We start from the raw sequence: 72,089 nt of genomic DNA, 5'->3' as shown, positions 1-72,089 counted from the left end.
TAACTTTTCTTATACACTGTTGAACAATATAACTGCTAATTCTTGCTTGTTTCGTGTGATGAAAGAGAGAGAAAGAGAGAGAGAGAGAGAGAAAAAAAAAAAATTACACAGGAGTTAATATACCCAAGTTACCCATGCATTTTCTCAGGTGCCCCTCCGTTTTCTGTGGTGGCACTCTCCTGACCTGCATCACTACATTGCGCCCGTGACCTACCCCACGATCGGTATTGGCTCTCTCTCTCTCTCCCTGTCTCTCCCTTTCTCTCTCTCCTTTAAGCTGAGCCTCTTCGCTGTTTCTTTTTCATTCATATTCTCTCTCTCTCTCTCTCTCTCTCTCTCTCTCTCTCTCTCTCTCTCTCTCAACAGAGCTTCCTCTCATTTCACTGCTTGCCCACCCACTTTCTTCGTTCTTTTGTCATTGACATAATTGTATTCTGTCCGTGTATATATATATATATATATATATATATATATATATATATATATATATATATATATATATATATATATATATATAGTATAAGTTACGTTATCGCATGGTAAACTGTTATATTGAGTAATTTTGATAATCTTGAATGTGGGATGGAAAGCCCGTTACTTCAGTGTTGGAACGCAAGATGGAATTCAGGGTAAGTCAAGGCTGCTCCTGTGGGTTTTTACCAATCGTGAGTGATGGTGGCTTATTTAGTTTTTTAGCATGGCGTGTTGGCCCCCACCGGAGTTAAGCCTACGTTGGTGTATTGTACGATATAAAGTGAAAACCATTCGTGTGTACAGAAACACCGGTATATTCCCAGTGTCTGACGAATACTTAGCGGAAAAACTAAACCATCTGAAACACACACTGTACCCTATTTGAATGAGATGCATGGGGCGGGTAGAGTGTGTTCGATTCGCGACTGCTGATTGCCGCCGACGATGTAAATCTACAGCTCTTATTTTAACACATATTTGTATTTTTTAACTTCTTGCAATATCAGCAACCAATTTACATACAGAATTATTTCGGAAGCTATAGAGGTCAAAATTAGCTTTAAAATTTACTGTTATCAAAGAAAATTAAAGTTAATTATAAAGTTTTATAAAACGATACGTGACGTTTGAAGTAAATTATCCACCCACGGTGTACACCCACGTCCGCTTGAATCAAACACATCCTACTTACCCCATACATCTCAGGTGCATAGGTCAAGCAAATAGGCTATAGTAGTGTTTTTCATTGTGTTTCGCCAGTTGTAAATTTTCCTCAGACGGAACTGTTTTTTTTTTTTTTTTTTTTTTTTTTTTTTTTTTTTTTTTTTTTTTTTTTTGAACGGTAAGGGTAGTATAGAAAACGGTGAGCCGATGGTGCACTAGTTAGCACGCTCAACCCGCAACTGGAAGAACTGGTGTTTGATTCTCGCACCGGTCAGACAAGTGGGCTCAGTTTGTGTCCCCCATGTCCTTGTTCCCCCAGAAGGATACGTAGGGACCTGGACGTAAACTGAATGGTTCGAGTCGCTTTTTTTCACACATTTTGACGATCCTTCTTACTTTTTCTTCCCGACTCTTTGGTTTGCTATATGTGCCAAATTATGATGTTACGCTGCCTGAAATATAGTTGGTTTAATTATTCATCATTGTTGTTAATCGTGAACTTTTATTTTAGTGATAAGTGCTGGCTCGTGTGGGCAAACTGATTAACTGCAGTCTCTCTCTCTCTCTCTCTCTCCGGTCTTCGTCCTTTGGTTTTTCCACAACAGTTTTCCATGATTCAGCCTGTTCCCCCTCCCCTTCCTCCCCCCTTCCTCTCCCTTCACTTCCTTCCCCTCCCTTCCCCATCTCCCATCTCTTCCCTTCATTTCCTTGACTGACTTCTCTCCCCTCCCATTCCCCTCACCTGATTCCCTTCGCTTCCCCATACTTTCCATCTCCCCCCCCCTCTCTCTCTTTCTCTCTCTCTCTCTCTCTGTCACTCATTATTATTCACAGTTTTTTTTTATAAGAGTCAGTGCATATATTTTTAAGCATACGGAAGTGTATATATGTATTTGGAGTATCTGTCTATCTGTCAGCGAATTTTATGTCCATCCATTTGTCTGTTAGAGAGAGAGAGAGAGAGAGAGAGAGAGAGGTAAAAGGGATTAAGGAGGAAGGGAATGGAAGGAGGAAAAAAGAAAAAGAAAAAGAGAGAAAGAGATGCAAGATAGCAGGCTAGGAGAGAAATAGTAGGGGAGGGAAACCGAATAAGGAAGATGGGAAATAGGGAAGTGGAAATACAAATGACCTCAAATGAAAGCACCCACCAGGATATCTAGCTATTTATTGGTCGTTTTAAGTCAGGTTGCTCAATTGGTAGAGAGGTGGCCTGCTGTTCTAATGGACCCAGGTTCAAATCCCCGCTGGAGCAGGGTACAGTTTAAGGATTTGAATTTCATTAAATCAGGCTTTACTGATCTACCAGAAGACCCGCCGACATGTCGTAAAAATACCCCCGCTAATACCAATACACCAGTCCTGTATGAGACAGCCCTAGCATGTATTCAATATGGACGGTGGGTGTTAACGCCGAAGTGGTGACATGTAGAGGTGTATGGTATGTTGGAGGACTGCTGGGCCATGATAGCAGGCTGTAAAGCCTATGCCCAGAGTCGGACACATTAAAAAAAAAAAAAAAAAAAAAGGTTTTCTGTTGTTGTTACCTCCCCGCCAAGAAAGCAGATGGTTATATACTCGCCCCGGTCCGTCTGTCTGTGTGTCTTTGTGTCTGTGTACAAATTATCTCCAAAAAATGTTATAGGATTTCAGTTAACGTCGGTGGATAGATAGGCAGTGGGTCTAGGAAGGGCTGATTAGATTTTGAGGTGACCCCGGATCTAGATGGAAGAATAAATAATAAACTTTATGAGTGACGGGGGAGGTATGCGATCTCTGAGATTCAGTAACAGGACAGACCAACACCTTAGAATTAATTGATTGACAGAAATGGTAAAAGTATTCATATGGTAGGGAAGAGGAATTACAGCCGTACGTTATTAATTTTATTGGCGTTGGCAGAGGTATGCGCTCTGTAAATGCATCTCGTTTATTCTTGCTACCGTCGGACAGTTTCATTCAGTTCAGGGAGACATCTTTTAGTTAATGAAGGCTATATCTAACCCCACCCGTTTGAGGCTGTAGCTCTGTTACCTTAGCTTGGCCCGGATATTGGTCCTTTCGCATCATGTTTCACGCAGTTCAGTGGAGGTGTAGGAGGACTACTGGGCCTTGGGATAGGCTACTGCCCCCGAGATATAGGTCCTGAAGCCTTTGCCCAGAGTCGGACACATAAAAAAAAAAAAAAAAAAATGTTTCACGCAGTTCAGTAGCAGAAAGAAAATGCTCCGGCTTTGCATCCTTTCCTTAGCAAACTTTTCGTGACAAACATCATAATTATTAGTGTTAATTAATTGCTACTAGTTGGCACGGAAAATGGACAGATACAGTATTAGGCCAAGCTAGAGAGGGGAAAAAAAAAAAAAAGGTAAATGAGATAATAAAGCAAGCAGTCTCCCCCTCACCCCGCCCCTCCCACATCCTCCAGTCCCTCCAGCCCAAGCCGACAGGAAGAAGTGAGAAGAATGACCCTGCAGTTTAGGAAGAAAGAAAGAAGGAAAAAGTCATGTAAAATTCACAGGACAGAGTAAATGGTTAATATATTCAACACTGTGTCGCCATGTCAGGAAGAGTAACATCAGTTTTTAGCCTTTGACTCCGGGGACGTATATTCTTTTTAGTCATGCTGTTCCCAGACGATTTTACTCAGCTTGGGGTAGACCTCTGATAGCGAAGGGGTTAATGAAGGCTTTATCAAATTTCTCTAGTTGAAATCTTTAAGGAGCTGTATAAAATCGTCTGAAGGTAGCTACGGTTGGGGAAAAAAAAAATACATGAACATAGTGAAGGGCTTAACCAGTACACTCCTATGGGTTACGTACGTTCATGTTACACTTACTGCCTCCAGACGATTTTATTCAGCTTTAGGGGAGACTCTGGTGGGGTGAGATACAGCCTTCAAGAACCCCTTCGCGACGAGAGACCTTTCCTTCTTAAACCCTGTGGAATTAACAAGAATAAACTGAAAATAGAAAATCAGTGTTTGAATAGGGATAATATTAGGGGGGTATTGGTGTTGTGCAGTCGTTGTCTTAGGCTTACTGATGCTGGTTGGGAAACAAGCCTTAGTCACTCCGAGGATGTATTTGGTGTTCTGTCCTTGCTACCATCAGTCGGTGTTTTATGAGAGAGGTGTATTATTGCAGGGGGTTCATTAAATCTGTAAATTATCCCACCAGATCATCCGGTGGTAGTTTGATTGGAATTATAAGTACATCATCGTACTCAAGAGTTTTTACATATATGCGGGTGAAAGAATGTCACTTTCAGATTACCTTTTTTTTTTTTTTTTCAGACAATTTCATTCAGTTTTGGAGAAAAATCTTGGACTGGAGGAGATAGAGACAGCCTTCAATAACCTCTACACAATTGAACCACTTTAGTAAGCTGATAAAATGTCTAGTATATTTATTTTCTTTTTCTTTTATTTGGCCTGGTGAAATTTTGCAGTCCCACAACATAACATTAAGTCGTTGTTACCTGAAATTCGATTATCATTAGTTGTGGAGCAGGAATGAGTCTCCTTGGTTACTAGTCAGATCAGCCCTCCAGTCTGATTATAGCTGAGCATTAGTTGAGCTGAAAGGGAATGTCGTGCACATAACTGGAGGGGAAATTCAACGGATCCGTCATGCGCGATTTCAAGACCTTTCCCCCCCTCTCTCTCTCTCTCTCTCTCTCTCTCTCTCAAACACACACACACACACACACACACACACAGATTGCTCCGTTTCCCCTTTTATAAAATTCCGTCATACAATGGTGCAAGATCGGATAATGGTGATATATATATGTTCCTGCTTTTATGATTCTCTCTCCCTCTTATTATATCCTGCCCGCCACCCCCACCCCCCCAGAAATGATGCAAGGTTCGATAATGGTGATAATGGTGATAGATTTTTTTTCCAAGTTTTTCATTTTCTTTCTCTTTTTTCCTACTTTTTCATTTTTCGTTTTTCCTAGTTTTTTCCATTTTCTTTCCGTTATTTCCTAGTTTTTCATTTTCTTTCTTTTTTCTAATTTTTTCAGTTTCTTTCTCCTTTTTCTTAGTTTTTCATTTTCTTTCTCCCTTTTTTCAGTTTTTCATTTTCTTTCTCCCTTTTTTTCTTTTTCGTTTTCTTTCTCCGTTTTTCCAGTTTTTCCATTTTCTTTTCGTTTTTCCCTAGTTATTTTCTCCTTTTTTCCTGTTTTCATATTTTTTGTTTCCCTGGTTTTTCATTTTTTCTTCAATTTTCTTATTTTTATTTTTTTCTCACTGGTTTTTCTTTCTCCGTTTTCCCTAGTTATTCATTTTTCCTCCGTTTTTTCCCTGTTTTTCATTTTCTCCGTTTTGTTCATTTTCCGTTTTTTCCTATTTTTTCCATTTTCTTTCCTTCTTTTCCAAGGTTTTAATTTTCATTCCGTTCTTTCCTATATTTCATTTTTTTTTTCTTTTTTTTCATTTTCTTTCCTTTTTTCATATTAATTTTCTTTCCCAGTTTTTTCCTATTTTTTCATTTTCTTTTCATTTTTTCCTATTTTCTCATTTTTCGTTTCTTTTCATTTTCTTTCCCCGGTACTGGATTTTTTGTTTCTCACCCTCTCCCTGTAAAACAATAGCAAGTTTGATAAAGGTGATGATATTGATCGATTTTGTTGAGCTGTTTTTTTTTGTTTATTTTCCTGTTACTGGATTTTGCTCACCACCACCGAGAAATCCCAGGGTCCAGAGATTTTTTTTCCTATAATCTCGAGATGCGGAAAAAAGAAAAAAAAGACGTAAGGATGATGGTTATAATGACGAGGTAAAATCATCCGCCTTCAAGGTCGGTACGTGGGATTGGGGTCTGTTTAGAATCAAATCCCTTTTAGTGATGTTGATGCTGATGGAAATATTGATGATTTTGATGATAATTAAGATGTCGATAATGTTGATAATGATGATGATGATAGTATTGATGATGATGATGAAGATAATATTGATGATGCTGGTGACGATAATAATGATGGTGGTGGTGGTTGTGCTATTGCTTAGGGGGGCATAAAATATCACCTCTGTGTGACCTTCCCATGGTGCTGAAGATGGGTGCCGGGGGTCAGGGTCAGGTCACAGTGGAGGAGTATCACCCTCTGTCTGACCCCCACCTCCTGCTTCTTCTTCCCTGCTCCCCCTCTTCCCTCTCACCCCCTGTTAATGTTTCTGCTATCCCCTATTCTTCTTTCCCTGCTGACTTCCCTTCCTACCCCTCTTCCCCTTCCACTCCTTTCCTTCTGTTTCTCATCTTCTGTCCTCTACCCTCCCTTTTGACTTCCTCCTCCCCTCGTCTTCCTCTCTTCCCCATCCGTTTTGTCGCCTCACTCTACCCTCTCCCCTTCCCTCGATTCCTCTCTATCCCCCTCTCTATTGCTCGCCATCCTTCCTAATATGACTTTCAGCCCTTTCATTCTGACCTCCCTCCCCTTCCCTCTTCCCTCTGATTTCATGTACCACCCTTTCTGCCTACTCATCCCACCTATCTAGCCTATAAGTTGACTGTTCTATTAGTTCAGCTCCTTCCCCCTTCTCCTGTCGTCTGGTCCTGTTACTTCTCTTCTCGCCTTCCCCCCCTCCCTCTCGTCTGGTCTCTCCCGCAGCCTCATCTTTTTTTTTTTTTTTTTTTTTTATTTTTCCCCTGACTCTTGGCACCCCCGCGCCCTCTGTCTACCCTACCCCATTCTGTAACCCTTTGTTGAGACGGAGCAAACCGGTACACCCCACCAACTTTTACATTAAACTTTTCACGGTCTGAGGTACAGTTAAGAACTTTGTAAAGGCTGACGCGGGACGATCAAATTCAACTGAGGGACACCTGTTCTGGGGAAGGACTTTCCTGTTTTTGATGTGATTAAGGGAGCACACCTCTAATTATGTGTTTTCCAGTTTCAGGTCTTTGATTAATTAGGTGTATTGCTGTGACTTATTGCCTAATATAAGCTCCGTCAAAAGGGAAACAATAAGGAAAGTAAAAAGACAGTAAAACAGTTTGTTACGTGAGAGGTAAAAAATACTTCTTCGAACTCAGATTAATTTTGTTTTGTGACTGCTAATGTTTACAGTTTGGGTGGCAGGTGTCAAGTGTGGATGCTGCATTTGTTAACTTTGTGCCACACCATCCCTGACCACCCCCTTTAGTTCGACCCACCTTCTGCACTTTTATGACCCCCTCCTGACCTTGGGAACTCTTTCATCTCCTCTTCCCAGCCCCCTACCTCAGCACCAGTCAGTGTTACACAGTGTTAAGCTGAGGTTAACACTGTGTACCCTACTTTCATCTTTCCATTGTTTCCTTGCCCTGCCCTGCCCATCCCTGCTATGCCTTGTCGTGCCCTGCTTTGCCATGCCTCCTGCCTTACACTAGCCTACATTACCTTGCTATTTCCTCCCCCTTGCACTGTTCTACCTTACTTCACTCTTCTCTCTCCTGTCATTTCCTGCCAATCCCAGTCTTGTCCAACTCAGCCACGCCTCGCCCTGTTTTACCCAACCCTACCCTACTAGACCCTTCCTTACCTTACCTTACCTAATCGTTCCCTACCCCACCACACCATACCCTACCGCACACTGTCTTGCTCAGCTTTGCCCATACCTGGTAAACCATATACCCTGTTAAGTACTTTCTTGGTTTACCCTGTTTCATCATGGTGTGTTGTAGTGTGTCCTTGTGTGTTGTAGTGTGTCCTTGTGTGTTGTAGTGTGTCCTGGTGTGTTCTAGTGTGTCCTGGTGTATTGTTGTGTGTCCTGGTGTGTTAGTAGTGTGTCCTGGTGTGTCTTGGTGTGCCCTTACAGTGACCTCTACCTTGTCTGCTCATCATAGGCCACGTCATCTCTGTTTTGTCTCCCTCTCTACTCTTGTTTCTTCTCTCTTCCCCTCCCCTCCCCTCCCCTCCCCTCCGCTAGCCTCAACACTTCTCTCCCCTCATATCCCCTTCCCTAACTTCCCCTCTCTTCACATCTCCCCTTCCATTTCCCTCTTCCCAACTCACCTCATCCACTTTTCTCTTCCCTCCTGTCTTTCGCCACCATTTCCCTCCCTCCCTTCTTCATTTTTCCCCACTACCTTTTCCTCCCCTCCCCTCTTCAGTCCTTCTTCCTCTTCTTCCCTCCCCTCCCTCCTCTCTTTATCATTTTTCCCACTACCTTCCCCTCTCCTTTCCTGTCCTGTCCTGTCCTGTCCTGTCCTGTCCTGTCCTCGCCTCTCCCCTCCCTCCACTCTTCATCATTTTTCCTACTACCTTCCACTCTCTTCTCCTCTCCTCTTCAGTCCTCATTCCTCTTCTTTCCTCCCCCTCCTCCCATCCCTCCCCACTCCTCTCTCCCCAACCCCTCCCCTCTCGTCTCTCTTCTTTCCTTTCCTTGCCCTTCTCTCCTCTCCTCTCCTCTCCTCTCCTCTCCTCTCCTCCCCTCCCACTCCCTTTCTCTCTTTGTATTCTTTCCTCCTTTCCCTTCTCTTCCAATCCTTTCCCCCCCCCTCTCTCTCTCTCTCTCTCTCATCGCAGCATCTTTCACATCCCTACTTTTTTCTCCTCGTCTCTGTCTCCCTCTTTTTCCCTTTTATTTTTCCTTGTCTCATTTCCTTTTTCCCCTTCCTACCTCTCCCTTCGCATTGCCCTCCCGTTCTTTCCTCTCTCTCCTCCTCTCCCATCCCTCTCCTCCCGCCCCCCATTCTCACCCCCTCTTACCCCTTACCCCCCTCTCTCATTCCTCCTCTTCCCTCCCTCTTCCCCCCCCTCCCTCCGCTGCCTTTACTGTACTGCCTCTTCCCATTCCCATCTTCTCCATAGTTTACGTTTTAATTAGACACCCAGGATATTTCATGGTAAAGATATATACATTCTAAAGGAGGCTTCGAGCCACATTTGCTTATATTTGTGTGGAGTTCTCGTCCTATAACCATCTGTTTGGAGGTTTACACGCAGAAGTGAATAATTAAGTAACCTGACATTTTTATCTGAGTTACCGGTCAGTTATCATTTTCTTTGTGTGATTTCGATTTAGAGGTAAAAAAATATAGCCACAGTAGGTACAAGAACATATTGCCATCGTAGCAAATGCACAGTTGCAGCCAGTAGCTATTGTGTGCCGTCCCGAAACCCAGACAAAACCTTGTCAGAACTAATCAGAGAGTTGGAGTTATGTTACAAGGGTTCCTTTGTATCAGAATGTGCTGAATACCTTACGCATCTGCTCATACTGTAATCCATTTACAAAAAGTGGTGGACCAGTTGCACAAGCGTTGACATTACGACCAAATTTCGTTTAGTAGACACATTTTTTTTTTTCCGTTTTTATTGCGTATCTACACATGTTCATGCATATCTATTCCAATCACACACTGATAGAAGTCCATCATAAACCTTGCTTAACTCGAGGGACCCGGGAAATTTTTGCGGTAAAGAATTCATCATTGTGTTAGTTCACTTGTAGGACTGAATATTTGGTGAGATGAAGGCTGTGTAATCAGTGTTTATATTCTGTGCCTTTTGTTACATCTGAGCGTATTTTCAGTCTTTCTCATTAACCATTACTATTGCCAGCTGAGCCCCCTCCCCTCCTCTCTCTCTCTCTCTCTCTCTCTCTCTCTCTCTCTCTCATTGATGATGTTGCTGTTGTTCAGTTTCAAGGTTCCTTAAGTGGCATTTCTGAATCTCTCTCTCTCTCTCTCTCTCTCTCTCTCTCTCTCTCTCTCCCCCTCACTTTTCACTTTTCCTCCTCCCCATCCTTTCCCCCCCCCCTCCTTCTCCCCATTGTCCTCTCTCCAGCTCTCCATTCCTTTCTACTTCTACCATCCTCCTTCCCTCACTTTCTCTCCCTTCCCCCTACTTATCCTTCTCCCCTTTCCCTTCTTTTCTCCTTCCTTCTTTCCCCTCTTCTTGTCCCTTACCTTATATTACCCCCTTTCCCACTTCCCTCTCCCCATCTCTATCCCAGTCATTCTTCCCCTCTCATCCTCCCTCTACCCTCCCTATCCCCTCCCTCTCCCCATCCCTTTCCCCTCACCCCATCCTTTTCCCCATCCTGGTTTTCTGTCCTTAATTTTATCTGATAGAGTAATTTTCTTAGTAATAACCTTCCCAGTATCAAACAGCCACGAAAGGACCAGCAGATCTGTTGCTGTTTACTTTCCTTTGTACTTTCCATTTCTCTGTCTCCATCATTCTCCCCCTCTCCTCCGTATCCCCTTCCTCTTCCCTCTCCTCTCCCCTTCCCCTCACCCAGTACCCCTAGCCAGCACTCAGCATCTCCTCAGCAATCAGTCCAGCTCTCAGCAGCATCCAGTGTAGCCCTGTCTCTATCCACTCTGTCCACACCACCTATCATACCTACCTTACCCATCGTTAAGTACCTCACCTATCCCCATTGTACCGTACCTTTCCATCTCTCCAGTCCCTCGTACTGTACCTATCCACTTAACCTATCCATCGTACCTTGCTTCGTACCGTACCCCTTCGCTTTACCTATCCACTCAGTTCATCCACTCTGGCTTCTTATTCCAACCTATCATCCCTGTACACTTAACCCGTCCACACTACCTATCAACCTTACTGTATCCACCTCACCTGTCCATCGTACTGTACCTATCCACCTAGTCACTTATATAGTACCTAGCCTAGCCACTCTACGGTACGTATTTACTCATCCTAACCACCTAATCTATCCACTGAGGTTAGTTTATTCCCTTGGTCAATCTAGTCCCATCTGCTGTACTAAAATTCCGTCTATTTATTTCTATCCAGGTCTATCTGAGATTTTATCCATTTTTCTATCCTGGTTATGTATTAGTCATTTTCTGTTCATTGTTTTTTAATTTTATCCTTTACCACCGTCATCCACAGTAATCATTTTCCATCCATCCATCCATTCATTCATTCATTCGTTCATCCATCAGTCCATTCATCCATCCATCCATTCATTCATTCATCCATCCATCCATCCATCCATCCATCCATCCATCCATCCACCCATCTGTTCATCCATCCATCCAGCCATCTATCCATCCATCCATCCATCCATCCTGATTTCTTCAGAGTCATCTTAGCCATCCATTCAGCTATTCAGATCCCAAATCAATCCGTTTTTAAGAAGTGGTGCACATTAAATATTCTATGTGCCTTTTTGTCTTGTGTACGTTGCTGTGTAGACATAAACTCTTGAGGTATTGAATCTAAGACCTTCCCCTATACAGGTAAGGGAGTCTTGTGTGTGTGTGTGTGTGTGTGTGTGTGTCCCAGAATGACGCTGGCCATGAAGTTAACCCCTTTAACCCGAGGATGTCATTTCATTTTTGCTACTTTGAGACGATGTTAGCTAAGGAGAGGTAGTTCAAAAGGAAGAGATCAGTAATAGCTTTAATTTTCCCCTTCACTACAACAGGCGTCCACTAAGCTGAATAGAGCCATCTGGAGGCAGCTAGAGTAAAAAAAAATAATAATAATAATAAAGCCATCAGACTGAAGGGATTAATTCAGTAGTTTCATGTCTTGAGTAGTTTCATGTCTTGTTTCTTCTGTGCCTCCCTGACCAAATGCGATAGCCTCCGTTGCCCTCATCTAGCCAACTGCCTTTTATATATATATATATATATATATATATATATATATATATATATATATATATAGAAGTAAAGTGGATTGCCGCTGGAATGAGCATGTTTGTTATATGATAGTAACAAATCGGGCAGTCAAAATGAAGAATGTGATACTCATAAGTGAACACTCAAAAACTATTAGGGTAGTTCGTGTGCAGGGTAAGGTTCATAATACATTTTTGCCACCAGTCGGGATATCAGTGCTGGAGCCACAGTTACGGCGGTCATCTTGAACGTGAAGGCTTTTTCTTGCGTGCTTGATTTAGTGTTCAGCATCTTATAAAACAAAAGCACCCGGATAGACAGTCTGCAGGTAACACAGTAGCAACGAGTTCTCATCTCCTTTTAGATATTCTTTGAATGTGTCCTTATTAATGAATCATTTTTAAATTCCAGTAATTATCATGCATTCCGTCCAGATGTGCTCTTTCAAAAAAAATTCTCAAAAATTTTAGAAAATTATTAGGAAATATTGTCGCTCCAGTCCTTGTAATTAAACTATGACCCCCATAGAACTACACTGTGGCCTCCAGGTTGGGCACCACTGGCTAATGGGTCCATAGAAAGCGGTAATAGCGAATACTTAAGCCCTAATGAAACAGTCCTGTCAGCATAGAAGCCTCCATAGCACGTCTTTAACTATGTATTTTATACTCGGATTGAAAACACTAATATTCTCTTTTGATTCTCTTCTGTGCTACTTAAATTCTCTCTCTCTCTCTCTCTCTCTCTCTCTCTCTCTCTCTCTCTCTCAGTATTTTTTTATCGACATGTTTGCAAGAAACTATAAAGTCTTGGCTTCCTTTGACTCACTCTCAGATGAATAAAATCGTCAGGGGTTAGCATGAAAAGATACACTGGCGTTGTGTCGACGTGGGGAGGTAAATGGTAGTAGTGGTACTGACAGCAAACCTCCCATGACCCGCTCTTAACAAAATCGTCTGGCGTTGGCTGGAATACAAGACTAGAATTGTTACGACATAAAAGAGAATATTTCATTCGGACCGAGATTAAACAACAACAAAAACAACAGAAACAACAACAGCAACAATAACATCAGTAACATCAACAACAATAACAACAGCAACAGTAACATCAATAACATCAACATCAATAACAACAGCAGGAACAAGGGATTAATCAAGAATATTAAATCCCATGAGCCACAGAGCATCGTCCTTAAATCCTGCTTTCTCCAGACGATTTTGTTCAGCTTAACGACACAGAAGCAGGAGGAGTCAGTCTTGAATAATCCCATCGTGAATAAAGTGCTGTCCTTCAATCCACCTTATTTATTATTTACTTATTTACTTATTTAGGAAAGATCTTAGGTAACGAGCAGACTAAGGAAGACCATAAATCTACTCCTTCATGTTCAGACACGTAAACCGACTGAAATTTTTTGAAAGTAGCAAAAATAGGTTGAAAATACGTCATCGGACTGAAAGGGTTAATCTTCATAAAATCTCCCGGCTGCAGGAAAAGGTGCAATAAACAGGATAAACCGCCAAGGAAGTGATGTTACGAAGGTATCTTAGTCAGTGTGAATGCGGCAGTAAGAACGAAGGTCACCTGGACTGATGCGCCGTGTACACTAGGTTGCGAGGGTGAAAGGGGTAAGTACGTGTGTGTTTGTGTGTGTGTGTGTTTGTGTGTGTATTTCGAGGTCAGAGTGTGATGTGGCTCATAATTGTACTGGTATATTAATTTCCTGGCATTCAAGACAGTTTTTCATGTGATCAGAGTCCGCATGTAAACGAGGTTATAAATTTTTACGTGGGTCGTAAAATGCCAGGTATATGAAAGTAGTTGCATGGTTAATTTTTTTATTATTATTTTGTACCAATTTTTAATGATAATTTTAGATGTCACGATAATGTTGTGTGTGTGTGTGTGTATATATATATATATATATATATATATATATATATATATATATATATATATATATATATATATATATATATATATATATATATAATTTGATGACTTGGATATTTTTGTTGCTCATGTAGCTTTGTTTGCATAATGACCACGTGGTGTTGTTTACATACTCACCACGTGGCCTTGTGTATATAATGACCACGTGACTTTGTATACATGATGAGTAAGTGACATTATACGGGTACGTGGCTTTGTGATTTATTTACACGTTGTGTAGAAGTAGATAAGGCACTGAGTGATTATGATGTGATAGTATAGTGGGTTTATATAATAATAATATGATTTTTCTTTCTCATATCCAGGGTGGTGATGGTCGGGTGGGCGGCGCGGTGGGAGGGCGGGGCGGCCACCCGGTGTCGCCCCGCCCCTCTCCCCGGCCCCGCCCCCGGCCCCGCCCCCGCCGGAGCCTCGTGCGGTGAGTTGGGGCGCGGCGGTGGTGTGGCGGGGGAACAACAGTCCTCGCTGGGGGGCGCACCCACGCACCCGCACCCGCCCCAGCCCTCTGCCGCCGCCAACGGAACCTCGCAGGCGGGCGGCCGCGGCACTGCCACCAACGGCGACTTGGGCCGCAGCAGGGCCAACGGCGTGGGCGTCAAGATGGTGGGTGGGGTTGAGGAGGTGGTGACGGAGGAGGAGGGGGGCGGGGACGGGGGCGGGGACAGCGGGGGTGAGAGTGAGGGGGAGGGTGATGGAAGTGAAGCGGTGTGTGGGCTGGGGCGGCGTGCGTCACCGGCGTGGGCACAGCGTCTAGCCACCAAGCAGGTGTTCCTGGGTGTGTTCTGTGTCACCACGGTGCTGCAGGGCATGTTCTACACCTACTACGTGTCCGTCCTCACCACCGTGGAGCGACTCTTCCAGCTGCAGTCCAAAACCACGGGCATCATCATGTCTGCCACTGAGATGGGCCAGATCGGCGGTGCCCTTCTGCTGGCCTACTACGGCGGCCAGGGTCACCGGCCTAAGTGGATCGGCTGGGGTATGGTGCTGTTCGCTGCATGCGCCTTCCTATGCTCCCTCCCACATTTCCTATACGGCGGCGCCCTCCTGCGTCAGCACCTACACACAACGCCCTCTGAAGACTCCCCCCTCACCCAGGCCAACCTCTGCCGACCCCCCGTGTCTCCTGGCAGTCCCCTAAACACTACCATAATCCCCCTTCCAAACACCACCGTCTCTTACCACTCCTCCCCGACGCTTCACGCCAACTTGTCCATGATGGAGGGCGGCGACGGTGGGTGTGAGACCCCTGAGGGCGAGACGCGAGTAGTACTGGCCATCTTCTTCCTGTCCCTGCTAGGGGTGGGCATAGGGCAGACGGCGGCCTACAACCTAGGCATCCCTTATATTGACGATAATATTGCCAACAGGGAAACGCCGATTTATTTTGGTAAGTGCACCCTTCTTGTACTTCCTCGTCTCCGTCTTATTATTCTTATTCTTCGTCATCATTATCATCATCATCATCATCTTTCTTCTTTTTCTTGTTCTTCTTCATCGTATTATTATTATTAGTAGTAGTAGTAGTTGTAGTAATAATAATAATAATAATAATAGCAGTTGTAGTAGTAGCAGTAATAATAATAGTAGGTGTAGTAGTAGTAGTACTCATGTATATTTTGGTTAACTCTCTCTCTCTCTCTCTCTCAAACGATTTAGTTAAGAGAACACAGCAGGAAAAACAACTTCACCAAGAGCACTCCCTTTAAGTTTATTCTTACCACGCCCAGACGATTTTATTCAGCTTAGGAGAGGGTCAGTATGCTTTAAAGGCTAGATAAAGCTTTCACCAACTTCCTTACGAATACAGATCCTCAGCTGAATAAAATCGTCTTAAGGAGGCAAGAGTAAAGGAGAATAAGGCGTCCTCGTCCTGAATGGATTGAGAGATGTCTTTATGTCCATGGCCCTGACTTAACCCCTTCAACCCAAAGACGTGCGTGTATGTGTGTGTGTGTGTGTGTGTGTGTGTGCGTGTGTGCTTGTGCATGTGTGTGTGTGGGTGTGGGGGTGGGGGTGTGTTTTCGACGATGATTTTTGAAGCATTTGGCGATGATGGAATTTATTGGGCCTTGCTGTATGGCTGCTAACCGCATTCTGTGATATGGGATGCAGGCCGTAATAACCACAGGCGTACTGGAAAGGATCTTCAAATATTAGAGGTTTGCACTCCACTCTGCGATTTTTTTTTTTTAACACGATTAACAGAGGAAGGAAAAACAAATTAAATAAAAAAGAATAATCCATACACCAGAGCACTTGCCCTCTCCGCTTAGAAAATTCTCCAAAGCGAAGATAGATAGATTGATAGATGGATAAATAAATAAAATCTGAAAAGAGCACGATTATGAACTAAAAATGCATCATCAGAATTAAGAGGATAAAAATATAGTAGTGTATACCCAATGACGTCAGATGTTTACAGTATGCTCAGCTGTAGAGACGATCACAGGTAAACTTAACCATTTCACCGCGATGACGCCATTTTTACTTTTATGCTCGCCACCTCCAGACGATTTTATTCAGCTAAAAGCATGAAGTAAAGGGTTTAATTCAGCTAGCACCACCTTATTGAGACCACAGCTAACACCTCCTTATTTAGACCGCAGCTAACACCTTATTTAGACCACAGTTAACACCTCCTTATTGAGACCACAGCTAACACCTTATTTAGACCGCAGCTAACACCTTATTTAGACCACAGTTAACACCTCCTTATTGAGACCACACCTAACACCTCCTTATTTAGACCGCAGCTAACACCTTCTTATTTAGACCACAGCTAACACCTCCTTATTTAGACCACAGCTTACACCTCCTTATGTAGACGCAGCTAACACCTCCTTATGTAGACGCAGCTAACACCTCCTTATTGAGACCACACCTAACACCTCCTTATTTAGACCGCAGCTAACACCTTCTTATTTAGACCACAGCTAACACCTTATTTAGACCACAGCTAACACCTCCTTATTGAGACCACAGCTAACACCTCCTTATTGAGACCACAGCTAACACCTGATTGAGATCACAGCTAACACCTTATTTAGACCACAGCTAACACCTCCTTATTGAGACCACAGCTAACACCGTATTTAGACCACAGCTAACACCTCCTTCGTTTCGACAACCCTTTCGATAGCAGAATAAAATCGTTTGGAAGTGTCAAGAGTAAAATACCACACACGCTCTCAGGCTGAAGGGGTTAATAGGCAGGAAAGGTAATAAGAGGCCATGATCACTCACTTCTAGGTGTAAGGGTCCTAGGCTAGGCTACCGTACACACACACACACACACACACACACACACACACACACACACACACACACACTCACAGGGTATAGTTGGGTGGAATCACTTTAGAGCAGGAAGTGGCGAATGTCGAAAGAATCCACCAATTATAGAAAAAAAAGCCGGCAAAATTTTGGTTTGAAGACGGGGCAGCAGTTTTATCTCACTGTCATCGTCATCGTCATCATCATCATCATCATCATCATCATCATCATCATCATCATCATCTCTGCATGTGAGAAGAGTCCAGGTCGGGCCGAAACAGCTGTATCCTCACGCAAAACAGTATCATTTTATGCGTATGTCATTCTTCCGCTTTTAATTATCCCATTCACTACTATGACGTATTTAGCCAGCTTAGGAAGACTCTCGCACAGTCTGTATCCAACCCATCCAGTTCGAAAACTCACTCCTAAATACTGTATAAGGAAATTGGAGATAACAAGAAGAGGGATCTTTGTATGCGACATTTGTTAGGAGTGTAATGTTGTATGGTAGTGAGGCCTGGGCAGTAAAGGAAGAGGATATTCGTAGGCTCAAACGTACAAAAACGACAGTGATTATATTGATGTGTAGTGCGACTTAGAGACCCTATACAGTAGAAAGAGCGTCCATGAATGCGAGGCCTGGGGGTGGGGGGTAGGTTTACGATTGAAGAGTTGAGACGATGGACGGGACTTGAATGTGTTGGTGATGTGATGAGGAGGGGTAGGTCGAGATAGTCTGGGCGTGCTAAGAGGATGGAGGATGACAGTTGGCTGCGGAAGGTGCAAAATGTGAACGTCGGGGATAAGGTTGCGAGAGGCAGACCAAAAATGACGTTGGACGAGGTCATAGAGTGTGACCTCAAGGATAAGGGACTGAATAGCGAGACTGCCAGAGATCGAGCGGTGTCAGGAGCCGTCATTAGGTAACCATGGCCGACGCATTCAAGCATGTTGGAGGCTTTATAAACGATACGATATGACGATACGATCCTCAGGCCAAAGGGGCTAACGTTGGTCGCCTGTTGTTTTCGTCGAACGCAGGTTGTCTACAGTGTTTACATAATGATCACGATGCTTATTAATTGTTTACAGAAGAATCATAATAATTAATTGGACTACATCTGTTTACTGGTGAACACGTGGTTTTGTTTACCTGAGTCACGTGGTTAAAATGACACGTGGTTTTATTTACGTGAGAGCCACATGGTACATTGGACATGTGGCATTGCTTACCAGAGTGTCACATTGTAGAATGAGCACGTGGCTTTGTTTACCTGGGAATCACGTGGTAGGAACGCGGCTTTGTTTACCTGAGAGCCACGTGATCGAATAGTTGTTTGTGTGACCACGTGGAAAGCACCTGGGACCTGGGACCTTACCTCCGCAACCCACACGGCCTTGTCCACACACCTGCCTTGGAGAGAGAGAGAGAGAGAGAGAGAGAGAGAGAGAGAGAGAGAGAGGGAGAGAGAGAGAATTCTGTAAATCGCAACTGAACACACACACACACACACACACACACACACACACACACACACACACACACACACACACACACACACACACACACACACACACACATCGTACATCCAGCGACCTTGATGTCTTTGGTATTGAGGTGTGTGTGTGTGTGTGTGTGTGTGTGTGTGTGTGTGTGTGTGTGTGTGTGTGTGTGTGTCCTTGTGCCACACCTGCCTAACACACACACACACACACACACACACACACACACACACACACACACACACACACACACACACACATTCATACATACGTACACACACCTCAGTACCAAAGATATCCATATCAGATTTAGACACATACTTATACGTACATACATATAACATGTTTTGCGCACACACACACACACACACACACACACACACACACACACACACACACACACACACACACACACACACACACACACACACACACACACACACACACACACACACACACACACACACACACACACACACACACTCTCTCTCTCTCTCTCTCTCTCTCTCTCTCTCTCTCACAGCCCCCATCTCTTAAACCCTATAATATAAACCTCTCTCACTTACAGCCTGTATGACCTCACACCCTTTTATTCCTCCCTCAAGCTCCCTTTCCAACCCCACTGTCTTCATAAAACCCCCTAACAATCCCTCTTCAAATCCTTTACATCCGCTAAAATCTCACAACCTTTCACCCTCCCTCAGCTCCTCTCCCCCATTCTAAACCTCATATCTCCCTCTCTTAAATTCACAGCCCCACCTTCTTCCTCCTCAACCCCTCTCACATTTCACCCTTCCACCCATCTCAGTTGCCCCACATAACCCCAGCAAACCTCTTACAACCTTTTGAAACCCCTCCACAACCCTTCTAACCTCCTGCCTCTCTATATAAACCTCTCTAACCCCCATCTCTCTCTTCCCATCAGCTGTGACGAGTGGGGTTCGCATCCTGGGTCCAACTCTTGGGTTTGTGTTGGGCTTCTTTTGCACCCGCCTCTATGTGGACCCTCTACAGCACCCTGGCATTGACCCCACTGACCCCAGATGGATAGGTGCCTGGTGGTTAGGTGAGTCTCTTGTGTGGGTGTGGAGGGGGGTGGTCTGAAGGGCTTAGGTGAGTATGGGGATAAGTGACTCTGGGGAGAGGTTTCTTGTGAGTTTTTTATTGTAGGGGGTTTGTGAGGGTCAGGTAAGTTTATAGGGTTTAGACTAATCTGAGGGTTACCAGTAGCTGATTCTGGGGGAGGTTTGGAGGAGCTGGAGGTCTTTTTGGAGAGGTTAGGTGAATATGGGAGTTAAATGTCCGTGAGGCAGGTTTCTTGGGAGTTAGGCCAGTTTATGGAGTTTAGGTGAGTCTGAGGTCAAGCATTTCCTCATGACTAGCATCATACTCTATGTTAATCTCTTATTACAGTGCAGAACTGAAGATGATGAGATGGCAGTTTTACATCTAGTTAAAGTGAATAGTGTATAGTTGATTTTATTTAGGTTAGATTAAATTGATTTGGTTTGGTTCAAATGAAAGGTCCCTAATTAGGTTTTCCTTTTTTCTTTTTTCAATAACTTGTTTTACCATTCATTTTCACAGCAGATAGACCGATTCACCATGTCCTTCACCCAGGAACTCCTTATTAATCACTACTCCTGAGCAGCCCCCATATCCATGGGGTGTCAGAGGGCAGTGGCAGAATGTTTAATTTCTGGCAGAAAAGATCAATACTGAATGAGTCCCATCATCAACCATTGGAAACAGATAAAAAATTCCATACAAAGCGGAAAGTAGAAAAAATATTTAAATTGCTTAACAGGTCATTGTTAACAGGAATTCATTTGTGTTTCATAACTGCTGCACACTTTTTCAGGGCCAGATTAAGTTAGTTTGGTGTTGGGTCAAGGAGATTAGAAATCAGTATTTACATTTTATAAAGTCTGGATCCATGTACAGTTTACTAGGTTAGGTTAATTGAAACTTAGGTAAAGTCAGGAACAGATTTGTTACTAAATAAAGTCACTTATTAAAAATGCAATTAGCTGTTAATTTAATCTTCATTACAGTAAGTGAAATCTAAGATTTCCAGTAGACAGGGTAAAGGTAGTTTGAATAGAGTAATGTGAAGTATGTGGGCAACCTGGGTTAGTTTAGTACATTTGGTCTTTTTTTTTTTTAATTTTCTATCTTGATTATCTTATTGTATACATATTGTACCAGGATGACATTTAGCAGTGTCATTGAAATATCATAGTGCATCCATAGCACTATTGAAAAGATTAGGAGAAATACACTGAGGTGGTTTGGACATGTGGAGAGGATGGAGAATGAAAGACTGACTAAGAGGGTGTATGTAGGTGAGGTGGAGGGAGGGAGAGGGAGGGGTAGACCAAGGATGAGGTGGAGGGATGGAGTTGAGAGGTATATGAGGGAGGGGGGGGTGAGCTGGGGGGAGGGGAGTCAAATGGTGGGTGACAGAGTGACTTGGAGGCGTTTTGTCTGCGGCCACCCTTTGCGGGATTAGGGCGTCGGGCTATAGATAGATAGATACATAGCAACACAAAGTTCAGTTAAGGTACTGTAGTCAGTAGCTGCTCATAAGAATGGTACAATAATTCTGTAGGTGCTGGTGCTGCAACACCTTTTCACTCATTCCTCCATTGACATTGACAGGACTGGTGGTGGTGGCAGTAGCACTGTTCCTAACCAGTTTGGCCATGTTTGCCTTCCCGCGCCGCCTGCCTCATGCCCCACGCCCATCCCGCCAAGCACCACATCGACCCGCCCCGCCTCGCAGCCTCTCGGGTGGGTATCCTGCTGCTGTGCACGGCCTCCAGTAGTCCATTTTTCAAATCTGACAAAGATCCTCAAACCCTTTCATCTCGGTTGATGGAGAGTTGTCAGCTTGGACAGTAATTTGTTCTTGTAACCAAGGAGACTCATTCATTCCTAATAATCATAGCTCATCAAATTTCATGCAACCTTGACTTCATAGTGTATTCAAGTTGTGAGAGTGGCCTACACAGACCATATTCCAACAACCGTAACTAAGAAGCAAAGAGTGGTCCTCCTGTCATATAAAAACTAACTGACTGTAGTAACCAAGAAGAGTCACTCCTTCGTCATAACTAAAGGTTGTTGAATATTCGGCACTCACAATTTAATTTGTGAAGTATGACGAGTTTCACAATAAATTTCAGATAATTAAGAACAATTTTTGCCAGAAAAATGGTGGACATGAGAAGATTCTGCTCTCTCCTTTACTTCTGCCTTCTTAAGTAAACATTAGTCCTGACAGGAAGTTAACTGGTTATAAGTTGTTTTGTGCATGAGTGTCCAGAAAAGTCTAGTATTGTTACCTAGATTGTTTTTAATATAGCAGTAAGTTATATTAATGATGCATTTGCTGTTTACCCCATTCAATCTGGGCAAGTGTCATATGAGTCTATTTAGCTTGAGTAAGTTGTCTCTGGGTGTTCAAGGTTAGAGCACTCTCATTGCCCATACCACCCAAGCATATTTATGTATTTATTCATTCATCCGTCCATCCATCATCCAATTCTTTGTTGCCCCATGAGGAGCAGAGGAGCACGGGGTTAGGCAAGTTGGTCCTGACATTTAAGATGAGAGTGACCAGCCTCACTCATCCCCAAGTGGCATTATGTGAGCAATAAACCCCAACCATCCCTTGGATATAAACCTGCACAGGCTCAATCCGATTGGAGCACCTTAATTACCCACTGGTGCCATAATTTGGTTATATGGTTACCACCCAGCATAGTAAATGGTTTCCTGGTGTACAGGAAACCATTTGGCTCGTCACTCAGTGTAGAGTCACCCATAGGCAGAAGGAAGGGGAAAGAATGAGAGAAAGAAAGACAGAAGAGGGAATGTAAAGTCACCTGTAGGCAAAAGGAAGTGGAAAGAATGAAGGAAAGAATGACAGAAGAATAAGGAAGGACGAGAGGAAAGGACAGACACCCAAAACAGCACTATATCGAGTGAGTGGATGGTGAGCACCCCCATCTACCACCAGTATATTTATTTATTTATTTTTCTCATTAGAGCCAGGCGATTTATTGAGCCTGAGAAGTTCCTAGGCAGTTGGAAGTATAACGTATAATATTATCATTCAGGATGTCATTAGTTTAGCAATAAATGATTTTACTGAAGTTTACTAATAGTGAACAGGTATTTCATAAAGATAATATGTTGTATTACATGACAAATCTTGTATGGTATATAAAGTACAAGTGCTTTATTCTTAAACTCCTTAATCTGATGCTGTGCAGTACGGTATATTCTCTTGTTTATTCTTGGTATCTCCAGAGAAGCCATTTTTAGTGGTGTGGTTGAAACAGTCTTTGTTAAACTGTTCACAACCTGATCTCTCACCCTAAGATGAATAAAATCATTTCAAAGTAGCAAGAATAAGATAAAAAATATGTCACTGATTTGAAGATGTTAAGGGTAATGACATGCACAAAGGAAACAGATTACTATTCTAAGAAATGGGAAGTATTTTTAACTCATTCACCAATTTTTTTTTTATCATGATTTATACATGTACAGTACTCTTTATGTCTCGTTTCAGTAACCCTCTCTATTCTGTAGTTTATACATGTACAAAAAAGTGTCATTAAATTATGCTGTCTTTAGAATGGTTTATCCATCAGTCAGTTCTTTATTTCCTCTTCAAGAGCATAGGGGGTTTTGGACTAGGGTACTCAGTCCAGTTACCTGAACTGAAAGTTACCAGTAATTTTTCCCATCTGGTTGGAGCACCTTTACTTGCTAGACCACCATATGTCCATTGGTTGGTTATATCATGGTTACTGACCCTTTGAAGTAAGTTATCTTGATACAGGAAGCCATTTGGTGTGTCGCTCAGTGTAAAGTCATGTATAGATTAAAAAAAAAAAAGTTCTTGTCTACACATCATCATCAGTAGCAGCAGCAGCAGCAGCAGCAGTATCAGTAGTAGCAGCAGCAGCAGCAGCAGCAGTATCAGTAGTAGCAGCAGCAGCAGCAGCAACGGCAGCAGCAGCAGCAGCAGCGGCAGCGGCAGCAGCAGCGCTTCCCAGAAAGATTAGTGTGGTGTGCTGTCTCAGCATTCATGAAACTTTGGTGATGAGAGAATCAACCATGTTCTCTGTTACAACAGTCTTGACCTTTTCACCTCCAGATTTCGTACGAGCAGTATGGCGTCTGGTCCAGAATCGCATCCTGCTGCTGCGCACGGCCTCCAGTGTCCTGCACATCCTTCCAATTGCTGGACTTTACACCTTCTTGCCAAAGTACCTAGAGAGTCAGTTCCGCCTACCAGTTCACAGTGCTGCCCTCGTGTCTGGTTAGTGATTCTCTCATGTCTGGTTAGTATTGCCTTTGTATCTAGTTGGGGATACTTTCTAATTTACTGGTAATATTATCTCTTTAAATATTAGAAGCCTTTTATTAAACTAAATAAAATCATCTAGAGGTGGCCTGAAATTTTTCTTGGGTACATGGATCTAATGTGGTGCATGGAGGAGTACTGTGCAAGGTACAAGGTATGAATGATATTCATAGATATGCATATTAGTGAAGGAGCATATTAGAGAAAAATGTTATACAATGGTGCCCCTAGTACTGTACTGTATTATGTTATTTAGTTGTACAACTTTGGGTAGCACAGTAAGTATGGTGCCAGCAAATGGCAAGCCTCACATGAGCCAGGGAGTTGCCAGGGATATCTGGATTATTCATTTAGTTGTGGGTTTTGAAGTTATCATACCCATAGGCTAGTATGGGACTCATTCTTTCTGATGAGTTTCTAAGTAAAATAAAGTATTTTTTTCCAGACCCTTGCATAAGCATCAGTGGATTTTCGTTTTAGTTGGTGTTTTTCTGATGTTGTTGTACCCACAGGTTAGGACTCCTTCTCTCGTGAGTTTATAGGTAAATTAAAATTATTTTTGCTGGTCACTTGTGTAGTAGTAGTTGTTCCCTAGGCAGTCTGGCCGAACAGTCCCGGGTCACTTGTGTTTTGAAGTTAGCCCAAGTTTTGGTACCAGACAGCCCGACTGTTCTCGTTTTGTAGCTGCTGCAATATTGACAGTTAACCACATCTTTAGTTTATCAGTGACTGCAGCATATTAGCTACTGTACCATTTGTTTATTGAAGTACAACATAGTACACCTATTAGATACTGAACCAGTGGAAGTAACTATTGTGGAGACTGGTTCGTTCTTTAACCATAACAATTTTACTGTCATATTGACACATTGTGCTTCTCAGTAATCTCCTTCACTGATATGTGTTAAAGTTGTGTTAAAGTAATATACTGAGGAGTTTTGCAGTCCAGTATATATTTATTGCTCATTAGTGTATGATTGTACTGTACTACTTTCTTGCCTTGCTAATAGTAATTAAAAAAAAAATTATGACTCACTCCTTGTGAATTCAAATACACCTTGCATTACAGGTATTGGGGGTATCCTGGTGATGGGTGTGGGCATCTTTGCGTCAGGTGTGTTCATTCGGCGAGCCAAACCATCTCCCAGAGCAGTGGCCGGGTGGATCGCTCTCAGTGCCCTCATATACTCAATTGGTGAGTGGGTGTGGGAGGGAGTGATGAAGGAGGAGGAGTAAAGAGAGGAAGTAGACCTTTTTATTGTACAGTAAGGAAGAACTAAAGGCTGAAACCCAGTAAAATGTCATTCCTTCGTTATAAGACCAAGACATTGTCTTGAAAAATTGTAGTGTAAGTAGGGGGGAAAAGTTCGGCTTGGAAAAAGATTGGAGATGAGATATGAAGAGCCTATGGCTTCACCCCTCATAGAGGACCTGTGTGCTTACATCCCCCTATTTAACCCATCATGTGTGTGATTACATGAAGAAAAGTCAAGGCAAGGGAGAATGGAGAAGAAAATCAGGAAGCTAGACAGTAAGGTTGTGTCCTGCTATACACTATACAACTGCATTATATAACCCAAAGATGGTCCATTCTACCCTCATTGCAGTGTCACTCCTCACACAACAACACATTGTCACCTCATGCACCCCTTCTGTCGGTACAGTGCAGACAGGCCTTCAGCAGAACCTCAACAAATCTCCTTGGTTACTTGGCTGAAGTGGCTGGATTTCTGCAGTCTATTGTGTGTAACCTGTTGAACATGGTGCCACAAAGAAATAAAAAAATAATTATGATAATAATAATGATGTAGCGGCCGTAGCTCAGTGGGTTAGAGCGCTCCGCTCTGACCAAAGGGTCGGAGGATCGAATCAACGTAAGGGTCATTGATAGACATCAGGAAGGGCATCCGGTCATAAAAATGCTACATGCTCCGGTCCAAAAGTCCTCTACCCAGGGGCAACGCCTTAGCCCTTCAGAGATACCAGGCATAAAACCAAATTATTATTATTTTTTTAATAATAATAATAATAATAATAATAGTAATAATAATAATACACCAGGAAATAATTTACCACACAGGGTGGTAACCATATAACCAAATAACGGCACCTGGTGCTTATGTGGATAGCCTGATTAAGGCGCTCCAATCAGATTGAGCTGGTGAAGATTTATATCCAAGGGATGGTTCGGGTTTATTTCTCACGTAATGCCACTCAGGGATGAGTGAGGCTGGTCACTCTCATCTTAAATGTCAGGACCAACTTGCCTAGCCCCAGGCTCCTATGCTCCTTATGGGGCAACATAGGATTGGATGATGGATGGATGGATGGATAATAATATTATGACACCAGGTGGTTTAGTGGGCAATTAAGGCGCTCCAATCGGATTGAGCCTGTGCAGGTTTCTGTCCAAGGGGTGGTTAGGGTCTATTGCTCACGTAATGCCACCCAGGGATGAGTCAGGACCAACTCGCCTAGCCCCAGGCTCCTACACTCCTGATGGGGCAACACAGGATTAGATGATGATGATGATGATGATAAAAATAATAATAATAATTATAATTATAATAATAATAAAGTGAAATAAGAAGAGGTGTAGGCAGATGCCATGAGGTGCTTAACCTCGGTGCTCATCTGTGGCCTCACCCCCCCCCCCCCCCTCAAATATCCTTTGGGACTGGATCACTGTCTCGTCCAGGTTGCCACAGTTAGGTGTTATCCTAGGTACTCATTTTTACCTACCAACCCATAAAGGGTGGATGGACACCTTAGTTGAGTGATGCCAGCTGCCTGCACCAGGATTCAAACCCTGATGATAGTGGGCCAGGAGCTTTGCAGTTGAGAACTCTGACCACTCAGACACTTCGGTGGATAATAATAATAATAATGATGATCATCATCATCAGTAAACAATGGATGAACTAGAGAATGAAAAAGAAAGAGGGAGTACAATATGATGAATTAGTTGCCACTTATTAAAACCACACATGTTTTGCTAATGGATGAGTGATGAGTAAGTGAAGGAGGTAACTGAGTGAGGGTGAGAGGATGGGAGACCAGTTTAATAGTTATAATAAAGGAACCAGGATGAATAATTCATAATTGGGTGGAATGAATAGGTGAAGAAGAGTGGAAGTGCTGAGGTGAAATTTAGTGAAGTGCTGACAGAAACTAACAAATGCTGACTGTGGTAGAAGTGTCATACAGTACCTCACTTCCCTGTAACTTAGAGAGGGGAATGCTTATTGAGAATGAGAAAGGCTAACCTTGAGTGTGGGGAAGTGTTGACAACAGAGGGTAAGAGGACTGTTTGTACATGTAGTGAAAAAAGTATCCTAACTGAAGTGATGAATTATTTCATAATAAATCTGCTTAAAAAAAGAGGCAAAATTAAAAGAAAAATTCATCATCATTGTGGGTCATCATACTTGTGCTTAAGATAAATATAGTGTTGAATGGACATAGTATTCCATATGTTATACCTTTTTTATGATGTATTGATAAGATATGACTTACATATAAGCTACATGGCTAATTACTGGAGAATATTTTCAAACAAGTTTTCATACACATTTTCTACAATTTCAAATTGTAAGGACAGAAAATGTACTGATCCATATTTGAACAGCTGTACTTAAGGCTGAAGGAGAGCTTAAGTAAAGAAGAAGAAGAAGAAATACCCCTGGGGTGTAGGGTTCTAGGTCCAGGCTGCTGTAGTCCAGTGCATCTAAAGATGGGGGAGGGGGGGAATCTCTTCCTACATTACCCCTTTCAGGGTATAGGGATCAGAGTCTAGCATGTCATTGTTCAAAAATTTGTTCCCCATGATGACATTGCACTAGTACAAATCCTTCATTTATTTCATTAGAGATATTCCTGCATAATGATTATTTACTTTATAGGGATGCTGATCCTGATGTTCGTGGGCTGCCCTCCTGAGGACTTTGTAGGACTGGAGGAGGACCAGAAGTGAGTGTGTTTGTGTATAGTTGACTTATTTAGTCACTTTACTACAAGAGATCTTTCCTAAGTTGTATTAAAATGTCTGGCAGGAGGGGGGGGGGAAGTCATCTAATTTAAGTCAGTGAGATTACATAATTCCCTTTCTCTGAGGGTTTCTTTGTAAGCTAAATATTGCTGATCATGTGCTGGTAGCAAGAAACGAGATGAAAATAATGCCTTCCTATTGGAAGGGTAAACTGAGACTGCTACAGAATCTCCCATCATGAAGAGACCTCAGCAAAATAAGACTGTATGAAGATGAATGAAACACTACATTGTCATACTGAAGGAGTTAACCTCTTTGCTTTGTGAGCTTCTATCAGCTTAATAAGCTTGTTAACTGTTGTTCCTGTACTGTGGTTTGAAAAAAAAATGCAGCTTTTAATGGTGAATTAGTGTATAGTATCTTAATTATCTATCAATCTATCTACTCTGTAGCCAGACACTTTAATCCTGCAGGGGGGGTGGCCACAAACAAATCACTGTCCCCTGCTGTTTTGCTGCCCTCCCCCTTACCAAACTTACACCCTCCCTCCTCTCTCATATACCACTGTACTTTTAATTAGCTACTCTGAATTGACTACTTGCAGAAAAGTGTAGAGTTTTACAGTAATCAAGCTAGTCACTTCCTATCTTCCTTTTTTTTTAATTATTATCCTTTTATTAAAAGCAGCAGGTAGTCATTGTGAGATCAGAAGAAACCTCACTGTATTGTTGTAGAATTTATCATAGTCAGGGTAATGATTGTCTTATGCTTTATCTTGTATACAATACAGTATGTCCTTATTATAACTTTGCCTTTTTTTTTTTTTTTTTTTTTTTTTTTTTTTTTACTATTAAATTCAGAGTAGATTTCATAAAGAGGGCCAACTATGACTACATTACTAAATTTGCCAGGTTTCTCCCAGTTTGCAATGACAGTTATCTGGAAAAGTTGTTATTTTTGGAAAGCATTCTTGATGTACAGTATAATGAGAACTGTCTATACTGTGCTCCATCATGTCAGTTGATGCCATATTATTACCCTTTTTTCTCCTCTCTCAGTGGCAGCAAACACTTCACATCAGTCTGTGAACTTACTTGTGGTGTGTGTGACACCTCAACATTCGCCCCTGTGTGTGACCAGAAAGGCCGCACATATTTCTCATCTTGCCATCTGGGCTGTGCCAATGCAACACTCAGGAAGGACACTAACCAACTTGTGGTAAGCACAGACTGGTCTGCAATATGTCCACCATAACTTAGCTTTTTTCCACTTAACTCCATTGTAAAGTAAGACAGTATTTGTAACTACGGTTGTACAGCTCTTCCATACTTCTTTGTAACTAGCACCATAATCTAGTGTTAATCTCTTGTTACAGTTTATTTTTCTGTAACAGCAATAGTATGGTTCTGCACCATTTCCATAGCACTTTATTATGACTTGCTCCATATTCAGGTGTTAATCTCATGTTACTGCTCAGAATGCAAGATGGAGATGGCAGTTTTAGGCCAAGATAAGGTAGACAGTATAAGCTTGTTTAGAGTGAGTAAGCAAAGTTGCACTGAGTAAGAATAACCAAAGTTCATAATTCTACCATCTTTGTTCTTATTCTTTCTTTGTTTCTGGATCCTACATAACCCTGTCTTTAAGTGGAAAAAAGGGTCAGGAAGATGGTAATGATGATGATAATTGTGATTATAATGGTGATGATGATGATGTTTCTTCCTACAGAGAACAGAATGTGAGAAGTATCATACATGCAGCAGAATTTCTTTCCGATCACCTTCAGCATCTTCCAGTACTGTATGATACAGTAGACGGCATATGAAAATTGCCATTTGAAACCAGAAGTATTAAAAATTATGGTGTTTTGGTTTTATGACCATAAGAATGAGCTTCATATATTATTATGGAAGTATTAGAAATTCAGGGGGTTGTTGCCTCTCCTAACATTGATGGGGCTCTCCCGCCGTGCTAAGGGATATTTGTATGTGGTATGTGTTAGGAGTGTATTGTTGTATGGTAATGAGATCAGGACAGTAAAGGAAGAGGATATTCAGAGGCTTAGTTGTACAGAAGTGACAGTGATTAGATGGATGTGTAGTCCATTCTTAAATACGAGGCCTGAGGGGACTAGGATTGTGATTGAAGAGTTGAGAGGAAGAATGGGGTTTGAATGTATTGGTTTTGTGATGAGGAGGGGTAGATTGAGAGAGTTTGGGCATGTGGAGAGAATGAAGGATGATAATTGGGTGTAGAGGGTGGGAGGTGTAAACACTGGGGATAGGGTTGCAAGAGGCATACCATAAAAGACCTGGAACAAGGTCATAGAATGATAAGGGACTGAAATTGAAGCTGCCAGATCTAGCAGCATGGAGAGGCACCATTAGGTGACCAAGGCTGATGCATGCAAGGATGTCGGAGCCACCATAAACGATATGATACAGCATATTATGGGAGGAAACACAACCACATACATTGTACCAGCCTTGCTGAGGTGACAAAAACTGTTATGCTTATCCAGTACAAGTATAGTGATTTTAGTCAGCGCTTTTTCCATTCTTACTTTGTGTTGTTTATGTATTGCGTTGATTTAAGGTCATATCATTGATCCCTTCAATCTTATAATGTACAATACATCTTGTTATATTCTCGCAATCTCCAGATTATTTTTCTCAGCATGCAAGAGACTTTAGGAAATGGAAGGTTGGAGATAGCCTTCATTAACCTTCTCTGTTAGGTTACCTTTCTAAGCAGAATTAAATTGATCAGTAACCTAAAAAAAAAAAAAAAAAAAAAAAAAAAAAATGAATTGAGAAGGTTAAAACTGAGAAAGTGTAAGTGTATGGCTGACCCCCAAACTCTGAGGATCATTTACAGAACAGTTGTGAGCACTGTCTTAGATAATATTAGCCTGCATGCCACCTTAAAGAGCACATTCAGCATCAGGTTTATTAATACAACCATTAGATGGTGGTTGGTATAAATCTTTCAGTTCTCGGAGTGTGACTGCCTGGATAAGGGTGAGACTGCGGTGCTGCGGTTGTGTGGGATGAAATGTAACAACTTTGTATGGTGAGTTATGAGGGCAGATTATCTGGGGCTATGGAGGCTTCCTAGCATGTCTTTTGTGGTTATTGATATTGGATTATGGTCTCGTAAGCTTAGGAGACTTTCTGGTACTCATACTCAGTTATTTAATTTGCACAATACATTAGACCCAAATATACAATGGTATGTTATTCATGTCTTTATTATTGATGTATACTGCTTACATAACATAAAGAATATTAATGTGTTGTTTTCAAAAATGAACTGGTAAGGAAGAGGTGCTAAAAGGCCTCCTATGCTGATGAGAATACAGTACTGCCCTTGTGGCCAGAGTCTTGTGGGCATCTCTTTCAGCCTAATGTTCTCTTTCATGATATTTATATAATTTTAATATGGACATTATTTGCATTCAAGACGGAGTGAAGATGCTCTGTTTAGCTGTTAGTCGTACCATAAAATTCTTTCATGTTAATTAAACCTTATTATTATGGACAATATAAGATTGACACACAGAAATATGATGGTAAAAAGGTGATAGGGAGTCTCCTAAACCTTTGTGTGACCCTTCTAATTATTGTAACGTCTCACTTCGTTGTGGCATCTTTTTATTTTGTAAATCTCTTTTTATTGTGACATCTCCCTTCCCAATCTGACTGCACCTTTTCCCTCCACTCCCATTGCACCTCCTCTCACCTCATCTTCTCCCCAGTTTAACCCCACCCAGTCCGTTTCCTTTCACCTCCTGCTGTCTTTCAATATATATATATATATATATATATATATATATATATACAGAAAATGTAATTGTAAACTATTTCCTATCACTTCAATTAAGGAAGCTTTTCTTATGGTGAAGTAATCTGGACTTCAACTGCATGGAAAAAAAATGGTAACATAATGATGATCATGTGTATTGCTGGTTGTAACTGTGAATGTGTTTGTTGGCAGGTACGTAATCATCTTCTCAGTGTTTGTGCTGATTCACTCCACGTCTGAGGTGGGAGGCATGTTGGTCACTCTACGATGTGTCCACCCGAAGGACAAAGCCATGGCACTCGGCCTCATATCAGTTGCTATCGGACTTTTGAGTAAGTGGCACATGCTTGGTATTATAGTTATTTACAGCATCTGTAGCATACCAGCATGAGTAACCCTCTTTTTTTTTTTTTTTTTTTTTTTTTTTTAAATATGGTATGGTATTGAAAACCAGGTCATCAAATGAATAATCAGTTTAATCATACATTGAACAAGTCGTAACATAGATTCATGTAGGTAATATTTAGGGTTCCATGAATCCTGCACCCTGAAAATTATTTTTACGTATACCATACAGTCACATTTTCAGCCGAAATCAAAGCACATTGTGACGAACTGTATATGCAGAACTAAGAACTTCAAGTGCATTTCTGACTTAAAATATAATGAAATAATAGATATTAGAGGTCTCTAGAGTTCCTCTTGGTAGCCGAAACAAAACAGTTACTTAACGGGAAAGTACAGTACATCAGAGCACACCATTGAAATTATACCTGGACTTTGTTAGAATAACTCATGTCAGGATTGAGAGAACTGGAAATAAGTTACCAGTATCTGAGAGGAGCTTGTGGATATGGGTGTAGAGACTGGCAAGTGAAAAAGTTTGAAAGAGTTGAAGTATTGATATGGATGTGCAGAAAAATATTAGGACTACTCTGAGATGGTCTGACTATGTATAGTAAATGGAGAGAGGGGACTGAGTAAACATATGTGAGTGAGGTGGTAAGAGAGAAGGGGAGAGGAGACTGGAGATGAGGACAGGCCAACAGGGCAACTTGGAGATGACTTGTTCAGTCAAGTAATATAAAGGACTGTACAATACTGGAACCTTTCTCTGGGCCCAGGATGAGATAAATATCTTTGAAGCATGAGGTAAATTGCTTTGAGGCACTACCCCTAATATGCCAGTAGTTTTCCTCTTGTAATTCCCCCCCCCCTCCCATTATTTACATCCGTGTAAGTTTGTTACACTACCCTCACCACAGAGAAACAAGAACAAACATCTTCCCAGCACCATACAGAATACCTAGACAACATCCTTCCTGCCCCCAGCACTACATTTCACAAAGCACTGAACCCTAATGCAAATTGTACTTGCTGAGAATTCCTCTCTTAACTCTCCATTTACTCCCACAGGTACTCTTTCGTACAATATCATCACCACCCTGTAAGTCTATTTGTCAGCACATAGCTTTCTTATAACCGATTTTAAAATGTGATTTACTTATACACAATTTTCTTTCCTGAGACATATCCATCAGTCAGTGTCCATTATTGTTGGGCACACCAGTATGACTTGTACACTCGCACCAAAAAGTATCGGTGTAGAATATGTGTTAAATATTATGACACACGGAACAAAGGGAACTGGAAATTGCGGTTCTGTCCTCCCACACGCAGGCATCCCAGACGATTGATAACAGCTATATAAGATATAACTCTTGTGTCCTTCATAATGAGGAGGAAATGGCCATAAATGTCATAATATATACAGGTGTTAACAGGCTGTCAGTGCTGCATGGTCGAATCATTCCAAATGTCATCAGACCCACAGTGCACCGATACTTTCTGGTGCAAGTGTACATAAGTCTCTGAACCTGTACCAACTCTTCCATTCAGATCATCCATTACAAACACTTTATAGCTTCTCATTAGTCTTTCTGTTAGTCTTCCCAGTAGATTCCCAAACCATTTCCTTCATAACCAATTATTGCAGTGTATATGCAATAACTCAAGTCACTCTCATCCTCTCAGGCATGACATGTACACCCATCTTCCAATATCCAGTGCATCGATAGCCGACGATTTGCTAGACCGAATAAAAGAAATTGTGAACCATTCCCACAATGTGGACAGCCATTGCTTTGCTAGTCCGAATACTCCGCCACTCCCGAAGTTTGAAACGCATGCATCCAAACACAGATGTAGTGGTGTGCTTGGCTCTCCCCGTCTTCCCTCCATCTCCTTGCTTCTCCCCTCTTCCCCCTCTCCCACCAGCTGAGCAAAAATGGCCGTCTGCTTCCTCACTGAACGGTCAAAGTTGCCTGTCTGGCCTCAAGCCGTGCGCAAGTAATCCCCTAACCCACAAACTGAGCAAAAATGGCCATGTTATCATCCTACCGTGTGGTCAAAGTCACCTGGCCAAGAAGAAGAGGGAGGGCGGGAAGAGAAGTTATGAGAAACAAAGGGAGTGAAAGAAGAGAGAGGGTTGAAAGGAAAGGAACATGGGGGAGGGAAAGAGGAAAAATGTGAAGGGAAGAGAAGAGAATGAAGAGAGATAGAGAGGCTAGGGAGGAAGGGGATAAAAGAAAATATGAGATGAGGGAGGGAGGGAAAATAAAGTGTAAGAAGCAGAGGGAGTGCAAAAAGAAAAAGGGAAGGAAGAAAAGGAAAATGGGGGAGGGTGAGATGGAGAAAGCGAGGGGAAGAGAAGAAAACAGAGAGAGAGAGAGAGAACAGGGAGGAAAGGAAGGAAAAAAAAAAGATTATGAGAAGAGTGAGGGATGAAGGGAGGGAGGAAGTGTGAGAAGCATAGGGAGGGAAAGAAGAGAGAGGGAGGGAAAGAGGAAGAAAATGAAGGGAGAGAAGAAAACAGTGGGTGAAATAAAGAGAAGGGAGAGAGAACTAGGAGTGAGGGAGAGAAAGAAAGAAAAAAGAAGAAGAGGGAGGGAGAGAGAGAAGATAAAGTGTGAGAAGCAAAGGGAGGAAAGAAAAAGAAAATTGGGGAGGGAGAAAGTGAGGGGGAGAGAAGAAAACAGAGGGAGAACGAGAGAGAGACTAGGGAGGAAGGGAAGGAAAAAAAGTGTGAAAAGAAGGGGAAGGGAGGGAAGATAAAAAGCTGTGAGAAGCAGAGGGGGGAAAAGAAGAGAGAGGGAGGGAAGAAAATTACATTGGGGGAGGGAAAGAGGGTGTGAGAAACATGAGACAGAAAGACAAAGTAGGGAAGGAAGATTGGAGAAGGAGGAAAAGAAGGGGAAGAAAAAGAAGTAGAGTGTGAAGGATGTATGAGAGGGAGGACAGGAAGAAACAGGGAGAGAATGAGATGAAGGAGGGTGTGAAAGATGTAGGAGGAAACAAAAAAAGTGAAAATTCAGACAGACGATGATGTGTGAGAGAGAGAGAGAGAGGGAGAAAGAGAGAGGTGGTGGTGCCATCTCCCTGATTTATCTTCTCTCCTTCTTTTCTCCACTCATTTGCTGTCAGTGCTGCCAGGTGTATCTCCCTTCCTGTCCTCCTGTCCTCCTGTCCTCCTCCACTCCTGCTGGCACGCTGCCTGTGGCTTGCCTGGCCTCACTCTCACTGTGTGTGTTGACCTGAATGCATCTCACCACTGCACCTCCTACCACCTTACCTTCTTGTATTACTTTCCTGCATATGTGATGTTTGATGTCCCATTTTTTGGCACTAGTATTGTTTATGAGGATAATAACATCACATGGTGTTTCCATGTCAGTCCCTGTTGAATGAGTAAGGTATATGAAAGTTTGAATTTGAGCCTGAAATGCATCTCTGGCTTTTCTCCAGTATCTTACAAGGAAAATTGCTTCAATATATGACATACTTGCTGACCAAACACTCCCACTGGTAAGCAACACCTCCAGGTATCGGGTTACAATGAGTTAATACGTGTAATAACTACTCATTCCTCTTTGAAAGTTATCAGTCACCCAGCTCCCTCTTTACCATTTCCATTGTGAGTGCCTTTTTTTCTTTTTCCCCAAACTCGTATGTCACATCATACCTTCCTTAAACACAATTGTAGATTCATCTATCTATCTATCTATTGCCAGACACCTCAATCCCGTTTGGGGTGGCCACAAACAAATCGCCTCCAAGTCGCCCTGTCCCCCGCCATTTCACTGCCCTGCTCCCAACTCACACCCCCCTCTCTCATATACCTCTCCATCCCATCCCTCCATCTCATCCTTGGCCTCCCCCTCCCTCTTCCCCCCTCCACCTCACTCACATACACTCTCTTCGTCAGTCTTTCACCCTCCATCCTCTCCACATGGCCAAACCACCTCAGTGTGTTCCTCATAACGCTTCCTATCACATCCACATCCACACCACAACGCTCCTTTATATCCTCATTCGTCAGCCTGTCTCTCCACGTGACTCCACAGGCTCCTCTTAAATAACTCATTTCCACTGCTCTCATACCCTCCTTATTCACACCACTGACATTCCACACAGCCACATAAATGTGTCTTATTTTTACTGGGTCCTGGGCAGGCACAGGATCCAGATCCATGGTCATCTGAACTGAGTTAGGTAGAATTTAGGAAGATAAGCAAAACTCTGACCCTCATCATTTTTCACCTTTAGCTTCATTGACACAAGGAATATTTTTTTCCCATCAACTTCAAGATTAAAAATGCTGTGCTGTACGTAGAACAGAAATTTAAAGAAATTTGTATGAAGTAGGCGAACTGTACGGTATGTATCTTGGAACATACTGGTATTTCAATCCCATGTAGTATCTCTCAGGTTTGTGGTAGGCACCAACTGACAACTGCTAATGATGATGACAACATTCATCCTGGTGTCTGGAATTTGACTGTGAGTACAAGAGAAGTTGAAAGCTTCAGCTGTGTGACCAGAGCGTTTTGTCCAATCTCGCTACATATCACGACCACAGCATTCTCCCCTTATGCATTAACTACTTCAGTCCGTTGATGTATTTTATAATTTTTTTTCTTGTTACTTCCAGACAGTTTCATTGAGTGTAGGATAGAACTCCCATACTGGAGGGATTATAAACTTATGTATTTATACTCTCCAGTTCTAAAAGTCTCTCCAGAGCTGCATGTCAGGAGATAGAAAGAACAATTGAAAAATATGTCATCAGATTGAAGCAGTTAATTATTATCAGTGCATTCACTTGCATTCAGCTTCATTAAATACAGAGTGAGACTAAATGGTCAAGAAAATGAGAATGTGAGTGCTTTCAGGTATTTAGGTAGTGATGAGTAGAAGTGAAAGTTAAGAGGGTGAAGGGCAAGAAAAGGTTACCTCAGGGAAGAAAGGTTGCAGATTCACTACAGTATTCACAAGGAACAATTGAGAATGTGAGTGCTTTCAGATATTTGGGTAGTGTGATGAGTAGAGGTGAATATTTAGAAGATGAAATGCAAGACAAGGGTACAGCAGGGAAGAAAGGTTGCAGATTTGCTACAGTATTCACAAGGAATAAGGAAATGAGCCTGGAAGTAAATGACAGTACGGGTATGACACCAATTTCCCATCATCGGATTGTCTGGCACCTCTTTTAATTTGGACAGACTGGGACACTTGAAATTCCTATTTCCGCCAGACTAGTTTACCAGGTGGCCACAGATGGTGTTGGGTGTAGGGCATGCACTGCATTTCTTGGTGGTGATCCTTGTATTTTGTCTGATTCATAGCGTATTTTATTTACATTTTACACTAGCTCTGGTTTTAAGAAAGAGGCAAGTGTCAGTGGTGGTTTCAAACATAAACACCACTCTGTTCTAATACAGCCGAACCTTGATCATGGTTAATTGGTCTGCCAAACTACTGCAGTGACGAGGCCCCTCAATAACCAAATAAAGCAATAAATGGGAGTAAATGTTAATTGATTCAGGGTCCACAATTTACACTCACTTTTTTGCCTACTACCCAAATGATAACCCCTACAAAGACTGGAGGAACTGGATCAATGTTTACACCAATTCAGCTACTCTTGATTGTGAACCAGACGAGCTTTCTCTCATACACTCATTTCTTCTTGCTAACTTTGTGAGCCAGCATTGTTTTCAGTGTATTTTTTTCAGTAAATATGAAATTCTTACAATTAACCATCCCTAACTGTCATTTTCAGTTCTTGTGAATGTGACACTTTTCATAACATTTTTCATTCTTTCAGTTAAGTTACTCTTAAATACTATATCACCACTTCATTTAATTCTGAATTGCGGCCACAGTCAAATCAAAAGCTTATTTCTACCACAGGTATCTGCTGAGACATTTTATAAGTGAGTGTGGATTGCATAAAGCATATTATGTTTTGGAGTTATTTTGATATGGAAGTCAGTCACTGTAAGGCACACAGTTACCATATTAACCAATACATAGCTACCCAGTGACCTACTGCACTGACCGCCCATATCCATACGTATATTTTCATGCACCCGTCTGGTCAGACAGGTGTATTAAACAGCTGTTTGAGGGGATTTTGTGCAGTAAGACATTTTTATTATGAAAAAAAAATAAAGGAGGATAAACTAGAACTGTTAAAAAAAAAACTGTGGTGTTCCCCTGTGGAAGTTGAGTGACATATGGTAGTTATTTCTCAACTGTCAATGATATAAGAAAACAGAGGGGAAAAAAACATAAAAACTCTTTGTAGACAGTGATTCAAAGAAGCATTAGAAAAGCTATGAAAGATGACAAGAGTACTGAGCTGATCGAGTGATGATGGAATGATTTCAACAGTATAGGAGTGATGGAGTGGACTTGCAGGCAGCATGATAAAAAACCAGGCTCAGATGTTCCATCGAGAACTTAATTTAGAACATGAGTGTCATTTCAATGATGGATAGTGGATCAGAGGTGTATTGCTGAATTATATGTGACCCCTGTTGTCACTGTTTAATTATTATATGTGTTATACCATATATGCCAGCATATAAGCTGACCTCTAAAATTCTGAGGTGTAATTCAGGTTTAGGCCTATATTCACCGGATAAGTCGACCCCCACAATGACGCAGCACCACTTCCATCTGACTGTGTTAACCAGCAGACAACTGACATCATTAGTACCAAAACAGCAAAAGTTTACAAGCACCAGACACACTACTAATAAAGTCCAGTATAAGGTTAAGGTGCTAGAATTGCCATACCAGTAATTTCCACAACTCAGTCTTTCTTTCTATATTATCTTTGTTGGCAGAATATAAAATTTTCAGTATTTGGTTAGAATTTTCATTACATGACTGTTACAAATGTGGTGTGCAACAGATCACTATAGGAAAACTGTTCAAAACGCATATCATCTCTATCCATGGAAATCCCACGGTAATAGCGGGTCACATTCTCCGTCTTGATTAGCCATTACCCAGTTGTTGTTTGTTTATGTTTGTGGGAGGGTGCACAGCATAGGATAATCTTCACATTTTAGGTTTAAACACCATTAATTACCGGTAACCACGACATGTTTTTATTAAAACTTTGTCACAGCTACAAAAAATAACCAGGTAAGAAGTAGTACGTTGGGTCTGGTTAGTACTTGGATGGGTGACCGCCGGGGAACACCAGATGCTGTTGGCATCCCTACGTCAAGTGGGGTTGGTGGAGGATTAGTGCCCCTCCCTGTAAAAACAGTTAGCTCTGGGCCCTTGGCCACCCTGTCTGGGATACATGGCGTCTGGCAATGAATGAATGAATGAAGAAGTAGTACTGTGTATATAACTTGGATCTGTCATAAAAGTTGTGGTATAAGACTAACATGATAGAATTAGTAGGCTACCATATGGCTGTAGGCCTACTGCTAGTGTCACTTCCCTTCTTCGGTATGTGCCTTGGCCTTATTTTTGTCACTGCCATGTATCGACAACTTTATGCTCAGCCTATTAGTCGACCCCTAGTTTTTGAGAGAGTTTTTTATGCTTAAAATGTCAATTTATACCCCAACGTGTACGGTATGTGACCTCCGTTAGTTCGGCAAAGCGTTTCATCTGGCGTGGCTCTGGAACCAAGGGTGCCAGAAAATCAGTGTTTTACGTGTATTATGATTTCCACTCTAATGTATGGAAGAGCAATTTAGACTTTGTTGGAAAGAAACAAATCAAGAGTGGGAGGAGTGGAAATTAGTTGTTTAACCTGTGGATTGTGGAATTACCTTTTATTTTTTCCCACCCCATGGTGCACAAAAAATGAAGAAATAAAATTTTTTTTTTTTAGTTTTTGTTTATTATAAACTTAAAGACAGAACATCCAGTGCATCATTTGGTGAAAAAATAAATAAATAAATAATCTCTCTCTGTCTTTGCGTAGGGCATGCGTAAGTTTACATACAGGAGTAGTGAAAACATAAAAGACAAAAACAAAATTTGTTTTTGTTTATTATAAACAAAAAAAACGATAAACATCCAGGACATCATCCGGTGAAAAGAAAAAAAATCTCCCTCTCTCGGTCTTTGCGTAGTGCCATGCATAAGTTTGCATAGAGGTGGAGTAGTTAGCGGTGATGCACAGCTAGCACAGTCTGAGCTGTGGCTTGCAGTGAGATGCTACCCAGCCAGCACAGTCTGAGCTGTGGCTTGCAGTGAGATGCTACCCAGCCTGAGCTGTGGCTCGCAATCCACAGGTTAAGAGGAGCATGTTGAATTGGATGGAGAGGGAGACGGGCAGATGAGGAAGTGTAGAAATATTTTAGTGATGATGTGGATGTGCTGGGAAACATTAGAGATAGCTGGAGAAGGTAGTAGGGAATGCAGAATGGGAGACTGACCAGGAGTGTGTATGTGAGTGAGGTGGAAAGGGGAAGGAGCAGCCTATTGGTGGAGGACCTGGAGGTAACTCACTTGTGGCCACCCTTTCCAGAATTGAGTTTCTGGGAATAGTTAGGTAGTGATGAAATAGATTCATATCTAAGCTGATCATTCACATTTCCGGCCATGATAAAGGTAGTCACAGACATTCTTCATGAACTCCTTCAGAATGATGATGCCCAGTAAATTATATTGTATGTACCACATTGCAATTTTACTCAGCTTATGGAGGACTCCTCTTACTCTAAGGGGTTTATGAAGACATTCCTGACCTGATTTCTACAAAGTCCCTAAAACCCTGATAAAGGTCATCTGGTTGCAGCATTTTTAAAATATAGTAAGATATTATCATAGTGAAGGAGTTAACTTCTCCCTATAATGGTTAGGGGTTTGAAGTACTGTATTACCCACATCAGCAGCCACTTTCTTGATAGCTTTCAAACAGGCTCTCCATTTCATATATCCATATCCTAACCCATCCTTTTAACTACGTGGAAATAGAATGATGATGATGACAACAACTTTTAAAACTACATAGCTATAAGCAGGTTCTTTAGTGTATAGGCTTCTTATTACTCAGTAGTCTTATGTACAGTACTCATCAGTGATCAGTGTTTTTTTTATCCCACCACAACTGCTTTTCCCTCCAGGTAATGTGCCATGTCCTATTATCTATGGTGCGGTGGTGGACTCAGCCTGTATACAGTGGAAGAAAACCTGCAGGAAGGCTGGTGCATGTCAGCTCTATGACTCAGATGCCTTCAGGATGTTCTTCCATGGTTAGTCAACACTGACCTGATTCTTTATACCAGCATATATATATATATATATATATATATATATATGTGTATGTACAAGACATAGATATAGATGTAGATATATATACAGTAGGTACCCACAATATGCGAGTTCAGAGTACGCGATCCTCATTGTACGTGAGGACCTTTTTTTTTTTTTTTTTTTTTGTGTGTGTGTGTGTGTGTGTGTGTGTGTGTGTGTTTTTATTAGTACACAAATTGACCTCATTGTAAGTGATACAGGCAGCGAAGAGTGGCCCAAATCCGGGGTTACCCCGAGTATGCGACATTGCCACCCTGAGAAGCAAAAAACAGTTGCCTACGCTCCGCCCACCTTGTGACAGCGATGATGCGCACTCGTCACATGATGCCTTAATGCACCGCTTGGAGGGTGGTGAGAGAGGCCCAGCAGAGGAAATACGCACGCACAGAGGGTACGCTTGTTGTTCCAGCAACATTCTTGTCTACTCTGAGGATATTGTTTTGTGAGCCAAGATGTCTGCCCCGTTCTCGAGAAGGAAGAAGTGCATCACCCATGCTAAGAAGATGGAAGTCATTCGGAAGAGAGTGGGAAGGGTAACACCGCTATTGGGAAGGAACTCAGCTTGGTGGAGTCGACGGTGCTAACAATATGGGAGAACAGGGAGGCCATAAAGAAGACTATTAAGACGTATGGGACGGCGGCACTGGATGGGAGAAACAAGGCTAACCAGCTGGGCAATAATTCTCATGGAGCGGTACCTGGCAACATATATCCTGAGGAAGGAAAAGGAAAGAGTTCCACTGAATGGGTGCTACATCAGGGACCAGGCCAAGAATTTCTACAAAGCTGCATCTGTGAAGCTGGGTGTCAAGAAACTCTTCAAAGCTTCTGTGGGATGGTTATGCCAGTTCCTGAAGAGGAAGGAGCTACGTCACATTCACCTGACCGGCGAGTGTGCTTCTACAGATGAAATGGCAGCTAGGGACTATCCTGCCATCCTGAAGGGGATAATCGACGAGGGTGGCTACAGCAGGCACCAAATTTACAACATAGATGAAACGGCCCTGTACCGTACTACAAGTCTATGCCAAAGTCTACCTATGTCAGTAAGCAGCAGCACCAGGTCCGGGGGAGAAAAATGGACAAGAGCAGGATAATGGTCATGTTCGCCGTGAACTTATCAGGCTCACATAAGATGCAGCCTGTTGTGGTTCATACCACAGCACACCCCAGATGTTACAAGAATCTCCGCTGCATGGATGATAGCGGGGTGTACTGGTACAGGAACTCAAATGGCTGGATGACGAGCAGCATCATTTCCGAGTGGCTGTTGCTGCACTTCATCCCTGGTGCCAAGGCTAAATCCCAGGAACTTGGCATCCCCTTCAAGATGCTCCTCGTCCTTAACAATGCCTCAAGTCATCCAACCTGGCTAGCAGACCTCAGCAGGGAGGGCAAGATTGTTTTTTTGCCACCCAGAATGACCTCTCTCATCCAACCGCTAGACCAGGAGTTATTGCAACAGTAAAGCAGCTATGCCACCAACACCTCTATGATCATCTCCGCAGCAAGACCGACAACTGTGAGAAACTGCCGGCAGTTCTTGACTTGGACACAGCTGGAAGTGATGTCATGGACTCCGAGGATGGTATGGACTTGCCAGCCTCTTCACCTGCTTCACCTGCTCCACGCACAGCACCCGCACCACTAGTTTCAACACCAGATAAGACTGTTATGGCTTTTTGGCGGTCTTTCAACCTGAATTATGCCATCACATTCATGTTGTCCTCTTGGGCAGATATAACCGCTACAACAAGTAACCATGCTTGGCTCCTTCTTGTACCGCACCTGTATGAAATTGCACCGGGAAGCAGCTGTCAGTCCCTGGCCGCTGCCAAGGCAGCTACTCTCACAACTGCACAAGCTGTGCCCGGGTTTCAGGCCGTCACGCTGGAGGAGAGCAGGGGTTTACATTCGGGAGTAGTGGAGCAGGAACCCCAGGAAGTCGTGCAGCGAGTGGACAAGGCCAACGCAGAGCAGGAGATCGCAGCGGAAAAGCTAGCAACACCAGTGATGGAGAGTGAAGATTTGTCCATGATGGAGATCAGCCAGGTACTGTGTTCCCTTGATAAATTCAAAGAAGAATGCAAGGACATCGAACGCTCTCAGTTGCGAGTGGAGGAGGTGATGTCTTCACTGGACAGAACCTTCCGCAACTACACAGACAAGCACAACCAGGAAGTAAACAGACGGAAGCAAACCCTCATCACCCATTACGTTTGGCTTGACGAAAGTGAGGAATCACTCCCTTCGACATCAGAAGAGCCATATCCTGAGGAGGATCAAAAGGATGATGCAATGTCTGAGGTGTCAGAAAGAAACTTTGAAGGGTTTATGAACGAAGTGAGTGCATTACGTAGTGAAAGTGTCAAAAGTGCTGGTGACGAGAGTGGTGAGGAAGGTGGTGCGTCGGGTGGTGTGGTGGGTGATGCAGGAGAGGCACACTAGGTGCCTCAACCTGCCTCAAATCCCCTTCTTACCTCCATCAAGCCTGTTGTCCTCTTGGGTTAAGGTGAGCAGCCATTGTCTTCTTGGTATAGTTAAGCCATATCCTTGTTGATTTAGTAAAGCCATAATCTTTTTGGTTGATTTTGTCTTAGGTAATATGTCTTAGTTTCCCTGTACAGTACAATATTTAGATCTGAAAGGAGTCTCAAGTTTTGCCCATGAAGGGGGGTGCCACCCATATTTAATTTTTCCCATTAGTTTATTTATTCTAAGTACACGAATTCCTAGTACGTGCCATCCTATGCTGCCCATATATTCGCGTACTGTGGGTACCTACTGTACTGGATTAGTAGAAAGCTAATTCATTTTGTTGTTGTTGTTATTGTCCCAGGCCTATCAAAATGTACACTCAATGGACTGCAATCTGAAGTTCTTTCTATCCTGCAGTCCACCATCCTCCCTTTGGGAGTTAGGGAGGGAAATGAGGACATGTGTATTGCTGGGTGGTGGAGAAACTCAGTTACTTTGTCACTGTGTAAAGGCACCCCACTCTAGCACCAAACAGCCTCATGGGAAGGACTGGTTCAGTCAGCAGTTTGTTCTTTATAACTTTAATTTGTTGACCAATGCTGGAAATTTTATTTTGGTTAGCACCAGACTATTTTGTTTAGCTAAGAGAAAATCGAACAAGTGAAATGTAAAGGTAATGAGAAAGGAGAGATAGACTTGAGGACATAGCTAGGTGGGTGGCAGAAGGGGAAGGGGCACCAGAATTCAAGCTAAAAGATATTATTTCCCCCATATAACTTCTTGCCATCCTTTATTTCCTTCTCCCCAAGCCTTCCATTCCCTCTCTTCTTTCTCTCTTCTTTTTTTCCCTTTTCCCCAAGCCCTATATCACTTCAGTTTTCACCTTTTCTTCCTTCTTTCACAGGCCTTCCATTGCTTTTCTTCTTCAGCTATTTCTCAGTTTCCTTCCAGAGACCTCCATCACCCCTCTCCCTTAGTTCTTCATTTTCCCAAAGCACTCCATCTCCTCCATCATGGCTTTTCCTTTCCTAATAGCCTTCTACCACTTGTCTCCACTTCTCCACTCCTCCCCACTTTTCCAGAGTTCTCCTTCAACTCCTCCCTGCCAGGCCTGGTTGTGGTTTGGTGCTCTCCAGTATGTAGGCATAATCAGCAGTTTTTATCTGACTAAAATTCTGTATTTTGGGAATTATTCATTCAATCTTTATATTTTTGGAACCAGTAGAAGCAGTGGCATTCAGTTTCAGGATACAATTGAGTTGCAACTACTACATCAGTTGGCTAGGGCAAATTGATTTAAGGTAAATTTTTGGTGCTGCAGTAGTGAAACAACTCAGTCTGACCATTGCTACTGACTTGCACTTTTATGTCCCATAACGTGTCTTGCAGTGCTATTATATTTGGTATATGTAGAAAGCACTACCCTTCTGCTTCAAGAATCTGTTGAATTAGGCCTGCTGCATCGTTTGTGGGAGGAGCTATTGTGATCTGATGTTTTGGCAGTGGAACCAAATCATAACCACCACCTGCTTGCTTATTTACTATCTCTACTCCATTCATTTCTTGTCCACACACCCTGGGAAGGGGTGAGTGATACAATTTCTTTTTCCTAGCATTAGGAATGGCTATTTTTGGCTGTTAATTTCTTCTGCAAATATGCATTAATTGATATTTTGGCACACCTTGATCAGTGATATCCAGCATTAGGTATCAGGGATGTCAGTGTTATTATTTGATGACACCTGGCAGGGAGAGGCTGCTTTTATTTGTCAAACATGAGAGTTGGATTTATTTTAAGATTCTGAAAACCTTTTTTTCATCTTTACCATTGTCACAATAATAATATGATTATCTCCCTCTCTAAGAAAATCCTTGCAAAGAGGATTAGTATGTGCCCACAGTGCCATCTGGGCTTGCTACAAATGTGAGTAGACTGATGATGAATAAAGTTCGTTTGCAAATTTTTTCAGTTCGTAGACATTTTTGTTTCTTAGTGTACACAAGCTATCTCCAGACCATTTTATTCAGTTTGGGGGACTTTCTGTATCATGGTGATTAAATACAGCCTCCATTTGCCTCCTTCTATGCTAGAGAGGGACACCTTGCTGTAATGGCACTGATGCAGATGGGGGACCTGCCTAGATGCACAAGCCTCCATCAACTCTCTCCTCCACCTCCCAGAAGGAGAATGGTGAACTGCAGCAATAGTTCCTCGTGGTCTGCTGGGTTCACATCGAAATGAGTCTGGGGTTGCAACTACTGTACAACTGTGCTACTATTCACTCCACTGTAATAGCTGAAATGAAACTTAACAAATTAATCACTAGTCTGGCCGGGATTCCAACTCAGGCAGTGGTGCACCACTGAGCCAAACAGAAGATCCCCACTTTGCTTGCAGGCATTTATAGATCCCATTACGTCCCTCACTTCTCCCCTAAGTGATTAATTTGGCGAGTTTTGAACACACGTCAGCATAGCATTGGAGACCATCACTGGGGACGCTGCGGACCACACCAAACAACTGATCCCCGAGATGTAAGGACAAGGATGCTGTCAGCTAATCAAGACAACCATGCCTCACCCTCACATCCTATCGCTGCCACCAAAATGTACCAGCCGAAAACAACCACTATCAGAATAATTAACCAGTACATTTAAATTTATGGAGAGGCAATGGCTCAATCAGTAGAGAGGTGGCCTTCAGTCCTAACGGACCCGGGTTAAATCCCGCTGGGGCGGGGAACAGTTTAAGGATTTGAATTTAATAAATATCAGACTTTACTGATCTACCAGAAGACCCGCTGACATGTCGTAAAAATACCCCTGCTAATACCAATACACCAGGCCTGTATGAGACAGCCCTAGCATGTATTCAGTATGGACGGTGGGTGTTAGCACCGAAGTGGTGACATGTAGAGGGGTGCAGTACATCGGAGGACTACTGGGCCTTGAAAGCAGGCTGTGAAGCCTATTCCCAGAGTCGGTCACATTAAAAAAAAAAAAAAAATGAAATTTTGAGGACTGCCATTAATAGTACCTGTACATCTCAAAAAGGAATAATAATTGGACCTAATATAAAGAGGTGTCCACACTATAACTTGAAGAAGGGTACAAGATAAACGTGGTAGTGTTGACCCTTCAGGTTAGGAGCTCTCCAAATTCTTGGCTTCTGAGGATTTCAGTTGTATTTTCTGGGAAGGAGAGTATGGTCATGCGGGATGTCAGCGAAACATCTTGCTGTAAATGGTGGCCCATTATTCATATACTACCTCTCCATTCATGTTAGATGACACCAGGGAAAGTGGATTTGTTCCAGGTTTGGGCAAGACTTGAAACATACACTGTACTTGAAATTCAGACAATGGCCATGCTGGACCCAGTCTCAGAAGCAAAATACTATGTCAGGACTTGTTTGAAGTCCACTCCCAGACTTTACATTTTAGACTTGCACCCCTGAAAGTGTTAAAACTTTCAGGTAGTGTCAAGCAAATTAATATGATGAAAATAATATACTTAAATGTGAAAAGTAAAAATTTATATAGGAGTATTTTCAGGAATTAGGTAATGCGTCTGTCCTTTCACCACTCTAATCTTTAACTGTTGGAATGATACTGCAGAAGATAAGAATTCATCACCATATTTCATAATTACAAATCAGTTTTTAGTACCAGAGTGGTATATGTGACTGCCTAGTCTTATCCCAGGGCAGCAAGCTGCTGATGCAGTTCTGCGTCTCCTCACACAGCGGCTCAGTACTTCTTCTCATATCTCGCAATTTTCTTGGAAGATTTCTTTTTCAGAACATTACCAGCATAAGTTTAATACTGTCAAAAATACCTTTTAGGGGGTTAGAAGTTGATGTGCCAACTCACAATGGGGCTAGGAGAAGAAAAAGCTCCAGGCTGGAGGACACGACCTTGCCCTGGAGAAAGTAAAACAGAGAGAGAGAGTGTTTCTCCCTTCACAGAGTGCTCAGCCTCCCCTTAGGGACCCTTATGATAAAACTTTTAAACTATGTTTAACATTTTGTTTTAGTAATGTGGATAAGTATCACAAAATATGTGGGAGCTCATTGGTAATACAGTGTATTAGTCTCAAGTGTCATATTTCAACTGAAAAAAATAAATACTGAATCATTGTAAAGAATACATAACATCATGGTAAAAATGTATAAAAACACAGACTATTATGGTGTAAAGAGTAAATGGCATGTATTTTCAACCTGTACACCACCAATACATGAGGTCTTCCCACACCTGAATAAAATTATCTTAGGGCAGCCTGAGTTTAGTGAACTATATGGTCATCAGATTGAAGAGGTCAAAAATCAGAACCTTCCTCACTTAGAAAGATTTCTATGAGAATAAGACATTTGTATAGGGTTATACATTTCTGTGTTGGCATTCACCCACCATTATCTGTATACCAGTATGAAGATAATAACTAATTGAGTACAAAGGTATTGTACATTAAATAGGGTTGGTAATAAAAGACATGTGTATGCAGGTATTGTACATTACATAGGGTTGGTAAAAAAGACACATTCACCCACCATTATCTGTATACCAGTATGAAGATAATAACTAATTGAGTACAAAGGTATTGTACAGTAAATAGGGTTGGTAAAAAAAGACATGTGTATGCAGGTATTGTACATTACATAGGGTTGGTAAAAAAGACATGTGTATGCTTACCAGTTTCAGTTGACCACTAAAAGTTTTTTTTTATTCTCAGGTACAACAGGAGCAGTGATGTTGGTGGCATTCTTTGTTGATGTATGTGTCTGGTACATGGCAAAGAATGTGTCATTTACTGAGGAGGAAGACTCTTGTGGTTCTACTACACAGAGGCCCCTCAGCACCAGAGAACTGTGTCAGGTACCACCTCCTCCTCCTTCCCCATCACCCTCCCCATCATGCTCCTCCCCAGCTTCCATGCTTATGTCAGCCGAGTTACGACCCACAACGTCCTCCACTACCATAGTAACCCCCCAAGAAGCTACTCCAATGCTCCCAGCTAATCAAGGGGAGACTTCCTGTGTGCCCTCAGTGACAAGAGACCTAAGCATGCGAGAAACACCCCAAGAGGCAACTCCAATGCTCCCGCCTAGCCCCGGGGAAACATCAAGTGCGAGAGAGACGCAAACCCGAGTGTGAGGAAGGGCAGTTTCTAGTGTGCATTCTTTAACGGAGTAATAATGTTCCTTGGAATTTTAGTAGAACAAATACGTACCTAGGGGTGTGGCAAGTGTTTATATAGCAGTGAGATCCTCGTATATTTATCAGAGACTTTTATATTTTTCTGCGTGATCCATGTATATTTTGCAGAGAAATTTGTGTGTAGTGAATCACTGTGAGAGGCTTGGAACAAGTGAGTGTTTTTAACTTAATTTCTGCAGCTTTGAAAAAAGAAAGTGCAAATGGAGTCTCTTTGGTGTAATTCTGTAATGGGTTGTACAGTAATTAAAAATATTGCATATATATTTAAATATATACATAGATAATTACTATGTCTATGAAGACCAAGGTACAGGAGTTATCTATAATGCTGGAACAAGTGAGTGACGTATTCCTTCCGAGGTTGGACAGAAAGCTTATGAAACCTCCCATTCCACGCCAACACTCTGCCACAGTGTCCCTGCTCATAGTTACTTTTGGGATCCCTGTAAGTATATACAGTATATATTAAACAGCCTTTGACTTTTTTTTTTTTTTTTTTTTTTTGGCTGCTGCTATATTCCCAGCCTACTAATTACATCAACTTTTGACTGTGTTGGCAACAAACTAGTCTTAATAAGCTTAATGTGAGTTGCCAGTATAGCATTCACATTTGGAGTCTGGTGTCTGATATGGTCTTGAGTATATGCTATTGAGCTGGTGTTGATTGTCTAATGGTGCTTGACACAGATTATTCAACATTTTGAAACACATCACTTGGCTGAAATTATCTAGTGTTTTTGCCCTCTTATATTGGAACATCATATCAATCAAGGGAACATAATCATTGTAACAGAAAGTTTTTGAATTGTGCGTAAATTAGCAGTCTTACCAACTGAATTACTGTAGCCTATTCAGTACTGTTGCAGTATTTACTGACTGAATTAACATTTAAAAATTTTTTGTACTGTTTTCAAACATTTCTGTGGAGAACTCTTTATCTTAACTGCATAAGCTCCTGTTTAAGCTCTGTTTATTTAACATTTATAAAAAATCTGATATCTGTAAGGTAAGCGCTGCATTGCAAGCACCAAGTACATTGTGGGTGAATGTATGAATCTTGCACTCAAGTAATTCGGTAGTTGGAGGAGTGGATGAATCTCCAGTCACTTGTTTTTACGACTAATATTTTATGTACTTACCATTATCATCAGTGCTTTCATAGATATGAGGGAATGTAATGATCTTTCTTTTCCTTTCTTTTTTCCATAATTTTGCCCAGCTGTTGTGGGTGGTGCGCTGCTTTGTTCGTAATACCTGTTTATCTCCTTTGGTGCATTTTATATAGCAGATATTGTATTATTTTTATATAATGTTTTTGATGATTTTTAAATACAGCACACACACACACACACACACACACACACACACACACACACACACACACACACACACACACACACACACACACACACACACACACACACACACACACACCACTCGCCAGCTCAGTGGTAGCGCTCTCGCTTAGCATCTGCTAAGACGGGGGTTTGCGCCTTGCTCAGGATGCGAAAAAGTTTCGCTGACAAAGCAGGTGGTCAGCGTCCTTGAGCAAGAGGATGGGTGTGTGCATGTGTGAAGGTCAAGGATTTGCCCGTAGATTGGACTATATGAGCTCTCAGCTTTCTTCCGGGAGGGTAAAATGCTGATGATCACAACCATGCATGATCCTGACCGACTCGGTGAATTACACACACACGGTACCTATATAAAATAGGGTGATGATAATGATGATGATTATTTCAGTGTAACCTAATGTAGCCAAGAGACTGTCACACACAATATTGTTAGTGATGGCTAGTGTACAGGAAAACATCCATAATGTAACTGGATGCACATCACTGTATTGCCTTAGAATGCCTGGATTAACCACTTCAATATGAAAAGCTTTTCCTAAACAACGTAAAATTGTCTGGCAGCAGTAGAAGGTTGAAAAAATTTCATTGTACTGAATGGGAGTTAATGGAGACTGTTTCTAACCTTTTCAGTATGAGAACTCTTTTTTTCCTAATCTTTTCAGTACAAGAATCCTTCTTTAAACTGAATTAGCTCATCTGAAGGTAGGAGAAATAATTTTTAAAATGCCATGATGGTACTTAGAGGGTTAAATAGTCTTGATTGTCATGCAATACCACCTCTTTTTGAGTCAGTACTCCTAGCACTCTCATAAATCATTCCTGTGATCTGCAGATGCCAGGCCAGGGAAGAGAAACTGCAGTATAGTTTGTTTGAAGTCTCCTTCCAAATATAGCCTGCTTCCCTTGCAGCTGATTGGCTGATGTAATTGTAGGAGGAGTATTCTAATGCTTCTCCGTATTTAAATGAAATTTGAGTACAGAGTGGTCTGTCAATGGTACTCTACTAGAAACTCAGCTGGCAGTATCATATGTTCCAAGGATGGCTCTGTCTGCTGGTATGGGCCAAGGCGTGGCAGTGAGAATAGGAAATGAATATCGGGACATGATGCAGGAAAAACACTGACAGTGCTGGCTGAGCCATCCCCTCAGTACACAAAACACCACCTGGCAGAGTTGAAGTCGAGTGCTGTGTGTTGGCCACCCTGTACTGTGTATTAAACCTCTGTGTCAGTGTCAACCTCACATCACGGTCTGCATAATAATCTATAATCCCATGGTACAAGAAAAATTACAGTAGTTATTGAATATGCTGATGGGAGATGTGACACCTTCAGTAAGAGTATGTCCTTTATTTTGTGCTGATGGGAGATGTGACACCTTCAGTAAGAGTATGTCCTTTATTTTGTTCTTGGTATTGGCAGATGAAAAGTTCCTCCCAAACAGAATAAAACTCTCTGGTGGTAGCAAGAATGAAATAAAGAATACATCATCAGACTGTAGATGTAAAAGAGATGAAATTTATGTGTTGTAAATTCCTGTGTCTCTTTAGGTTTCTCTCGGTCACAATTCAGTATTCAGTATAGGGGTGTGGCTCAGTTTTGCAAAGTTAATGGAGTACAGTGTAATACTAGGAAGGAAAAATGCATTCCTGGTAAAGTATATATTACTCTCAGCATATACAAAAAAATAACCTTAAAATACAAAGAACCATTCCCAGAAGTATCAGACAGTGTCCTAGAAAGATTGTAACACATTCCTAGGAAATCCACATTCCTAGACACAGTACTGTCTGTTAGCACTGTAAACACCCATTCCCTAGGATAGAACAATATACAGTATTATCTTGCAGGAAAAATAGCAAACACATTGTCTCAGAGTAAATGTTCCAGTGTAGGATAAACCCCACATATTTCTCGAAATATTGTTCAGACATACACCCTATTACAGTGCTCCACCTCTGTGACAAATCTTACCCAAGTCTTGAGGTTACTGTGAAGAAAGAATCCCATGTATCTTCAGTATATACTCCACTGTGATGTAAACCATACCTAATTCTTAAGGTAGCTGCTGTTAAGACAAAATTGTTTTGTTTCATTTATAAAGACTCCACCAAGCTTCCATGCATTGGCCTTGGTTACCTAATGGCAGCTTTCCATGCTGCTCAATCTCTGGCAGCCTCCCTATTCAGTCCCCTATCCCTGAGGTCACATTCTATGACCTTGTCCCAGGTCTTTTTCAGTTTGCCGCTTGCAACCTTACCCCCAGCATTCATACCTCTCACTTTGTGCACCCAATTGTCATTCCTTATCCTCTCCACATGCCCAAACCATCTCAGTCTACCCCTCATCATCACAACATCAATACACTCCAGTTCCATCCTTCCTTTCAACTCTTCCATCATAAACCTAGTGCCCCCAGGCCTCACATTGAAGGATACACTAAAAATCCACCTAATTATTGTCATTTCTGTTTGTTTGAGCCTACAAATATCCTTTTCCATAATTGCCCAGGTCTTACTACCATACAGTATTACATTCGTGACACATGCCACATGCAGTAATTCCTTAGCATGGAGGGAGAGCCCTCTCACTGAGAAGCAACAGCTCCCTGAACTTCTTCCAACCACTCTTCACTCTAGCCACAGAGCTAACTCCAGCCCCACCTGAAGCACATGACATGTCTCCCAAGTAACAAAACTCTTCCATACACTCAAAAGACTCACTAGCAAGATTGATCCTTCCACACCTGACAATCTCCACATCCTCTCCCCAACACACCGCATACGCGAAATCATCATTATCTCGCATTCTACCTCTAATACCATTACACATCTTATGCTCCTACTTACTGCAAATACTGCACAAGATGGAATTACTTCCTATCCCCTTGTGACAAACTGTGCATAGCCACTCTCCCTCTTCTTTTACAGTACTGCCACCAGCCCTATATACCATCACTTTTGTTTCATCCTCATTTATTCTCAGGTACTTATGCCCCATACCATCTCTTCACTTCCTAAATCATTCATCCGCCTCCCTTTCAGCCTTTGCAGTCAAAACCAAATAATAAGCATACAACATCTTCCCATCTCTGAAGTCAAGTGAAAGGGCTTCAAGCACCTTGATAAACAATAAGAGGCTCAAGAGGGACCTCTGATGCATGCCAGCATTCATGGAAAACTTCACTCAAATCTCCATTCACTTTCACCTGGTTGCGAGCACTCAAATACATAGCCATAAGCACTCTAGTCAGCCATTCCTTGATCCCTGCCTTTCTCATTGCCCACATCACCATGTCTCAAGGAACTCTGTCAAAGGACTTCTCTATCCATCCATCATCCAATCCTGTGTTGCCCCATGAGGAGCGTAGGAGCCCGGGACTAGGCAAGTTGGTCCTGACATTTAAGATGAGAGTGACCAGCCTCACTCATTTCTGAGTGACATTACGTTAGCAATAAACCCCAACCACCCCTTGGATATATCCCTGCACAGGCTCAATCCAATTGGAGTGCCTTAATTACTCATTAAATCAGCAGGTGCCATCATTTGGTTATATGGTTACCACTCAGTGTAGTGAAAGGTTTCCAGGTGTACAGGAAACCATTTGGCTTGTCACTCAGTGTAGAGTCACCCATAGGCAGAAGGAAGAGGAAAGAATGAAAGAAAGACAGAAGATGGAGTGTAAAGTCACCCACAGGTGGAAGGAAGAGGAAAGAATGAAGGAAAGAAAGACAGAAGGGGAAGGAAGGAAGAGAGGAAAGGGCAGACAGCCAAAGCAGCAGTACATCAAGTGAGTGGATGGTGAGCGCCCCCACCTACCACAGAGGCTTTTCTAAATCAGTAAAAACAAAGTGCAGATCTCTCTTCTTTCCTATATATTTTTGCTGAAGCTGTCAGACAGTGAATATGGCATCAGTGCTCCCTTTACCTGGCATAAACCCAAACTGTATGTCATCTGCATTCACTCTTTCTCTAATCATACTTTCTAGAACTGTCTCCATTACCTTCATTATCTGGTCCAAAAGTTTTATGTCTCTATAATTTTTTTTCTCCAGGGCATCACCCATCATCCTTCCCCATGTACACATTTACAATCACACTTTTCAGCCATTCATTTGGGACAACACACTCCTATATATACTGTAATCATATTTATCAGATCAATAAATAGCCCCACTCCTATATCCCCTGAGGCCTTCAGCATTCCAGCAGCCAACCCAGACACACCTGCTGCCATCCCCAGCTGCATGGAGTCTAATGCCCTGCTCACAATAGTAATGTCAGTCAAAGGCCAGGGCCAAACACTGGATCTGCTGACTCCAAACCTTCCCTGCTCCAGTCAAACTCCTCATTCAGCAACCAGTTATAATGCTGTCTCCAGGCATCTTAAATATATTCTCACCGTTCACCACTACCTTTCTTTCATCACTCCACTGTGAACTCAGTCTTACCAGTACCTAATTCTTGAGGTTGCTGCCAAGACAGAATCCCCACATTAAGTTTTCCACTGTGATGTACACTTTAACTACATCTCAAGGTTATTGTTAAAACAAAATCCCTGAAGGCTAAGTATTTTACCAACCATTCTTCACCTACAGCCAGTCCACAGCTAGTGGTAGTAAAAATAACAGAAGCCAATTGCATAATGGCCCCTATGAGGTATAGGAGTCCAAGGCTGCTGGTAGTGAAAGGAAATGCCACTAATCAAAGAGAGAACTATTGCTCAGTATGGTGAATGAAGACAGTAGGATGTGTATTTATTCATTTATTTACTTTTTAATATTTACAGTACAGTGCTTTTAATGTGTGGGAAATAGTAGGATGTGTATTTCTATTTATTATTATTTTTAAATATGGATAGATGGATGGATTTTTATATATGTCTGACTCTGGGCATAGACTTGAAAGTCTATTCCCTGAGGATCACAAGTTCTGTGTGCCACAAGCAGGTGCTAATACTCACCGTCCATATTGCATACATGCTGGGACTGTCTCAGTCAAGGCTGGTGTAAATGACTATAGTGGAGGTGGTTCTATGACACATTAGTGGGTCTTGTGGAAGATCAGTAAGCTATATATTGTTTTCACAAAATTTAAGTTAAACTGTTCTCTGCCTCAGCCTGGGATGGAATTGATGTTTTTGCATAGCAGATGACGTTTAACCACCTGATGACCACCGATCTCAGTTAGCTATTGTACAGAGGTGAAGCTGATTCAGGAAAGAAGAAAGAAAAACTAAGGTGGAGATGGAGTATAAAGGAGAAGAACACAGTACATAAGGAAAGACAGCTTGGAGTGGTGGGAAAGGAGTGGTTTGAGCACTGGTAATTACGGAATGACTGGAGGACATGCTTGTTTCAGCCACCATGAATGAACTCTGAGATTAAGGCATCTGGTAACAGATTAGATAGACAGTGTGAGAACTACTCAGTGACCTCATTCAAACCAGCACTATTATTTTGTAAGTCAGTGCCAAGATTACACTTGTTGAGTTATCCTACCGTGCACACGTTTACATTTGCTTTTTAAATATCCATAGTCATAAAACTGTATTATCTTCTGTTATGTACCTGTACTGTACCTAGTATTATTCTTCAGACTTTGTCTTGGTTCTTAACCTGTTAATTGCTTTATACAACCTGGGCTGTTCCGAGTGCGACTGCTCAATACAGCCCTGGCTACACAGGTGAGTTTCGAATACGGTGCCATGGTGACCAAGGCCGACCCATGCAAGCATGTGTGAGCCTTCAAAACCGAAACCGAAACGAAAACCAAAAAAGAAAACGAAAACCATACATTCCAATAGGGAATAAGACACTTCGATGTTCATCCATGGCTTTACCAAGGTAAATATTGAGCTAATATTTCGTTACTATATACTTTGGCATGCGTTTTCTCAATTCCTAAGACAAATTTGGCCTTTGGGAAATTTCATTTTTACCCCTATGTCTGCGCACCACGGACACCTTCTAAAAACCGCCATGCGCAGTTAACGGGTTAAGGGTACAAAACTGCCAACCTGGTACTCAGTTTTCCTGTCTCCTTATGTTCATATCTAGATTGGATGACACTAGGCTGAAGCTCTCTTAATATTTCATGCTGTGTATCAGTTGCAACAATTTTTTATTAATACAGGGTAATATTCCATACTTTGAACACAATGAGAGTTCCATGATGGCTCTCGTATGTTGCATCTTTAATAACAGGAACTCTGGCACCCTTCCTTCAACACAATTAGAATCACAGCTTACCTTATTCATGTCAGAAGTCATACTGATACTTTAACCATAGGTTGTTCAGTAGTCTTCCTTTACTTGTTATTGACAGTTCTTATGTAAATTTTTTTTTTAATCAGAATATTACAGTAATGAAAGCTAAGTCAACATACAACACAGAATATATGTTGCTCTGTATACAAACCAAGTAAAGTACCTCACATGTTACCTGCACACTTAATGTAATATTTACATTCTAGATTAAACATTTATTGTTAGGTATGGCAAGTCCTCTGTTTATGCAAGAAATGCATAGGGAACCTCTGGGATAATCCCACAGGTTGTTTAACTACATTCAACAAGTCTTCTTGGTCAGGCAGGCCAGAGTTGAGTGACAACCACAGCATCAGTAGATGCAACAGGCTCAGAGTGCCAGAGGCATCAGTCTAGACATGGCTGCCAAAAATACATGCTGAATCCCAGGGAATTTGTCTTATTGGCATCTCATATGGTCCCCCTGGTATGGACCCAGAGACTTACCACACCTGTGCACTGCAACCTGTGACAATGGCAGAATGTTTTTCTCAGTTTACAATGCATTGATGCTGTATTTTTCTTTTTGAGTAACACATCTTTTTTTCAGTGGACATCATGGTTGTTTACTGATAACTTTGACAAGCTATAATAACCCACAGAGATAGATAATAGCATTTCCATTGTAAGTTTCAGGTACACCTGACTCTTGAGTAACAATTCCAGGCCAAAAATGTCAAGACAAAAAAGTTCCAAACAATTGATGATATTGTTGCATAGGGGAAAGTTATGTACCGAGGGGTGCAGCATTGAAAGGATTAAACTGAATAATACTGTCTGGTTACTTCTAGAATACAATAAAGTAAGACAGTCTTAGACTGAAATCATTTAGTTATTGTCAACAGAGAACACACACACAGTATTTAGACAGAAGGAGTCAAGGGACATAACCATGTGATAATGGCTCTCTTAAAATTGCAGTTGATTAACCAGATAGCATAACTGATATGTTTGTTCACATATTGGTGATGAATTTTGGCAGAAGTTAGCTCTGTACGCAAATGAAATAACATACACTGTAACTTGCATGAGAGGACTTACTATACTGGCAATTTTTTTTGTAGTGCGATATGGAATTAAATTTAGTTCTAACAAATGAGAAAAATCAACTCTGATAACAACCAATACCATGTGTGAAAAATATTTTGACCTCCTCATTGTGATGATGTCTGTTTTATATTCTTGCTACTACCAGACAATTTTACTCATATTAGGGGAAGATGGTGGTAGTGAACGGATTACAAAGTATTCCACTGACCCGTTTTGGCACAGGAAATCCCACATAAGCCAACTAATATCATCTGTCAGTAGCAGTAGTAAAATATAAAAATACTAGTATATGTCACAGTAGTGAATTAGATGAGATGTGTATGAACTGAAGTGGTACTGCTGGACCTGTATCCCTTACTTTTATGTATATATTTTTTACTTTAATTTGGCCTAAATTTGCCAAAAATGCTGAGTTGTAGCAATAGGTTAATAGTAGAATATGACACTAGTCACAAAGAAGTGCTGTGGAAAGGCTGTAGAGCTGAATATTGTCTTTTTCTACTTTTGAGCTTTGTGAAACAAGCTACAAAAGGACAAAAATCTGTGTCAGAAAGTGAAAGAGCTAATAATAATTATTGACCCCTTGAACCTGGATGATGTTCTTTTAAGTTCATTCTAGCTGCCCCCAGATTACTCTGTGTTAATTCAGCTTTAGAAAGGCCTCATGTATTAAAGGGGTTAAGGCTACATCTAACTTTTCACTTCTAAGTGTCTCTTTAAGCTGAATAAAACTATCTGGTAGCAGCATTAATGAACCAAAACAATGTCACCTGGTTTCAAGAGATTCAGTATTGATGCAGTTAGCACAGGAGGGGGAGAGACTGTGCCTGAGTCTTCCTTTTTCCATCAATTCTCATTCCCATTAAGATCAAAGAACTGTTTTCTGCATCCCCAATCTATGTAAGTACAGGAAGCTGGACTGGCATTATGACAAAACAGTTGATAATGTATGTAATTACCTTGTATGTTGGTTATCAAGCTTTGAACTGTACTTAGGAACACAGCTTATACAAAGAATTTTAAATACAGTATTCGATACTGTAGTAAAAGATGTGTACTTAGGCCATATTCAGGGGAAAAAAAGTGTCTGCAGACAGCAAAAGTTTTTTGTAAATTTTATACATTGCTGTAAAACAAAAGTCCTGTATAACTAGTGAAGTTAAAACATTCAGATTCATTAGTAATACAGTGTGCATACTTTATTGAAATACAGTACTGTGCTATAATTTGCAAATAATTACAATATGGTATGTGTTTGATGAGATTTATGACTAAAGCAGTGATTATGGTAAAGAGGGGGGGAGGGGGGCAAATTGAAGACTGAAACTGACCCTTAATCTCACTGCTATGGTACAGTGTCTGTGGCCACACATTACATTTACCTGTGATGTAATGATGTATGTCAAATGCCATCCTAGTGTAGCAAACTTTCAGATTTCACTGCTTCAGCATTGATTGTATAGGAACAGTACTTTAAATACTTCTTCAGCCATACTTTTACTGTCCTAACCCTTTCACACTAAGGCCTCTTCTGTACTGTATCAAATCATGTGGAGGTAGCATCCTGAAAGGGTTAATGGAGGTAAAGCATTCAAGGGCCATGTTCTTTTGGGGTCATAATGCTTCCCAGCACCTCTTCCATACCAGTTTATTTCTTCCTGTGACACATTTTTTTATATGGTATGTGAAACAAATTGTGTCAGTAATAACAAGATATAGATAACATACAAGGAAATATTATAGAATAATGCAAACTGCATCATAAAGTAAGTTTTACTGAGGAGGCTTTCATGCTAGTAAAACTAGGGCTTCAGGTACCTGATGTGCACTTTGTTTGGCAAACTTTGGAATTCCATGTCTCTAAATAATCAATATTATTTTGCAGAACAGGAACTGATGTGTATCATATTAAACAGCAAACTTTATCCACCCTCATGGGATATATCGCTTATGGGCAGATTCTTTGTCTCAGTTGCTGTCCATGCGAACTTGTCCAGTGACACTCACATAATTGTCACAACTATTGTTATTTTTAGTACAGTGAAACCATCATGTCAGCTTTATACATGGCGCAGATACATATTAGTTTAAATTAATATATATAAAATTAGTTTTGTAATTTTCAGGTACTGTCCTCTTGACACTTCAAGTAGCAGCACTACTGTACTTAAATTCATAGTGTTGACATTTGATACAGTTGAAATATGAATTTTCATAATTTTTGTTTAAATGCTGATGTGCCTTGTAAGGGACATACTGTAGGGTACTTTTGGTTAGAATGCTGTACTATACTGTGATGTGATTCCCTGCTTGTTTGTACCTGTTTAATGTTGGTATTTCAGAAGACACCAGTGATCAAGTACCCATACAGAGTTGTTCATACTTAATTAGGGAAACCAATTGTAAAATTATATGGCTGGTAGATTTGTGTGGCTTACTATAAAAATCATGATGGCAGCATGACTTACTGCTAGCACAATTATCAGGGAGCTGTCCATCGCTGTATTATCCATGTCATACCAGTGTTTCGACTGTGTAATTCATGTTTATTACTGTATGTGTGACTTGAGGCCTCTGTGCCCCAGAGGTGTTAACATGAAACTGGCCGTCATTTATTTATTTTTTATTTTATCTATTTATTATAATTTTTATTGGTAGGTGGGGGCGCTCACCTTCCACGCACTCAATGTAACGCTGCTCTCGGGTGCTTGCCCCTTCCTCTCTTCCTTCCTTGTTTCCATACTTCCTCTTCTGTCTATCTTTCTTTTATTCTTTTCTCTTCCTTCTGTCTGCAGTGATTCTACACTGTGTGTCAAGCCAGATGGTTTCCTGTGCATCATGAACCATCTACTATGCTGGGTGGTAACCATTTAACCAAATTTTGGTACCTGGTGTTTTAATGGGTAATTAAGGCATTCCAGTCAGATTGAGCTGGTGCAGGTTTATATCCTAGGGGTGTCTGGGGTTTATTGCTCACGTAATTCCAGTCAGGGATGAGTGAGGCTGGTCACTGTCATCTTAAATGTCAGTACCAACTTGCCTACCCCTGGGCTGCTACACTCCTCATGGGACAACACTGGATAAGATGATGAATGAATGAATATTATAATTTTTTTTTACATATTGAGCCACTCAGGAAATGCTCTTCCTTTCATCTAGGCTACAATGAAGCATATACTGTATTGCATAGTACAGCATCTGAATGATATACTGCACAGTAATATAGCCTGATTCTAATTCAGTTGTTGCAGATTTTTAAAGCGAACACTGGAAGTACGTCCTTGCATATGATTGCATATTTGCATATTGAATTGCAGTCACCCATTCCAGTGGAATAGATGCAAAAAATCAGTCAAACTGCAATGCCCAGAATATTTGTCACATGAATATAGAACCATAGTAGCACTACAAAGAAAAGTATTGCTCTTTCACTGCTAACTTGGATCAGCAAGCAAAAATCCCTGATCCCTCACACAGTCCATTCCAGCGAAATAAATCAGTGTGAATTAGTTTTCAAAGAAAGTAAGGACTGTAAGTTGCCTTTCATTAAAAGGGAAACGTCTGACCATGTGTAATGGGCCTTTTAGAAACTTTAAATAACTGTCTGGAGATAGCAAGAATTATGTTAGTCAGAAACACATTAAAGTGAAGGGGGGCTAACCCCTTCACAAAGATAGGGCTAACCCCATCACTAAGATAATGACAGTTAATTTATTACTTATGCAACTATCAGACATTTATATTTAACCTAGGAAGATCATTAAAATAATGGTCCTGCTGGTATTAGTCACAAGACAAGTAACTGTTGGAAGTACAGCAGATGCCATATCACTTTCTTCATCTCATATTCTATTGAAGCAGCTTGTTTGGTGTCTTCAGTGTCTCCTGAAATACTCACATGAACAGAGGAATATAAATCAGTCTGTGCAGATCTTATCAAACTGCAACAAATTGTTACCTATCATTTATACCTCCTGCAAATAATGTCAATAATAAAGTCTTGATTATACATCACCTAAGTTGATGAATTTTTTATTACAGTGACTGACTAATTATTTATAAAGTTAGCAATATCATAATAAAGGTTGAATTTCCATTCATTCATAGATAGAGTATAGTGAACTTGTTAGCGTAATAGGGAAAGTAAACATTTTAGCCATTCATTTAAGAGTTTAATGGTGATTCATCAGCTCAGCTGCCAACATAAACGTTGTGAATCTTTGATAACCTGTGGTACTGGTAACAGACCAGTGTTCATTTACAGTGTTTCCTCATTACCCAGCTTCTTATGACATTCAATACACTGAGCTACTTGTAATCCCCATCAGATGCCTCCCTGTCATATATACTGAGATATCAATGTGAATAGAAATTAAACAAGACATTAGTACATATGGGATATTATGATTCATGTATATTTTGGGCCACTGACTGAGCACTGAATGCCAGATTATGAATGAATTTCACTGAACATATCTAAGCAGTTCATGAATATATTTCGTTATCTTCTGCTTATTATACACAAATTAATATTTGCATCACCAAAAATCCTTAATGTAAGTACTGTATTTTGTACAAAAGTTAAAAATGCACCTGAAGCTGATTCCTGGAACTTGACAGTGAACTCATGAATATTACAATTTGTTGGAATTGCCTCAGGTGTCCATTAATTATTCAGGACGCAGTGCTACTTTCCATATTGCAAACAGCATGCATGTAGCATCTCCTTTATAATAACTTCATGAAAATAACATCATCATCGGGTCCAGGAGTAGGAGGCTTCCTCTCCACTCCAGTTTTGTCACCAAGATCAGGGACTCTAATATTTTCAAGGATGTTATTGCATTATTCCAGCAAAAGGGAAATCATGGTACAGTATATGAAAGAATGGGTAAATATCTGATCAAAATGAAATTTCTGTTCATGTGCTATACTGTCTTATTACCTCATGGAGGAATTATTTTTGTTTTACAAGGTAAAATAATTATTTTCTTAATTCCAGAGGTTGCAATGGTGCTTAAAAGGATGCCCTTAAACAGAAATTATCCCCATGCTGCAGGGTGTCTGCTAAAAGGCAGTTATACTGAAGCACATTTCACACATATTTACTGTAGATATGGTTTGTGTTTGACATGCTCCTGCAGTGAGAAAAGTTACAGCCACGCTTTAACAAAAGGGAAACATGATGCCCTGTTGACAGTGGGGTAATAGACTTTAGGGAGCATTAGACCTTATTCATACTGGTCAGTGATTAGGAATGATAGCACACAGACACACTGCAAGTTTGACCATTTATTCTCAAGGTACTTTTAACCATCTTACTTAGGAATATCATCAGAAGAAGGCAGTAATTGAAATACTGAGAATAAACAAACTATCCATATCTTACTCTGCCACCATCTTAACCAACTGAACTGTGATTATCTCTGGGACTACGGGGCCAATAAGGACAACTTTGGCTCATGTCGTACATTAAAGTACACTCAATCCTCGTAAATCGTGGCAATTTGGGTCTGGACCACCACCGTGATTTACGAATTCCGTGATTTATGAATAATAACTCTAATGTGAAAAATTAATTTGGGTCTGGACTTTGGCCAACCCGCCCCCACAGCACCCTACCTACACCTATCTAGACACCATCAAACACAAACATGGAAATTTAGGATATTCAGTGCATGTATTAAGGGATCTCACCTTAATCCTATGACGAAATTGCTTAAGTGAATGGAGTGGGGTGGTGTTGGGAAGAACTTAGAACCTCTCAGCACTTGTTCTTCCCGAACTCTTTCGCCAGCTTTGAAAACTTCTCTCCCTTCTCAACACGACGAATGAGCTCCAAACGTTGACTGTACAATAACTGTGGCAGCTTCTTGACGCCATATTGCTGAGAGCGCTTCATTGGGGGGTCGGGAGGGGCCATGGCAGGTAGGAGGCGGGGGGAAGTTGCACAAAAAAGGCAGGTAATTCTCATACTCCACGGCAACGGTCTGTAGTGTGCAGACTGGCAGGACAAGAACAACAACAACATGGCGACATTAGTATGCATACTTGCCACCAGGGACGCGTGGTGATTGGTTGTTGGGTCGCGATTTTCAGTTTGAATGCCGCGGTTTACGGTTCTCCTCGGAAAAGGCCCACTTGGGTGCCTAGATCTGTGATTTTCGTGACTTAACAGTGATTTAAGGTTGCCGGCCTTCTGACAGCCACCTATCCATGATTTACGAATCCGTGATTTATGAACACGAGATTTACGAGGATTGAGTGTAAGTGGCAGCTTAGACAAGCCCTAGTTTTAAGTGAAAGTTAAGATGATTCACAACACACATCAAAACTTTATAAGACAGCTAAATTTATGACATCTGTCCCCGTAGATGCCACAGCATTCTTTGGATGCATGAAAAGTTAGCATTGTTTTTATAGCTCATCAATTTACCCCTTCCTCTCCCCACAGGCACACCTAATATAGAACTGAGGTTACACAACAGCTTGGGCTTTTCTATGTAATTTTTCTTTTCCATTTAACCCCTTGAATCCAGTGATGCATTTTTTTTTTTTTCATGGTACTTCCAGATTATTTTATTCAACTTAGGGAAAGCCTAATGTTTTAAAATCTGTCATACACTAAATAAAATCATCTGGATATGGCAACAAGAAAATTAAAATGATGTCGTCAGGTTGGTTTAAACCTCTTCAGCCCAAGGGAATCTTACCTAATCTAAAAAAATATATATATATATATATATATTATGTTCCCCAGAATTAAATAAAGCATGCACCTGAGCTGTAGGGATTGCTGATATTGTTTCTATCCAGTACAGCCTACAGATATCTTACTTAAGTTGAATATTATTTCCTGGTGTTAGCCAGAATGAAATAAAAAATGTCAGTCCTCCGCATTCTGAGGGCACACATAACGGACATCCCCATGAACGGCGAAATCAGCAGATAATTGGCTGACCTCCAGAACAGTCCATGCAGTTGCAGTTTAACAATATGATTGCCTAAAAACCCTTTGCAGTGCCCCCAAACATTATTGTAAAATAAAATTTATTTGCTCAAAGTTTATTTTGAAATACCATAATAACTTGTTAAACCATCTCGAAATACACTAGACTTTTTTTTTTTGATGGATTATCAGCTCAAAAATAACTGAATTCACAAATACCAAAACTGCAAATAAGGAGGGTTGACTGTAATTGGACTGAAGGGGTTAAACAGTTTATTAGTGGTTGGCATGGTTTACTGAATTCTCTTCCCAGTGTATTTTCAGTACAGTACCTAGCTACATGAGTGTATTCATGGTACCTGAAACTTATATTAGAACACAGTAATGTGATTTGTATGATTCTTGTATAAAAGACCATAACTATTTTATCCTCATACAGTATCCTGTACTGAGTTGGTTAGAGTTCTTCATTAAAAACTGTTAGGTAAATGGAACTTTTATATGATAATACAAATATTGATACATCTGTTGCTTGAAAGAGGCCATGCCCTTCATATTAAAAAAAAAAAAAAAAAAAAAAAAAAAAAAAAAAAATGAATAGCAGTATTAATGTACTGTGAAATTGTTAGTTTTTCATCTAATTTGTGATGGAATTATTAAACCTTCAGCCCAGGACTTTATTTTTACTTGCTGTTGCCAGGGAATTTGATTTGCTTAAGATCATCCAATTAGTGAGGCTAGAGTTAATCCTCTCAGCTTGAAAAGTCTCTCCTGAGCTGAATAAAGTTACTGAGGGTAGTAAGAAAAATACAAAAGTTGTCCTTTGGCTGAAAGGGTTTTAACTACACTGCAGTGGATTTCTGGCAGAGATAGCCTTGTACCCTAGATGTGACCTTAATTCCTTCAGTCTGATGACTTACAGTACTGTACTTTTATTATTGTATACAGTTGGATGATTTAACTTAACCAAGGCGACCCCCCACCACCTGGTGGTGAAGGGAGTTAATAAGCTGTATGTTAACCTTCCTGTTTTAAAAGTCTCCCCAAAGCTGAATAAGAATTCTAGGCATTATATATATATATATATATTCATTCATTCATCATTCATTGCCAGACGCCATGTATCCCAAACGGGGTGGCCAAGGGCTTAGAGTTAATTGTTTTACAGGGAGGGACACTAATCCTCCACCAACCCTACTTGACACGTAGGGATGCCAACAGCATCTGGTGTTCCCAGGCGGTCACCCATCCAAGTACTAACCAGACCCAACGTTGCTTAATATATATATATATATGTTTATATATACAGTATATACACAGCATATTGCCAGACGCCATATCCCATAAGGGGTGGCCATTTGACTCTGAGTTATTTGTTTTACAGGGAGGGGCACTAATCCTTCACCAACCCACTTGTTGACATGGAGGGACCACGCATGGTTTGGTTATATGGTTACCACCCAGCGTTGTAAATGGTTTCTTGGCTTACAGGAAACCATTTGGCTTGTCACTCAATGTAAAGCCACCTGTAAAGGAAAGAAAAGCAATAAGAAGTGACAGGAAAGATGGGAGAAACAGGAACAGAGGGCAGGCACAGAAAAAGAATGGCAAAGGCCAAGGAAGAAGCAGGCAGCACCACACCAAGTGAGTGGATGATGGTTGCCACCACCTACCACTACATATATATATATATATATATATACACACTGTATATATATATTAAGATAGAGAGAAATAGGTACAGTGAAATGGGAAACACTTTCAGTCTGATGTTGCCTATTGTATCTCAACCTTGCTACCATCAGATAATTTTATGCATCTTACAAGACTTTATTTTTTATATTTTTTATTGTTTTAACTGAAGAGACTAAATACATCATCACCAAACATCCTTCATTAACCCCATCACTGCTAAAAGGCTTTGTACGAGAAGTTTTTTGTAAACTGAAGGAATTAATCAGCAGACAGCAAGAATGATACAAGTATGTTGTGAGGTTGAAGTGGTTCACTGAACTTGCAGTGTACATTTATAAGCATACTGTTGAGAACCAATACTGTATTGTACTTCATATATGACAGTACATGATTCTACACCACCATCACCCTTCCTCCATTTAATGCAGAAGTACTTTTCAGTGCTAAATAAAATCATCTGATGGTGGCAGAATACATTAAAGTAGGATAACATCACACACACAGGGTTAATGTGGATTATATTCACCTCCAACCACAAGACAGTAAAACTTTACTATACTGAACAAAATGAAAGAAGACTCCTCGCCCCAAATGCACTTAACCCCTGAAACACAATGGTGCATTTACTCCTAGTTCCAAAATTTTCCTCAGCTTAGAGGAGGCTTCAATCTGGAAGGGTATATACTGTACAGCCTTACCAACCCCTTAGGTGCTGCAGAGGGACACCGTCATGTGGTGGCACCAGTATAGTTGGGCAACTCCACTGTCAGGTTATATAAACATCCCTCATCTCCCTCCCTGTCCCCCAAAAGGAGGATGGTGGACTGCAGAATGAGGGCAACTTCTGCCTGCAGTCCACTAGGTTCATGTTTCAGATGTTGTGTTTTACTCACTTATTCATCCTTTTACTACCTCCAAGTAGTTATATTCAGCTTTGGGGAACCTCTTAGTGAAGCAGTAAATGAAAGCTATATCTGACCTCTCCAGTTGGAAGTCTCTCCAAAGCTGAATCAAACTGTTTGAAGGTAGCAAGAATGAATTCGTGAAGCATATTGTTGGACTGGGAGAGCATTATTATATCCATTGAGTTCAGTGAAATGCATTTGGGAGTAGCAAGAATTAAATAAGTAAAGACGTCCTTAAGCAGAAGTGAAAACTGTCTAAGAACTTATTTTTTTTATTAAACTGGACAAGATACTGTACTGTACTTATTGTTGCAGGATTTACCGTGATGGGAAACAAAATGACACTGTTCTGTTTTAAACCTTTTTAATTATAAAAACTGTGTTACTGTGGTTTATTAGATCTCTCTAGGCCTGATGCTGTACTGTCATCCTTGTACATAGTGCTATAATACAAGTGCTTATTCTTCATCATAAACACACTTTATTTACTGTACGGTACATTTGTCAGATTTGATAACTTTCAGCCATATATTAGAGGTGTTTAAGATTATTTTCCTTTACAACGGTATTATGTAATTCAATCTTGTTTGTTGCCAAGCCTTGAGAATCGAATGAATAATGAATGGTTACATGAAAGTATAATACATTCTTCTTATCATCAGCCTGTTGAGATATGTCATTGATGCATCTTTTTTTTTTTTTTTTGCTAATGTAGCACAACCATAAGTTTTCCAAAATTCAGACAGATTCAATAGAACGTTACTCAAAACGTGTACAGGATGATTACAAGAGAGTAACAGGAAGTTTACTAAAAAGATTTTGTACACTGAGGGGTTCATCAGTGTCAGTATCTGTATTATGGTATTTTTTACACATTTTATCTAGTGTATTAGTATTTTACAAAACAAATTAACAATTTCCATAAAACAGGTGCACTTCAGGGTTTCATTCTGCTTACTGTCAGATGACAATATGCAGTATAGGAAATCCATAAAAAGAAAAGGTTTAATTCATTATGACTAGTATTATTTCAAGTTGTCTGATCTACCCGAGAAGCTGAGACTTAATACCAGAGGAATTTTATTGTCTGACAATGTATTTAAGTATGAATGTGGTTAACAAAATGAGATTTTTAATCTTAAATTAAGACATTGTCTTAAAGCAGTATTATATGTTATAGATTTTAAAACTATGGCATCTGTAAGAGACATACAGTCACCCAATACAGAGGATTTATTGAAATGTGTAGAACTATATTACTGTACAATATAATAGACTGTAGCACAAATTCAAATATAGGCTGTTAAGTAGAGTACCACAAGATCTTCTGGGTAAAATAAATTACTCATATAGTAAGTTCTGCCTATTTATAATGCTTTATCAGAACGTGCATTTCATGTGCTGTACTGTGTATGTGAGTTTATGATAAATACCTGAGGTATCTAGGCACATCAGTATCATAATTTGTTTGAGGAAAAAAAAAAAAAGTTTTTAATACTGTAATCATTTATTTAATATAAATTAACTACAAATAATATTTAATTCGGCAGCTTATTATTGGTACAGTACTGGCAGTGAAGCTGTCAGAAGTACCATGTATAATTAATATGTATAGGACTCTTGTATGTGCTGTAAATGTAGTATTGCACACTCAAAATGAAAACTGTTTCAAGGTAAAAAGTTGTGAAATGTCAACCTTGATGACTTGGGTAACCATTTTTTATAAGATTTAAAATTACAGTGCAGGCAGTGTGAAAACATTACGCACCAGTAATAACATAACTTATCCCCCCATTTTGTAGTGACTGTAATATGTTGGTCATAATTATGTTGTATATATTAATGTATCGAATCCTTTTACTGACATTTTCTAGTTCACTCAAGTGGGACCAATATTTTTGTATGTAAATAAAGCCTGACTTGCTCTTAGTGCTTTTTATGTATACATATAAACAAAGGTGGTAGGTGGTGGTGACCATCATCCACTCTCTTGATGTAGTGCTGTCTGCCCTCCTCTCTTCCTATATCTCCCATCATTCCTGTCACATTTTATTACTCCTCTCTCCTTTTCAGGTGGCTTTACATTGAGTGACAAGCCTAATTGTTTCCTGTAAGAGACAGGAAACCATTTACAAGGCTGGATGGTAACCATATAACCAACCCATATGTGTTCCCTACGTGTCAACAAGTGAGTTGGTGGAGGGTTAGTGCCCCTCCCTGCAAAATAACAAACTCATAGTTAAATGGCCACCCCTTACAGGATTATGGCATCTGGCTGTAGACAGACAGTTATAAATACAATACATTAAGTAGGACATGAGTGAGACAGTTGGAAATGACACCGTTAAGGAATGTGTGCATGGGTTGAATAGGGTGGGTAGGGCAAGCAACATAGTTCCAAGAAAGATGTTAAGTAATGAAGCTGTTGATAAGGAAGAAGAGAATACAGTATTCACTAATGATGTGGTCATGCAGAGAGAATGAATAAAGGAAGAGTTGTTGCAGTTGCTGCTGTTGTGTCCTGAGGATTATGTGGATAAGAACACAGGTGGTGAAAAGGGTATATGTGAGCAAGTTTGAAGGTGGGAGGAAAAGTGGTTGACCAAGAGGAAAATTATGGTATATGAGTGTGAGTGAAAGGTACAGTATGAAAAAAAGGAAGCTATGGTTATGACAAATAGGGCAGGGTAATAACTGATTGTAGAACTGATTCCTGTGATTCCAATGAGTTACTTTAGAATTAGCTCGCAAACTTGGGAACTGATTTCCCAGTAGTGATTCTACTAATATTACAGCAGACTGAGTGAGAGTAAGCTGCTGAACACAGCCACTGACATGTCATTGCTGCTAGATTCTCATAAGAGAATCAAGTCAAATTCAGTGATGGGGTGGGGGAAGTCAGTCCTGGTTAGACAGTTGTAGGCATTACTAACATGCTGGGACTGTGAGCTGAAATGTGGATGCCCTCCAGGATGCAAGAATCAGTCCCAGGATCATAATTATTATCAGAAAATGTGTTTATCAGTCTGTTGTTATGCTTCCTTTTGAATGACTGGGACTTTTAAGGCCAGTTTGGGTGGTTAGGGTAACTCCAAGGGGATCAAGAGGTGTGACAGTGAGGGAAGTTGAGACAAAAGTCCTTTTTTCCTATGGGTTCTGTCATTATTATTACACAATACTGTTTCCATAATATGATGCAAGACTGACCAAAATGCCACACTGCAGACAAATGGATTGCACAGTTTTGACAACCAAACTGACGATTATATCTTGTGACCCAGTTCAGGGATACTGGTTTTAGTGATGTGCATAGAAGTCCTAGACACTGATCTCATTATATGTTGTGACAGAAGTAATGTGATAACCAGTTGTGCAACAAGGGGAATAAACAGTGGAAATGGCAGCAGGGTATCTGGGTGGAAAAATTTGTTCATGACGCACATCCTTTAACAAATGCAGCATTTCAATAGTGGCCTTTCATGGCAGCCTTCGATACAGGCTGACTGTTGCTGAAATACAACTCTGTCTATCTATTGCCAGATGCCATAATCCTGGAAGAGGTGGCCATTTGACTTTGAGTTATTGGTTTTATGGGGAGGGTCACTAACCCTCCACCAACCCACTTGTTGACACACAGGGAGCATGTATGGTATGGTTATATGGTTACCACCCAGCATTGTAAATGGTTTCTTGGCTTACAGGAAACCATTTGGCTTGTCACTCAATGTAAAGCCACCTGTAAAGGAAAGAAGAGCAATAAGAAGTGACAGGAAAGATGGGAGATATAGGAACAGAGGAGGGCAGGCACAGAAAAAGAATGATAAAGGATAAGGAAGAAGTAGGCAGCACTACATCAAGTGAGTGGATGATGGTCGCCACCACCTACCACCGCAGAGGCAAAGTTCAAGCCCTCTCTCAAATGGTGCAGAATATGTGGACATGTGCTGAGGACTCAGTCACTGGCCTCTAGGCTGGTGAATGGCAGCTCATATGAGTTCTAGAGGGCTTTACATTAGGATTACATCTGATTATCCAAAAAAGAGGCTGCCCTACAAAGATGTGGGAGGAAGGGTGGCTGAAGCAGTAAATCCCAAGTTATTCTGATTGTATTACCATAATGTGGTATGTGTCCCTCTTGATCTGAAAGAGCTGTGGAATCAGTCACTAGTCTAATTCATCAAATATTACTCGGGTGGAGCCAGGAGAGGTGGCTATGGTACCTGATTATGACAGAAAATGACCCACACAGTGAGTCATTTCAATCCAGGATTGAACTGGCATGCAAATACTGTATTAATTTTTCTCTCAAGAATAAAATTACCTAATTCTATACTACAGTATCATATGGAAAATTTTGATGAATGTAAAACAAGCAAAATCCTTGATTTATGGCTGTCTTCATATGTTTCCTCAAACTTTATGAAAAACTATATGTATCAAAATTTGTATCTTATCAGACTGTGTTAATCAGATGTTACTGTATTTCTAATTTTCTAGTGAACTTAAGAAATTGGCAGCCATGTTTAGTTTGTCAGCTGCTCAAAAATGACCTCTTGGAAAACATTTGTTTAATGATTCTGAAGGATGTTAAGAATATAGTACTGTACATTGAGTACTAGAAAATTCAAAGTTTTCTGGAAAAAAAAAAAAAAATAGGCTCAAAAACTAGTGATACATTTTGCCATCTCTAAGACCTATCCTGTGCAGCCTGTTCCTTGTACCCCACCACACAACACCAATCAAGGTTTGGGGGTAGGCGAGAAGCTTAATTTATAAGGTACAGTAGCCTATAAACGAACATGTGTATTGTACAAAATAACGTTACTAACAGGTAAATGCATAATTTGTCATTTAAGGGTATG

At 41.1% G+C, this 72,089-nt stretch overlaps 1 protein-coding gene across 1 annotated transcript; it reads left to right on the top strand.

Annotated features, from left to right (window-relative positions):
- The first annotated feature begins 13,991 nt into the window (after positions 1–13,991).
- LOC145407242 (solute carrier organic anion transporter family member 74D-like) lies at positions 13,992–49,700 on the top strand. The gene is made up of 12 exons (XM_080278276.1): positions 13,992–14,831; positions 14,883–15,069; positions 19,387–19,527; positions 21,123–21,254; positions 23,635–23,799; positions 24,914–25,039; positions 27,747–27,813; positions 28,891–29,050; positions 30,825–30,904; positions 31,829–31,968; positions 41,080–41,208; positions 48,482–49,700. Exons 1-12 carry the CDS (start codon positions 13,992–13,994, stop codon positions 48,901–48,903), a joined length of 2,589 nt encoding a protein of 862 aa, XP_080134402.1. The 3' UTR covers positions 48,904–49,700.
- Positions 49,701–72,089: the final 22,389 nt, after the last annotated feature.

Source organism: Coenobita brevimanus, chromosome 72 (assembly GCF_032717465.1).
Source record: "Coenobita brevimanus isolate Jiangsu-jjx chromosome 72, ASM3271746v2, whole genome shotgun sequence".
NCBI lineage: Eukaryota > Metazoa > Arthropoda > Malacostraca > Decapoda > Coenobitidae > Coenobita > Coenobita brevimanus.
This window is presented reverse-complemented; position numbering and strand designations above follow the sequence as displayed.

Excerpts from the sequence above, each read along its gene's own strand:
- LOC145407242 (XM_080278276.1), top strand. The coding sequence starts at position 13,992 with ATGGTCGGGTGGGCGGCGCGGTGGGAGGGCGGGGCGGCCACCCGGTGT. Across the intron at positions 14,832-14,882 it reads GTCCCCTAAACACTACCATA|GCCAACTTGTCCATGATGGA; the intron begins ATCCCCCTTCCA and ends CCGACGCTTCAC. Across the intron at positions 15,070-19,386 it reads GGAAACGCCGATTTATTTTG|CTGTGACGAGTGGGGTTCGC; the intron begins GTAAGTGCACCC and ends TCTTCCCATCAG.